A 72,089-nucleotide genomic window follows, 5' to 3' on the forward strand; every position below is an offset into this window, starting at 1 on the left:
AATTTTTTTTTCAAAAAAATAGGTGTTGATAATTTTATTTGAATCAAATTATATTGTTTGAAGCCAAATATTTAACTTTATTAGTAAATTTCAAAATCACTTAAATAATTTTGATCACATCAACTCTTATCAGTTACAGATAGCATTTTCTAAATAAACTTACCCAGATTAATTTTTTATAATTTTTAAAATATTTATTTATTTATTTATTTGAGAGTGAGAGAGACTAAGCACAAGTGGGGGAGGAGCAAAGAGAGAGAGAGAGAGGGAAACACAGAATCTGAAGCAGGCTCCAGGCTCTGAGCTGTCAGCACAAAGCCCGACATGGGGCTCAAACTCACAGTGAGATCATGACCTGAGCTGAAGTTGGACGCTTAACCGACTGAGTCACCCAGGTGCCCCTATCCAGATGAATTCTTAATGTAGTGGCACATTTATAATGAAAATCTGGGATGTCTGGGTGGCTCAGTCGGTTAAGCATCCAAATTTAGTTCAGGTCATGATCTCATGGTTCATGATTCTAGTCCCTCACCAGGCTCTCTGCTGACAGCTCAGAGCCTGGAGCCTGTTTCCAGTTCTGTGTCCCTCTCTCATTGCCCCTCCTCTGCTTGCACTCTGTATCTCTCAAAAACAAATAAACAAAAAAAAAATTGTAATGAAAATCTGTATTCAAGTAAGTAAATTATGAAAGAAATTTCAGAAGTACACATAGATTTGCCAAGTATTGTAGAAGATGCACTTTAATTTCTCTGTAAAATTAATAAATTCCAATTATAAAGCAAGAGGAATTAGATAATTTCCAAGATATTAAAGTAAAGTAGAATATATACTTAGAAGGGAACAATACGTATTAATCCTCATGGAAAATTATTCTGACTAAATGAAGTATATGATTTGTACATTTCCTTTTAACATTTTAAATAAAGCTTCTGTCCACTTTTTTTTAAATAAAATCATTGCTTGAATAATTTCTTCAGACTTTGGCTGTTTCTCAAGTCCTCCATTTTAATTAGAATTCTATAACCATTAATGCTATATCCTAATTAAGAAATCCATTAAGTCTCTATAATAGTTGCTTTAGAGATAATATTAAATTTACTGGAGTTTTAAATAATAAATTCATATGATGGGATTTTAATGTGCAATAAAGAAGCTATTAATATTTGAAAGAAGTAGTCATTGCTTCTGTGTTCAATCAATAATCAGTTTTTGTCATATACTTAGTTATCAATTTTACCATTTCTAATATTTCATGAATACTTTTAGATGTTCATGGAAAAGGATATCTTACTTTAGTGAACTTCTTTGCTGAAGTATTTATATTCATTTATCTCAAAAAAAAAAAAAGTGCCTGTTATAGATTAGCCCTACCTCTTTGTGAAATGTGATCTACTATGACTTTTACTCAGTCAATCCTTTTTCATTCCTGAGCTCCCAAATGCATAATTTGTATACTGTATAGCTTATACTTATAAAAAAGATGATACGTAAAAGAAGTTGAGGGAATCTGTGAATCATAAATTAGCCTGACAATCTAGGGAGCTAAGTGTAGCCCTGGGACTATTGTAATTTGCCAAAAATTCTTTTTGGGCATTGGTTTCCTCATCTGTAAAATAAAGAAGCCCCAGTACACTAGTAGACTGGGCTACATTTCATCCATTAAGGAAAAAAAAAAGAAAGAAAGAAAAGAAAACAAAGAAAAACCACCAAAAAACCTATTTTAAACCATACAGTTGAGTAGATTTTTTAGGCTGTTTCAAAAGGCACATATAATCAACTCAGTTGTATTCTGGATTAGTTTTATAAGTCATCACCAAACACACATTTTTTGACGTTGAAATTGGAAAATGTATTTTCATTAAATTGATTGTATCCTAAATTTCTTGTGCAACTGAAAAATTAAGAGGGGTAATTTAACATTGAGGTCCAACTGGTTTTTAAAATTCAGTTGTTTCATTTTGTAATTTTATCACTTAAGAGATTTGAAACTAAGCTGAAGAGATAAAGAAGGAAATATATTTATGCTATCATAAAGCAGGGTACTCAGTAGATAATTGCTGTTCAAGAACAAGGATTTTCAAAGCCTTACGATAGGAACCAAGAGCAAAGAAGGTCCTTGCAACCAGAGTACACAAGAGAGTAAAAAGGGGAAGAAGGTAAATTCCGCAGTACAAGGGCCAGAGACTGAGGTTATGTCAGCCAAGACCGTGAATTTTGAAGTCACTGTGAATGTAGTGGGTCACTATGGCAGAGTTTGAGCAAGAAGCATTGTAATTATTATTAATATTATTTTAACTTTTTTACTTTAAATAATATTTGATGTACTGAAAAGCTAAAAAGATAGTTCAGGGACTTCCCACTTGTCTCTCGTGTAATTTTGCCCAATAACATCTTATGTAACCCTTCTATACTAAACAAAATTAAGAAATAAACACAATAACAATATTATTAAATGATTTTACAGGATTCAACAGTTTTTCCACTGTGTTATTTTCTGTTCAAGTATCCGATTTAGGATGTCATGTCTTTGTGTCTCCTAAGCCCTCTCTGGTCTGTGACGGTTTCTTAGTCTTCCCTCAATGTTCATGACTGCTCAGGTATGAAAAAAATGTTTCTTTGTTTGGGTTTGTGTGATGTTTTATAATGATTGGACTGGTTTATGGATTTGGGGGAAGAATACCAGAGAGATGAAATGTCCTTCTCATGGTACCATATGGGAAGGGATGGCATGATATCAACATGACTTAGTACTGGTGCTGTTAACCTTGATACTGTGAATAAGCTGGTGTCAGGTTTCTCTATGCTATTTCTTCCCCTTTCTAAACTCTGTTTATTAGAAGTGAGTAATTAAATCCATTATTTCTTGCTAAAAAGAAGCAAAATTTGGCTCTACTTCTCTGCAGGAAGTATCAAAGAATTTCTAGATATTTTTAAAGGACCACAATGTTTAATAAATGTTTTTGGGTTGATACTTCAAGAATATCCCAATATGTTGTTTTCCTAAAGTTTTGCCCACCAAAATGAACACTCACCTATGGATGTTGCCTGCAGAAATCATAAAATTTGGATTCTATGTTGATTTTCTGTTTCTTCATTTCTTCTAAATTCATTAATTGGAAATCTTTAAGGAAGATCTGTCCCTTCGCCTCCATTTATTTATGTATGAAATCATTTAATTATCTACATGGGCTCATAGATATGTATTTTATTCTTTGGGTTATAGTCCAGTACTATTGTTATTTACATTCTTGGTCAAATTGATCCAAATTTAGCTATCAGGAGAGTTTTCCGCCTGGCTCCTGTGTCTCTCTGATGTGGTCATGTCCTTTTTATTTTTCTGCCACTACAACATGCCATAGGCTTATGTTCTATTTCTTTCACCACAGCCTCAGAATCAGCCGTTTCTCCAGTGATCCTAAATTCCCTTCTTTGAAGAACTGGATTTAGACTTTGAGACAAGGATGCTAGCTGTACTCACTGGTACTGGATTGTTGCTGTTTCTAAATTCACTGCTACTAGACTGTTGCTTCTTCTAGGCCACCTTGGCACATTGAGCTAAGATATATATGTATGTGTATTATCCCATACCCACACTTGGTTATACTTACTTCTCCTTCTATCTGTATCTATATCTATATCTATACTAGAATAAACATGAGTTCACACTGATATCTCCAAACTTAATCCAGCACCATAGGGTTCATTCACTTCCATTTATCTAGCCTCCTTAAATTTTTGTAACTTCTTTCTCAGAGCTAAATGGGGCTCCTATTGTCAACAATTTAATATTTCAATTAATATTCTTATATTTTGGGGCACCTTGGTGGCTAAGTCAGTTAAGCGTCCAGCTTTGGCTCACTGAGGTCATTCATGAGTTGGAACCTCCCACGGGGCTCTGTGCTGACAGCTCAGAGCCTGGAGCCTGCTTCAGATTCTATGCCTCCCTCTCTCTTTGCCTCTCCCCGACTTACGCTCTGTCTCTGTCTCTCTCAAAAATAATCATTAAAAACACATGAATATTCTTATATTTTCAGAATTCTTAATCCCTACTCCCGTAGTAACAAATTAACCAATTGAAGTATAGTCTTTATATTTTGTTTTTAATTGTACAGTATTCAGTCAAAATGTTCTTTTCCAAAGTCATGTCTGTGTTGATTTTTTAAAAACTTTATATAGAATGAATTTTACTCTTTATAATGTGTAGGTTCTATGGATTTTAACAAATGCATAGAGATTATTATTTTCTGTATCATTAGAGCAAGGGAGAATATTTGTGGGCAAAATTGGTAGCAATGAGAATAGTTTAAAAGTTATTTCTGTAGATTGTGGGAGAAATGATGGCAATTTTAACAAGATGGATTATTTCTGGATTTCCAGTGTCATTAATATTATATTCTCTTCCAGACAATCACAATGTTCTTATTTTTATGAGGAAGATTTTTTTTTTAAAAAAAAACTCAATGGAGAAGAGATTTAGTTTTCTAGTTTGGATGTAAACACATTTTAAATATGCCAGATATAGCCTTGTATTACCTCTTTCTTATTATATGTGGCAAGATGTGTGATATATTTGAAAGTAGAGCTAATATGCTTCATGGGTAAGCTGGGGGTGGTGGAGATGTGAAGTAAAGAGGTCATTTAAGAATACTTTCAAAGTTTTTATCTTAAATAAATGATGGTATCATTTAAAAGAGCTAATGAATACTTTTATAAATGGGGTGAACACATTTTGTTTTCTAAAACAACAAAAACAAAAATCATACAGATTAAATGAATAATGCAACTTTTAAATGCTAAAAGGTTTATTCTCCTAACTAAATATAAAAAAGAAAAACTCTGTAGTTAATTTTGTAGTCTCAATAAGTTTCTTCCATCTTCTAAATGTACAGTGTGGGAAAATGGGCTTACATAAGTATATTCTATTAATACATTTTCTGTCATTGGAAGGTTCTCTTACGTGCATTCTTTACAAATCTTGCTCTTCTAAGTCATATAAAATAGAACTAATTTGTTAATTCTGCTCCTTTATCAGAAGGTACCTACTATAGTACAAGTATGGTAATTTTGAAAATACAAGATTTTCTTGATTCTTTCCTCCAAAGACTACACAAACATTATCCTGATTTCAAACAAGCCTGAATCTGAGATGCTTCTGTTAGTAATTTCTCCTTTCAAGTAATAACCACAAAGCCATCAGACATAAATGGAATATCAGAGGTCTGTTTGTTATCTGTTACCTACCATTCCCAGGTCCCTAGTATGCTACTGCCTATTTTTTCATTCACTTATCATCTATAACTATTAATCTTGCATACCTGATAGCAAACTTCAAATAAGAAGTAAAATGTTGTATTTCAACGTGCCTTGTTCTTTTAATTATCCAGTTTAATTTCTATTAATGTTCGCTTTGATTATATCATAACGGTTTGCAAAATTTTTCTTCGTGCTGCCCTTTATTGAAATAGCTACTTTTAATTGAAGCAGGAGAAAAACCTAAGAGGCGTCTGTTCCTTTAAATAATATTAAAAACTTATTTAAAAATAAATTAACAAGTCTCTGGTTTTACTAAGCTTTTGAATTGTTTAAACTGCTTGATTTTAATTTTAAAAAGATATTTGGCTGTTCAACATGGCGAGTTCTACCAGCCAGCAAAGGATAAACGGAGAGAGAGAATTTAAATGACTATATTTTTAACATTTTTTGAGGTTTTTTTTTTTTTTGAGGTCTGAGAAAATGGTTTGATGTCAGGACTTTCAATAAAAAGCAAAGATTAACAGTGTTTATGTAACTAAAGTCTGTACAGATACTTTAGAAATAAAAATCATGTGAGAATATACATTCCTGATAAATCTATGTCTCTGGATCAGTGCGGAGATCAATGGTGATCATGATCTTTTGTGAGGCAATGGAGTGAAGTTTAGAAAAAACAATTAAATTTTCCAAGTAGGAGAACCATGTCATGGTATATGGAATGGGAAAAAAAAAAGGAAATGTGTATGAAATAAAGAAGATTTTGTAGTCTATGCTATAAACAGTGCATTCAAAATGTCACTTTCAAGGGGAAAAAAATCTCTCCTGCTAATTAAGTACAACACAGAAATATATTCCTAAAAATTAAGTAATTCCTTTGCCAGTAATGCAATTAAAATATATCACCTTTGACAGAAAAACAAAATGTAAGTTGGGGGTGTATCTAGTATAATCACTCTTAAGATTATTTATAGTCAAACTAGAAAATTATACCTATGTTTTATGTTTTGTTTTTTTTTAATTCTACCTTATAAAATTAAAACATTATAAATTAAAAAGTCATGGGGATATATGTACAAGACGGTGACTATAGTTAATAATATTATATTGAATATTTGAAAGTTGCTAGGAAAGCATATCTCAAAAGTCCTAAATCACAAGAAAAAACATTTTGTACTATGAATAGAATGATGTTAACTAGACTAAATGTGGTGATAATTTCTAAATATATATGCAAATACTGAAACATTGTATTTTATACCGGAAACTAATATAATGCTATAAGTCAATTATACCTCATTACACACACATACTTGCACTCCCCCCACGAACACACACATTATACATGTCTGAGAATATAATTTTAATTGTATTGCAAATCCAGAAGTAAGTTAACAAAATAAATTCTGAAATAAATTATTATATCATGAATCAATGCCTATAGAGGTAAGCAATTTATCTTCTTTTCCTACTGCTTTATTCTAATCACACAAATATTTTTCAGAAAAAAGGATATATGATACCTTTAGGTTTAACACCATGATTTTATATTTCTTTTTTTGTTAATATTTATTTATTTTTTGGGAGTGCACAAGCAAGGGAGGGGCAGAGAGAGGGGGACCAAGGGTCTGAAGCGGACTCTGTGCTGACAGGCAGCAAGCCCGATGTGGGGCTTGAACTTCTGAACTGGGAGTCATGACCTGAGCCAAAGTCAGGCGCTCAACCAACTGAACTACCCAGGTGCCCCCTGATTTTATATTTCTAAGGCGTGTTTAATTGACTAGAATTTTCTAGCTAAATTTTTTCTATATAATTGGAAAACAATGACTTCATGAGTATATGGTATCTTCCTAATGTTAAAATTTACATCATCATTATTACTTATAATTTTTCAGATGCAACATTTAAACTTAAGCTTTTGAGGTATACTTTTAACTAATGATATTTAGTCAATCTTTTAGTTTTGCATTAAGTACTTTTCATTTATTGCCCATAATGCCACATGAGTATGTCACCATTCTTCAAATTGATGACTTACTAATTTGTAATAAAAAGAAAAGAAAAAAACTTTTGATATAAATGTTATTAAAAAATTGACATGTTTAGGGGTGTCTGGGTGGCTCAGTTAGCTAAGCATCCAACTTAGCCTCAGGTCCTGATCTTGCGGTTTGTGAGTTCAAGCCCCACGTCGGGGTCTGTGCTGACAGCTCAGAGCCTGGAGCCTACTTCAGATTCTTTGTCTCCTTCTCTCTGTGCCCCTTCCCCACTCGTGCTCTGCTTCTCTCTGTCTATCAAAATATAAATTAACATTACATTTTTTAATTGATACATTCAAAAGTTTGATTATGTATTTATATCTAAAGATAAGGCAGACATTGTATAATTATTAAACCAGAACAGCAATACAAACTTAAGGCAGATATAGTGCATTTCCAAATGAATCACTATTCCTCCAAACAAAACCCAATTTGTGTATCTGGAAAGATTTAGAGCAAAACAGGTGCATGATATTTTTCAGGGTAAGAATAGCAATTCTAGGCTGATGGCAAGTGTTTTAGTAACCCTCCTTCACACCAACTTCTCAGCTGTACTAGGTCTCTATGTGCACTAAAGCCAGTTTGCAATTCAAGCAATTTCAGTATTTGGAGACCCTAAAACCTTTCATAGAGTACACACTTTTTGTGTTACAAAAGGTAGCAAAAAACTTGGGTATCTGTTTTGAAATACCTTAGCAAACATACTGCAAGGAAGTGAAATAAAACAACAACAACAACAACAAAAAACCTTGGGACAGTAGGAAGAGAGTGGAATTCAAAACGCAGTTGAGAGTTCGGGGGAGCAGTGCTAATTCACCTGAATAGTTGCAAGAAGGTTGAACAAAACAGGTTACAGATGTGCTAAATCTCGACTCATGAGCAGAGAGCTTGCAAAAGGACATGGTAGTTAAGATAAAAGATGTCTTTGTGGGGCAAAGAAACGGAAATAAATCAACACCAGGTATTTAAGAGGTTAATTACAGCTCAGATATAAAATAGCACTGGAATAGAAGTTTAGAAATTAATCTCGATTTATTGAAAAGTAGTAAATAGTGGAATAATGAAATCAGGTTTGTGTTTAACTATGGCATTTAATAAATTCACTTCTCATAACTAATATTTGTTGAGTGACTGTCATATGCAAAGCGCTATGAAGCTGTATTTTAAAGAAAAAGGAAAAGCACAAAACGATAGTGAAGTGTGGCACATTATGCCCCCAAATCTGCTACTTTGGCATGAGGATTATTTTGAGCTGAAAGCATTTAACAAAAGAGCATTCTAATCTTCCCTTTTCTTCCTGAAAATAGGAGATAAAAACTCTTAGGTGAAAGATGCCCTCCTTGTTGCGGGGAAAAAAAAAATCTTTCATAGGGAGTTGAAACTAAGAAAATTCTGTACAACAGACTTCGTTAAGATACTTCTTAATTTTCTTTAGCCTCCCATATATTTGTCACTTTTCCACAATTGCTTCTTTGTTCAACCTGGTATAAAAGCCACTAGTTTTGCCACTTCTTTGGGTCTTCATTATGGGAGCTCTGATGTCATGTAAAACTTAAATACATTTTATACCTTACCTTTATCCTGTTAATCTGTTTTATATCAGCTTAATTCCCACCCTCCCTTAGAGAGTGGAGGGGAAATTTTGCCTCTAAGACTAATATAATGGTCATCAAGATATTGGGGACCTTTGTAATTTAATGCCAATCTAACATCTGCATAAATCTGCTAGTTAAACAAGTTTTTCAAAGCTTTTAACAGTGTACGAAATATACCATCATTTTCAAATAGTCCTAGGTCACATTTGGCAATAGATTTATTGCACCCAGTTAGGAAAGGAGAAGCTTGTTTGTTTGCTTTCTATCTTTTGCTTTGTTTCTCTGTCTCTGGAGTTCTCCAGATTCAAAATATTTTTAAGTTGTTTCCTTCCTAAAGGCTCATCTCTCTTTTATACATGAAAAAAACATATATTTTCTAGTGAGAGATAAATTGAAAAGTGCAAAAAAATTTAACATTCCTTATTTTTCCAATATTTATATAAATACTAGACTTGGTGCTTTGCACTCTGGGTAATATATTGAGCAGGAAAAACAAGATGCCTGCCCTAATAGAATTATACTTTAGTGTAGGAAACATAAAATAATGGAACAAATGACCAAAATAAAAATAGATTATTGAAAGCTTATGAAGGAAATGCTGTGATTCTGGGAGTGATACAGAATAACAAGGAGGATGATCTCTTGGAAGGAACAAAATTTCAGCTGAGACCTTCAGGATGCTAGGGGCCAAGCAGGGGAAAACAGTGACCAGTGAATGCAACAGGGAGAATGTGGCATGTCTGTTCTTGTAATTGCCAAAATTTACTGTGATCATAGGAGAGTGAATGAGTTAAGGAGTTCTCAGAGATGGAGTCAGCAAAATGGGCTAGTAAGGATTTACAGGACCTGGGAAAAGTCTTCAAATACTTCTTAAGCATAACGAAAAATCATTTGTAAAGAATAATAATAATAATAATAAATTTAAAAAATTCTATCTGCTGAGTGGAGAGGCTGGAGAAAGAAAGGAGCAAAGCTGGATAGGAAGCCAGTGCACTCAGCTGAATAAGTAATGACATTGACTTTATAAAATTGTGGAGAGACAAATATGAGGATGCAGCACACAGATAATTTGGAGGTGATTCAAACAAAATTTGAGGGTTGATGGAACATGGATTTGAGGATGAGTTCTTAGTCTGATTATACTGATCGTGAGGACAGATTCTTCTTTTTCCTAAGTTATATAATTAATTTTATGAAATATTCGCTGTAGCTTTTTCTGGGAAGGGTAACACCAGAGAATGTAAGGAAGATATTTCTCATTCACACCATTTATTAATAAACACAAAAGACCAATGATAACCAAAATGATTTTAGTTAAAAGTAGGAATTAGAGCAAAATATATCCTCCAAGGAATTCAAATGATTCTGTTGGCTATAGTACTAAATGAACAAATCAGAAAAAGTTAGCAAGAGTTAAAGATAATTTCCTTGCCTAAAATAACAATGACTTCTCCCAGGAAGAAAGTAGAGGGGATTCTGACAAACCCTGTTGGTATCTCATAAGACTTCAAAATGGACTGTGTCGACCAGCCATGGAAAAATGGGAATCTCTTTCCTGAGAACCTCATTCCTCTGTGCAGACCAGCACATTACAGTGATTCATGGAAGGCTTTCAGTTTTATACTGAAAAGAAAAAAAAAAAAAAAAGAAATTAATATTAGCATGGGATCCATTGAATTAAAAGAACCCCATTGTTCTCCTATATCTACTCTCTGATTGTTTTCTTACTTTATTTCTAACTTTTGCCTGCATTAATTTTTCTCCTTTCCCTAGATTTGCTTTGCTGTTATTGTAACTTTTAGCTTTTTGAGTGAAATGAGGAGTGCATTTTTATTGTTTCAGTAATGAAATTACAGTGTGATGCTATCCTCCAAGTATAGATTTGGCCAATTCATATAGATTTTTCTGTGTACTTCTCTCATGATTGGTATTTTCCAAATATTTTGTTTAAACCACTTTTATTATCCCACTGAATCAAAAACTACCTATGAAAAAGCTTTTTATTTCTAAATATTTGTTAAAAGATATTTTTATTTGTTCATTTTATTTAAATATCTGTAAGATTTTTTTTACTTTTTTTTGTATTTTGATTTTTTCAATATTGTCTGTGTTCATAGATAAGTTTTACTCTGAAAAACTCTGAAGCTGTATAATCTATGATCATTTGATTCTTTAAATCTTCACTTCTTTAAATATTCTAGAATCTCAAGCTGTCAATATTGGAAATGACAAGCTGTCATTTAAAATACATTTAAGGGGCATCTGGGTGGCTGATTCAATTGAGAATCTGACTCTTGATTTTGTCTCAGATCATGATCTCATGGTTCATCAGTTGGAGCCGATCAAGCTCTGCACTGGCAGGGTAGAGACTGCTTGGGCTTCTCTCTCTCCCTCTCTCTCTGACCCTATCCTGCGCACACTCTCTTTCTATCTCTCTCTCAAGGTAAATACACATTTAAATATATTTAAATCTATTTTAAAGGAGTACAATTGTGTACTTTTTTTCTATTTCCTCTGTCATTTGCTTCTACATGCTGTCTTGCTGGTATACTTCTGTGATTTTTTCTTCCCAGTCTAATAGAGTGAAAGGTTTAGAAATATTTCAGTGTGATTGTCACTTCACAGCTTATCATTTAAAAAAATTAAAAAAAAAACCTAATTGCCTTCTGAGCTTTACTAATATTGTCAAATCTAATAGCAATATCTTCAAGTAAGATTAGATCATAAGTACAGAATATTTAGACAAATACCAGTCATGGGATCATGGTGTATGGCAAAAAACAGCTTATTTTTAAATTTTTATTTTCTACATTATATTATTAGATGATAGGAAAACTAGAAGTTTTATCAAACATTTTTCAACAATTAATCAATTTATACCTTCAGAAATGAATAAAATAGAAGACAAGATAATAGTAGTATTTTAAAAAGTAGAAAAAATTATGGGGTGCCCGTGTGCTCAGTCGGTTAAGCATCTGACTTTAACTTAGGTCATGATCTTGTGGTTCATAAGTTCAAGTCCTGCATCAGGCTCTGTTCTGACAGCTCAGAGCCTGGAACTTGCTTCAGATTCTGTGTCTCCCTCTCTCTCTGCCCCTCCCCCCTCACACTCTTTCTTTCTCTCTCAAAAACAAAACATTTTAAAAAATAAAATAAAAAGTAGAAAAAATTAAAGCCAAAGTTTTTTTTTCTCTTTAAGCATATTCTACCTGTTCATATGCAATAAATTTTATGATATATATAAATCATTGACTTCTTAAAAATAGAAATCCATAATACACTCAAAATATTTAATTACAATAATAACTTTTGCAAAGTAGAGAGTTCTTTAATAAAAGTTACATATATTTATTGTGTACACATGATGATTTGATGTACATATACAGAGTGAATTAATATTCCATCACTTCACATAGTTACCCTTTTTTATTGTTTGTGGAGAATAAGTTTAGGAATTCCCTGAGCTTGCACCAATGGGTTAACAAGCCTTAGGACTAAAATGTCCGAGAATAGGTATACAGGTAAACAGGGCAAGAAACTACTACAGCAGGGCGGAATTGCCCAGAGGTATTTAGCAAAAGAAAACAGTACCTTGTTGACCCTGAGGTAGCATATTCTATCTGTCTTATCCCCCAGGCAAGTTAGGATAAACAGACATGGCACCTGGTGCCTGCCATAAACAGCTATCTGCTTGGTGCCAGGATTTTATATTGACTCAAAACCCTAACACTGTGTATCTTCGAAACCCCCTTTCTCTCAACACACTTGAGTGAATGATCACTGTTTCATTGTCTCTTTCTGCATGTCCATCACGTTTATAAGCCTTCTGATCCTAACAAAAATGGAGCAAGGACCCTTACTCAGGCTCATGTCTCCTCCGCACATTAGTCTCTCTCATATTCAATTCTGCATCTGCTCTTTTCCTGGACAAGGGAGTACTCCAGACTCAAAGTCTGCGGCAATCGTTATTGTGGTGACAGCCCCTAAATCTATTCTCTTAACAAATTCCCAGTATTCAAATCAGTATTATTGACAATAGCCATTATACTGTACACTAAATTTTGAGACCTATTCATCCTATGTAACTGAAGCTTTGTGCTCTTTGATCAACATCTCCCTATTTCCCCACCTCTCTGTCCCTGGTAATCACTATTCTCTTCTCTACATCTGTATGTTTGACATTTTTAGATTTTACATATAAGTGAGATCATACAGTTTTTGTTTGTTTGTTTGTTTGTTTTTTCCTGTGTGTCTGGCTTATTTCACTTAGCACAATGTCCTCAAAGCTCACCAATGTTGTTATAAGTGGTAGGTTCTTTTTTATGGATGAAGAGTACTCTCTTGTACAGATATACCACATTTTCTTTATCTATTCATATGTTGAGGAAACTTAGGTTGTTTCTATATCTTAGTTATAAATAATGATGCAGTGAACTTGGGGATGCAGATATCGTTTCAAGGTTTTGATTTCATATCCTTTGGGTATTTGTCAGAATAGGGATTGTTGGATCATGTGGTAGTTCAATTTTTATTCTTTCGAGGAATTCCTTCACTGTTTTCCTAAACAGCTGCACAATATTACTATCCTACCAAGAGCCTATAAGAGTTCCCTTTTCTCTGCATTCTTGCCAATACTTGTTATCCTTTGTCTTTTTGATGATGGTCATCCTAACAGGTTTGAGATGATATCTCATTGTGGTTTTGATTTGCATTTCCTTGATGATTAGTGATACTGAGAGACTTTTTGTGTATCTTTTGGCCTTTTGTATGTCTTTGGAAGAATGTCCTTTCAGATGCTTTGCCCATTTTTTTTTAATTTTTTTTTTCAACGTTTATTTATTTTTGGGACAGAGAGAGACAGAGCATGAACGGGGGAGGGGCAGAGAGAGAGGGAGACACAGAAGCGGAAACAGGCTCCAGGCTCTGAGCCATCAGCCCAGAGCCCGACCCAGGGCTCGAACCCACGGACTGCGAGATCGTGACCTGGCTGAAGTCAGACGCTTAACCGACTGCGCCACCCAGGCGCCCCGCTTTGCCCATTTTTAAAATCAGGCTGTTGTTGTTGACTGTTGGGTTGTATGAATTACTTTATATATTTTGTATATTAACCCCTTATGCTTGCAAGTATTTTCTCCCAATCCATAGGTTCCCTTTTCATTTGGTTGATTATTTACCTTACTGTGCAGGAGTATTTTAGCTTGATGTAGTCTCATTTTTAAATTTTTGCTTTTGTGGCCTGAGCTTTTGGTGTCTACTCTAAGAAGTTGTCAAGACCAATGTCAAGGAGCTTCCTCCTCTATTTTTTTTTTTTCATTTTTAATGGTTTTAGGTGTTGTGTTTGAGTCTTTAATCTATTTTGAATAATTTTTTTGTGTATGGGGAAGATAAAGGTCCAATTTAATGCATATGGATATTTTGTTTTCTCAGCACCATTTATTGAAGGGACTATCCTTTCTCCATTTTGTATTCTTGGCACTCTCGTCCAAATTAATTGACTACATATGCTTGGTTTATTTCTAGGCTCTCTATTCTGTTCCATTGCTCTATGTCTCTGTTCTTATGTCAGCACCACACTGTTTTAATTACTATAGATTCATAGTATAAATTGAAATCAGGAAATGTGATACCTCAAACTGTTTTTCTTTCTTCAAGATTACTTTGACTCTTTCAGGTCTTTTATGGTTATATGCGAATTTTATAATCGGTTTTTATTACTGAGGAAAGAAATATTTCAAATAATAACTAAAGTATATGAACACTAGTCTGTATATTATTCATTGATACATTTTTGAGACTTCAGCCTTAAGAACTTAACAAATATAAATCATGCAAAGTAACAAAAGTCATTTGAGTTTCTTCCTAAAAATCAAAAATATTTTTTAAAATTCTTCTCAACTTACATAGTTTTGTGAGTTTTAATCAGTTTTTCCTATCATCCACAAGGACACTTTTTAAATAAAAGTTTAAAAATTAGGATTTATTTTTCTATATTCAGAAAAGCAAATATTTCTCTATGCAATTTGTGTGGATTAGAAATATAAAGAACTTACCCATTCTGTTTACAAAGTTAATTTATACATTGTTTTTCTTTTGAAAGACAAAATTTTTTGATTCATGACTACTTTATTTGATATAATAAAACAAGTCTTTCTTTTAATAAAGGATATTTATTTGCTACACAAACAAGCAGGTTTCAAAAAAAAATTCAGCAGTTCCTAGCAAAGTGGTGGTCAAGGCCTACTACTTTCATTAATAATCTTTGTGGAAGATGTGCTAACAAAATGGTAACACAAAAAATAACTTTGAAAAAGTCAGCATACATGAAGGTATTACAGGGATGGTCAGGTACTAAGTAGACTGTCAGCTATATGGTTTGATTTTAAATTACTAGAAATCACCTCCAAACTGTGCCTAAATATTTCCAGCATCCTTCTGGCATATTGCTTGCAGTCCTTGCATTGATCATGTCTTCTTTTTATGAAATTGCTACAAGTAACAAGAAAGTATTTATTACAGTCTTCCAAATTCAATATGAATCAGAGTCCTAAGAGTTTCCTTCTAGTAACTAACACATCTTCTTTCCCTTTTGCTTTCAGTATTTTTAAAATTAATAGCTAAAAGGAATAGAGAGAACACAAAGAGGTAGCATAGAGAAAAGGGATGCTCTGTTCTAAAAAACTCTCAGTCCCTTAATATTCTCTAGTGAACTGAATCCCCAACCCCTCTTCAGTGAAGACAGTGGATATCTTGAGAGTTGTGCTGTAGGATTTGAATTAAACCCTCTATTTTTACAAACATAAAGGTTCAATGCTACTTCATATATATAATTTAAAAACAATAAACATACATATTTAATATATATAAAATTTAAAATGACCTGTGTTGATCTCTCTTACTTTTTCAAATTAACCTACAATTTTTAACAATAATTTAATATTGTGAACACTTGGCTGTGAGAGTTTCTACTATTTAATGGCAATTACAACCCTAAGAAATATATTTTTTTGACAGAAACATTAGTTCTTAATTCTGTAGTTGAACCAATGAATGTAGTTACTAAGCTATGTTCTCTACTTTTAATCAATTTTGGGTAAATTAATGAAACATCAAGAGATCTGCTGAAGTGATAAAGGGATTAATTAGCTCATGGACAGAAAACCACTTTTTTAATGCTTTGAAGCAAGCTGCCTATGCACAAAGCTTTGAAAACGATCATCAGTATAATTGAAACAATTTCACTAAGAAACATATGCTTAAATTCTAGAAAATGTAAATTCATTAGCTGACCTAATGGGAACTATGCAGATAATTTCACAACTAAAATAATAAGGCTATGCATAGCAAACTACCAAATGGCAGTAATGAAAATAGACAGAATATCTAATAACTGGGCGAAAGCATTTTGTCAACAGTTTTAAGCAATCAGAATTAATGTCTAGAGCATTTGAAACACTGTTTCCTTCATTTTATAAAGCCCAAGTTAACAATCTTTCTCAAATTATGAGTTATTGTAGTTCTTATATTATCCATAGAACTTTCATTGGAAAATACATGGAATGCTCTAGGGAAAAAATAAAAGAATAATTTATTTCTGGAGGACAATGCAATTAGAACTATTTAACATCAAGAAGATTTGGAAAGAGTATAAAATGATGTCCTATACTTATCACTAGATAATCATAATTATATAGCATAAATTATTATTTTATTTATATATGTGCTCACACTTAATATACAATTATTACATACAATGGATGACAACTTATATCATTATTTCTCTTAATGAATACATAATATTTGGAATGTGATATGATAGGCTGAATAATGTCTTTCCTACCCCAAGGTATGCATACCCTAATCCTCAGACCTGTGGATTTGTTACTTTATAAAGGACTTTTCAGATTTGATCAATTTAAGGATCTTTGGATGGGAAGATAAACCAGATTATGCAGGTAGGTATCATGGAATCATAAATGTCCTTTTAAGAATGACACAGTCGAGTTAGAGGCAGAGAAAGAAGACGATGTGATGGTGGGAGGAAGGAGAGGGAACAAAGGTGACCTGATGCATGGCCACAAGCAAGGGGTAAGGACTGCCTCTAGAAGTTGATCAAACACAGAAACAGATTGACCCCTAGAGACTCCAGAAGGAACTGGCTCCTTTAGCTCAGACTTTAAATTCTGACTTCCAGAATGGTAAGATAATACATTTTTGTTTTTTTAAGCCACTGTTTGTCTTCCTTTGTCATAGCAGCCATAGGAAACTAGTACGGATTTGGTACCAAAATGGGACTCTGATATAACAAATATGAGAAAATGCAGAAGTGGCTTTGGAATTGGGTAACGAGTAAAGGGCAGGATGAATCTTGGGAAGTGTTGGTAGAAATATGAATGTTACAGGCCCTGTTAATTAAGAATCTGAAGGAAATCAGGAACGTGTGATTAGAAATGTGAGCAAAGTGGGTTGTCGTTATATAGCAATAGGAAGCTTCACTGATTTGAGTCCTACAGTTGTATAGAAAGCAGAATTTTTAAGTGATGAACTTGGTTGTTTTGCTGAGACTTCAAGGAGTGTTGAAGATAAAACTTGGTTTTGAATTGCTATTTATAGTAAATGCAAGGAGAAAGAGATAAATTGAAGGAAATTGTGTTAAACAGAAGTAAGCAGGACTTCATTTGGGAAACTTTCAACGTATCCAGATTGCAAAAGAGCTAAAATTAGGAGATTCACTTAAGAATGATCTTAAGAGAAAGCCATGGGTGTGCCTGGACAGACTTTTTCTCGTGCCTCAGAAGTAACAAAGGTGCACATTATTTAGTCACACAGAAGGTTCTTTAAAGATCTTAAGTATGTGACTCATGTGACTCATGGATCTACTCACCCATTTTAGTGGAAACCAAAAATAAGGATGATATTGTCTAGGAAAACCTTTATAGAAGTTGATTTCTTAATGGAGTGAATCCTCTAGACATACACAGGAGATCCATAAGATACCTAAAAAAGTAGAATCAGCAGAAATGCTATTGGCTTGGACCAAAGGGAACATAGAAAGGGCAGATGATAGAAGGCTGTCAGATTCCAAAAATTCTATTGGCAGGAAAAATACTGATAAAACCAATTAGCTGCAAACACATGCTACCCTTCATGAAGAAAGGAGCATGACTCATAAGGTAGAACTGAGTGAGAGTCCAGACACAGAGCTGCGGGATCAGAGGGTAGAACCTAAGGTCAAATGGACTATTGCCAAGGCTTGACACCTAATGGAGTATGTACAGTTAGATTATAAATTTACTTGAAACTGATGATTCTTTTTTTTTTTTTTTTTGCCCCTTTCAGTTTCTTCCTTTTGAAAGGAAATAATGCCTATCACACTACTGCATTTTGGGAGTAGCTGTCTTGATTTTACTTTCTCAGTTATACATTTGGCGAGGAAGTTTGACCAGCATGGATCACACCCAGACCTCACCCATACTTGATTTAGATGATTTAGATGATACAATTTGGAACTTTGGAGGTGATAAGACTTATATGAGATTTGGAATTGAGTTATTCTGCAACTGTTTGAGACTTCTGGGGATGTTGGGATGAATGTATTTTACATATGAGATAAATATGGGTATCTGAGGCAATGAGCACACAGTGGCAAGATTCCTTCCAAATGCCCTTCCAAAGATGTATATACCTGAACTCTGAAGCCTGTGAATACATTACCTTACATGGCGAAAGAGACTTGTAGACATGATTCAGTTAATGCTATTGATATGGGGAGATTATCCTGGATTATATGGGTGGACCCAGTCTTTCAGGAGCATTAGTAAATTTATGTATGTGCCAGTTTTTTCTCACAGCATCCATCATGATCACCATCAATAAGTTTTATTGAATACTTACTAGTTATTTACTCAACTTACTTATAGTTACTAAACATGTTGGGTGCCAGAGGATTTCTTACCAGAGTCTTTGTCCTGGTAATGTTTTAACATTATTTCATTTAAATTACAGTTTAAGGTGGATATCATCACCCATAGGGAGGAAGACGGGGGCTCTCAATTACACGTATGTCTATCCTAGAGATCAAGTTTAGAGAGGTTGTTATATTTATACAAATCAATGAGGTCACATGGTGTTAAAGGAAAAACTGGAGAACAAGAAAATAAAAGGCCACGTACAAATGTTAGGGAATATGAATATTAACTGAATATAAGAGATTGAAGATGAAGTACAAAAGTGACTGAGTTACTGGAACAGTTGGTAGAAGGAGAAAGATAGTGTTTAAAAAATTGTAAGAATGAAGAAAGTTTTAAAGGAATTGCCATCTAAAGTGACAAATATATGGATAATAGCTCTTTTAATTGGACAATTAGAAATTATTGATCACAGTTTTCAAGAGAAATTTTATAACTTTCCATCAGATTCCTAACTCTAACAGTGGAAAAGAATTTGTATGAGTTTGTGCATATAAAGCCTCAGATATTATCTGCCCCATCTAATATTTTATGCTTCCACACACTATAATTTTGTCTAAAGAAATTACATAATAAGGTCTAGAGAAAAAGGCAATCTTAAAAAAAGTTGTAAAATAAAACAGATAATGTGTAATATTCTCCTTTACCCTGACTTTCTCTTTTGTGTTGTTTGTTTTCTGACCAATATGTGATTGACTCTTAATCTGTTAGTATGAAAAGGAAGGACCATCTAAGACTGTAATTATGTTACATTTTACAGCTTTTGCATAAAATATCTTGAGTCCACAGATGACTTGTTTGACAAAATTTATTGAGCTGCTACTAAGCAAAGAATAGATAACAGAAAATGCCATATTGAGCCTTTAGAAAGCCTTCTTAAGATGATAGATGTTAATTGTGGAGGTTCGTCAAATAAGTATAGAATTACTACTCAAATAACTTGCAATAAATATATATCTAAATTACTGCAAAATCATTTGATGTATTTGTTGCTTTTCTCATTAGCAAAGCTGCAAGAGCTAGGAGAAAGAGAATGTGGTACTTTAAAATGCATGTAATTTATAGATATGGTCGTTTGTCATTTGAGAAATATATTGTGTTCATTCATTAAAACATATTCAAAGCATTTTTTAGACATAAATCTTGGATGTGCATTTACTCTCTGATTTAATTTCAGTACATAAATAATATTTCATTATAAAAATCTTTCATATATCCCCTGAAATTTTCTGGAAGAAACACATATTTACTTTTATAATAGGACATAAAGGGAAAATAAATTCATCATATCTAATTTTTCAATCTAGGCAACGATGGAGCATTAAAAAAACCTTATATTGATGGGCGCCTGGGTGGCTCAGTCAGTTGAGCATCTGACGTCAGCTTGAGCATCTGACGTCGAGCCCCAGGTCAAGCTCTGTGATGAAATCTTGGAGACTGGAGCCTGCTTTGGATTCTGTGTCTCCCTCTATCTCTGCTCCTCCCCTGCTTGCACTCTGTCTCTCTCTCTCAAAAATAAATAAACAACACCAAAAAACAAACAAACAAACAAAAAACCCTATATTGTTAACTGATATATGGTATTGTTACTGTTACAAACCATAATAAAGCCTAAAAATGATTATGTTTTGCCAAACACAGTTCTTTACATGTATTTCATAATTTAATTAAATACTAAGACAAAGTTTTTAAAATTATATTAGACCTCCCATCGAGGTGTTATAAACAGACTCACCTGTCCTTTCTTGAGAATCACTTCTCTAATTATGAAGCAACAACATAATCCCTTGAAAACGAATCAAGCACATCTGGTAACTTTATTTCATTATTAAATGTTCTTATGGAAAGGTAGTTGCGTTAATCATGATGCTTCCTTGTCATTCAAAAGGGCAGGGAATTTTAACTGACATTTTTAAATGATAACATAATGAAGTATCTCTTTTTAAAAAAATAGCCATATTCTTTGGAGACTGTTTTAGTCACCTCTGATTTTCCACAGCTTCTAGAAATGAAAATTGCTGAAGCATGTGAGACATTTTAAAGTTAACTTCTAAGGTAAATAAACATAAAAAAATTTAAAAAATAAACAGAAGTTTTAAAAATATGACAATTAGGTTATAGAGGAATCATGCAAATTTTCATTCACGTCCATTGATTTAACAAATCTGAATCATATATGATGCCCCAAGCATGATGCTACATAGTAGGGAAGATGGATTTGGCAAGATTCCTTCTTCAAAGAATTCATAGCTCAAGAGAAAGGAAATACAACAAAAATGTGATTATATTCCCAAGTGTTACTCTGGAGGTATGCATAACATAACCATAGGTATCTTGGAGGTATCAACTAATAGCCTGAAGAATCACGAATTAGCTAGTAAAAATAAATGGGATTTGAGAATCAAGGTAATAGAAAGTAGATCAAAAGATTCCCCCATGGCATTCTCATTATGGTCAGTGTCTATGTAATTCCTCATCATGCACTCCACACCTTTAGTTTACTCTCAAATTATACATTTATTGAAGCGAGGGATTCTTTTTAATTCTAGCAGACACTGAAGCTGTTGCATTCAGAATAATTAAACGGCTTTAAAAACTAATGTCCTCAGAGCTTCAGTCTCAGAGGTCCTGATTTATGGAATGTTGTTTTTTCAAGGTAGAGAATTGAGTGGGATTGGGAAAAACTTATGACATAATAATTTAGGATTAATGGACACAAAGAGACTGTAGTCTTAAAGAAGTTTACAAGTAAAATATTGTCTAAGAGAACTGATTGACCAGAAGAGATTTTACCCTAATGAATAAACTCTTTCTAAAATAGATGGGCTTGCAGAATTTTTGTCAAGCAATGAGTGAAATTATATATTGATTTATTGTTTTATCTTCCTGGGTAGTGCTTTACTGGAACTAAAACTTAAGTTATTATTGATACAAATAACCTCAGTTCTCAATCTTCATTGTTATGTTGATGCAGGTAGGTGGTCTTAGTTCTTAGCACTTGGACAGGTTCTTGTATTTTCAGTTACTGCACAAATATTGTTTTTAATCAATGGCTTACACTCTCATAATAATTTTTCTGAGCAATGTAGTATATTGGCTACATATACTTTATCACAGTATTATAGTTAAACATTTCTTACACTTGGCTAAATTACTTGATGTGTTGGTTCACTAGGAGTGTGTGAGAATTCTGATTTCTCTATATTTTATTTCTCAGAGTTTTATGTTATGTTTCTACAATTGCAGTCATCCCTCATATTTATTGACCTTTTATAGTTCTTTCTTTGGGAATTTATTATTGATAGCATTTGCACGTATTCCAATATTTTCTTCCATTGAAGGTTTTTAAATATATATTTATTGTTACTGACACTTTAAACTTTTCTTAGTCTGTTATTTATTTTTTAATACTTTTATAGTATTCAGTTTTATAAACTTTACTTTTGATATAATACAATTTTCCAGTCTTTGGTTATTCATATATTCTGTTTCTTATACTTTAAAAAAATATTTCCCACCCTAATGCCATTTATTTTTCATTCATCAGTTTCTTTTCCATGTGTTAAAATGTTGTTTAATCTATTGAATATAATTTATTTACATTTTTTATGAGTCAGGGATATAATTTTAATATTTTTAAATACATGTACCTACATCTATGCATTTTTCTTCAAATACTATTTACTTTCATTCCACACATTTTGAAATGCAGTACTTTTATATGTAATCCAGTTTAAATATTTCAAAACTGCATTTGTGATTTTCTTTTTAACTTTAGGTACACTGAAGAAAGTGTATATGCATTTAATTCTCAGGGATGTAATTGACTTTTTTCTCTTGTTATTATTGGTATTGTGATACTTCTGTTTACCTTTTTTATTAGTGATGATTTTTAACTCTGCAGCCCTGTGGCTTCTGATACAGAGATAGAATGTTTGTCTATCTTTAATTTATTTAATTCTACTTAAGTATAAATGTGTTTAATATTTTCTATTCACTCTCAACTTCCAAGAGAAGAACTTTATCAAGGTCTCTTACCTCCCTAAACTATCTTGCTGCCTCCTACTGTGTATTTCATTTCTGTATGGCCAGTGTTTTTATTTTAACCCTTCTTTAAACAAAAATTATTATGGACTTGATATTTATGTCTACCCAAATCCATATGCTGAAGCTCTAATACCAACTGTGGCTATATTGAAAGATGGGGCACCTAAGAAATAAATTAAGGTTAAATAAGGTCATAAGGCTGGGGCCCTGTCAATATGATTACCGCCCGTATAAGAAGAGACATCAGAGTACTAGCTTGCTCTTTCTGCATGAGTTCACTGAGGAGAGTCCATCTTCGAGAGGATGACTATCCACAAACGACATCAGCCAGAACCTTGATCTTGGACTTCTAGTATCTAGAGATGTAGAGGCAAACTTTTCAGTCTTAGTGGCTCAAATTATTACATCTCCACCATTATCTCACAGTTCTTTTTCAAATGCTACTAGGCATATGTTCAAGTCACTCAAAGTCTATCTCTCAACCTCACACTTTAACTCTTTTACTCTCTGTAGTGATTTGTCAGTGTTTTATAGATACTGTCTTAAAGTCTCTTCCCTCCACAGTGTACAATATATAAATTATCCTATCCAAAACGTTTGGTTTTGTCTTCTAGTTAATAAATGAATCTGGATTTTGTTATTGTCTAATATTTTTGGGTTTGTTTTTGTGTGTGTGTATTCTTGTCTAATGTTTCCATGTTCTTATTAATAGTTTATTTATTTATTATGTAGGTTATTTATATTATACATCTTTTAAGATGTAAAGCATCTTTTGAAAATTAATTTTGGGGACACCAGGATAGCTCAGTTGGTTAAGTGTCTGGTTCTTATTTTGGCTCAGATCATGGTTTCACACTTTCATGGGATTGAGCCCCATGTTGGGCTGTGCAGAGCCTGCTTGTGATTCTCTCTCCCTCTCTCTAACCCATCCCTGCTCACACTCTTTCCCTCTCTCAAAAATAAATAAACATTTAAAAAATTCATTTTGAGGTACTCCTAATACTCGATTTTTTGAGAATCGATTTATATTCTAATTATCTCTTTTGTTGTGTCATCTTTCTTAGTATTACTTTCTAGATAGGATTTGCCACTCCATTAAAGGATTATATATATATGTGTATATGTAATAAATACTTATAAATATATATGTATACATATAAGTTATGATTTATTGTTATGTATATAGTTTGACCAGAATTTTTGGATTTTTGTTGTTTTTATAATTTATGTGTGTGTGTTGATTGCTTCCCCCCCCCCCACTTTGTCTCCTTAAGACCCTTTTCAGAGTCATCCTCTATAAGTAGCTCAAAATTCCCGTCCCTACAATTATACAGAAATTACAGAGCCTGGTGGCTAGACCCAAGTCTACTTATTTTCTTTTTCCCTTCTATCATCTCTGTCTATAAATACACTACTTATTCTATACTTTGTAGGATGGTCAACTACTTTAGGCTCTAATTTTACTCAAAGTCTAATACTCTTGCTGAATATCAGGTGTCTTGTTCCCTGATGTCGAACTCCAAACCACCATTGTCTGTGTCTGGTGCCAAGGCTCCACAGGTTGTGGTTTCATCTTTGACTAACAATTGTGTTTCCTGTTCCACATCTGACACAGATTGGTCCTTACTTTGTTTTGAAGCAGCAATCTTTTTATTGGCTTTTTAAAAATAACTTATTCCTGGGGGTTTTCAGAAGGTAATTTTAGTTATGTGTTTGTTCTTTAAGAGTTAAAGCACGGACCCTAAGTGTGTCTTGATGTAGATGAATGTTCACCACCTTTCTTGTAGGACAGAGACAGGACACAAAGAAACTAAATCCTTTCTCGATCTGGGATGTTCACAAGCTTAACAAACAAATATTTGAGAATAAAGTATGCTTTACAAAATGTAGATGAAAAGAAACAAAGAGGCCACTGTCTGCTTTTATCCTATGTAGTAATGCAGTTTTCCAAAAAAGAGTAAAGTAAGTTATTTATTCATGTGATCATTAAGTTAACGACATACAAGGGGAGAAGTACTAAGAATCTATGAACTATGCATTAAATTTAATCATCCTTTTTGTAATTAATAGTCTCTGAAATACATATTAAGCCTAAATACATGAATAACTTTAAATTGAGGGTCACAATGTTAAATCCCCATGATAAATCTCAGTGAATTTATAACAAGCTAATGAACATAATATGTAGTACAATTATCTCTTAAATTATTATGACTGATAAATGCCCTATTTCCAATCCATGACACCATGAATTTAGATCAAATGAAATTTTGAATGTTTAAACTGTTGTTATTTATCTCTTGATTTTATTTTATTATTTTAATGCCTCAAAATACAAAGAACTTAAAAAGATAGTTCTAAAACAGCTTGACATATTATGAAATTTTAATACTCTGAACTCAGACTCAAATTATTTCTAAGATTGTGTTTCAATTAATGTGTAAGTTTTTGCTGTCCTCTGGAGGCAGCTTCTAAAGCTCGCCCTTCTATTCCATAGGACTGTCTAAAACAATAAACACTTCTTATGAAAGGCCTTAATTAAGAATAAAATGAAGAATTATTCAGTTTTCTAACATTGTCTAATGTATGTAATTTTTGTCATATTATTTAACTCTAAACAATACAACTCTAATATTCACTGATGGAGTATACATCTGAAGTGAATATATTTTAAACAATTATATGCATATTGTCATATAAATACAAGAAAAAAAAATAAAAACTTTTTAAGAATCTCACTAACCAGAGAATAATATCATTAACCCATTGTTCTATTTTCCATTTCTGGTTTTGTAATGAACATATCAGATCTATGTTATCCAATTGAAAAATAAATATTTGTCTATTTTTTATCAAACAATTCCTCATGCTATAAAATAGTCACCATAAATAATGTTAGTAGCTTCATAATATGCTAGTGTAAAAAATTATGGTACAGTTCTGGTGTGCAAGAATGCATGTAAGTGACCTGTAATTGTAATTTAGGTTATCTTTAGAAAAAAATATTGCTTTTCTTTTCTATATCTTTTTTTTTAATTTTTTTTTCAACGTTTATTTTATTTTTGGGACAGAGAGAGACAGAGCATGAACGGGGGAGGGGCAGAGAGAGAGGGAGACACAGAATCGGAAACAGGCTCCAGGCTCTGAGCCATCAGCCCAGAGCCTGACGCGGGGCTCAAACCCACAGACCGCGAGATCATGACCTGGCTGAAGTCGGACGCTTAACCGACTGCGCCACCCAGGCGCCCCATCTTTTCTATATCTTAATTAAATACTTTAAACATTAACGTACGTATCTTTTCCCTACTACATGACACAAGGTGTGGTAGATACTTTTTGGAAGCATGTGTGCATTGTTTTCCACTGCAACATCTTTTTATGGAGTTCAAATATGCATGATTTGTATTTTTATTAATAATTGAACAATAAGTTTATCTTAACTAAGTTTACCATGTTTTTCAATATTCACATCAACATTTATAGTGAATATTTCCCAGGAATAGCACTAGCTTAGATGTGTTATTTTTTAAAGGAGTCACTATGTCTGAAAACAATTCGGGGCTCCCACAGGGGCAGACCCAGTTTTAAGGATCACGACACTCAGAGAAACTCATAGCTATGCCTTACTATCAGGTGTTTGCGGTTCTCCCAGGCCAGCTGCAATTTCCCCATCAAGTATCTTCTTACAAACACAATGCTACTTACTTAGATCATGTAGCACCTTATCAGGTTATCAGAGGAACAGAGCTAAGTAGTTAACCAAAGATCAATTGTGCATGTAGAAGAGGAAAGAATTTTGTCTACCCACATATCTTGCCTTGTATAGATTTTGGTTTCTACATCTGTCTTGACAAATGTCTTTATATCACTGATTATATAAATTATTCCATTCATATGTAAATTACATAACAGATACATGGTAGAAGGAAATTCATAAATATATAATTTAAATATTCAATTCCAGTATATAGGTATTATATATATAGTGACATCTTAAAATGTATGCAGAGCTTCATTTTCTTCCTACCCACTAGATTTATTGAATTATAATTGATAATTCAAATTATATATGTTTAATGTGTACAATTTGACAATTTGTTATACCATACATTAGGAAATATTCACCACAATCAAAGTAATTAACATATCCATCAGCCTACATACTGTTTTCTTTACTTTTTTGGTGTGATGATAATAAAACTTAAATTCTGGGGCGCCTGGGTGGCGCAGTGTGTTAAGCGTCCGACTTCAGCCAGGTCACGATCTCGCAGTCCGTGAGTTTGAGCCCCGCGTCAGGCTCTGGGCTGATGGCTCAGAGCCTGGAGCCTGTTTCCGATTCTGTGTCTCCCTCTCTCTCTGCCCCTCCCCCGTTCATGCTCTGTCTCTCTCTGTCCCAAAAATAAATAAACGTTGAAAAAAAATTTTTTTAAACTTAAATTCTATTTTTTTAGCAAATTTAAAATATACAATACTATATTGTATATTGTATATTTTTAACTATAGTCACATTTTTGTACATTAGGTCTCCATAATTTGTTCATGTTCTATAACTGAAACTTTGTACCCCTTGACCAATATCTCTACATTTCCCTCTCCCCCAGCCCTTGGTAACCACTCTTCTACTCTCTATTTCTGAATTCAGACTTTACATACAAGTGAGATCATGCAGTTTTTGTCTTTCTGTGTCTGACTCATTTCACTTAGCAAAATGTCCTCCAAGTTCACCCATATTGACATATATGGCAGAACTTCCTTCTTTTTGTGGCTGAATAATATTCCATTGTATATATATGTATGGAATGTATATAACGAGGCTGAGTCCATATCTTGGCTATTGTAATAATGCTGGAATGAACATGGAATACAGATCACTTCAAGATCTTTATTTTACTTCCTTTGGCTTTATATACAAAAGTGAGATTGCTACATGATAAGGTGATTCTATTTTTAATTTTTTCCCATGCTCCTTGTCCTAATGGCTGTGACTTACTAAAATTTTCTGTTGATTCCCAAGTTTGTATATTTTGAAGGAGAATTAAATATCCCTCTTCCTTGCCCCCCCCCATACACTGCTTTATATTACATTAATACAGAACTCAGTCTTGGCTGTTTTGTTTTAATTACCACCTGACACTCAGACAAGCAAACAAAATGCATAGCACTGATCTAATTTGCATTTGAAATAGTGGAATTTAATCTTTTCAATCATGTGATTTAAAAAAAAAATTTTTTTAATGTGTATTTATTTTTGAGAGAGACAGAGACAGAATGTGAGTGCGTTAGGGCCAGAGAGAGAGGGAGACACAGAAGCAAAAGCAGGCTCCAGGCTGTGAGCTGTCAGCACAGAGCCCGACACAGGGCTCGAACTCACAAGCTGTGAGACCATGACCTGAGCCAAAGTCAGAGGCTCAACCGACTGAGTCAACCAGATGCCCACAATCATGTGATTTTTGAAAGTGATGTGTTTTGTTCACTACGGTGATGGTAGTAAGTTGAATCAGGTTTTAGAGACTGGTATTGGAAACCAGATCTGGGCACGAGATTTGCTCATTGCTACTGGGATGTCTCTGCATGTAGGCACGTTAGCTAAGGAATAAGAAGTTGTATATACCCCCAATATATACACTTATCTGCAAATATATCTATGCATAACCATATGTTATGTTAAGCCAAGGATGAGTTCACTCTGATGTTGCCCACTGTAATCCGTTAACGCATGCATCATTCTGGCCTCTTCCCCTTGCTTATCTGTGGCCTGCTACTCCAACAATGAAGAACCTGGCTCCCACTTACTGCCATTCATTGGCTCCCACTTATTTGCTTAATGTTTTAACTCCAGTACTCTTGTAGTGTAGTTTCAGAACTGTTAAATTGTATCTCCACGGGAAACAATTTTAGCAAATGTAATGTATGCATTTGACTTTGAGTTCCAGTTGTGTTTATTTCTGCTCTGATTATGTCATCCTTAATAATCAATGAACAAGAATATTTTTAATATGACAGAAACATGAAAGGAAACTATCAGAGAGAAGTCAATAAGAATAAAATGCATCTATGATGATAAAAACAAATAGATGATAAAGCATGCCAGTTATTATCTTATTTACACATTTAGCTTAAAATGTATGTTAAGTAGTTGAATGTTTATTTTAACTGAAACTAAGCCATTGTATTTGTGCCTCTTGTTTGCTTACTAAGGATACTTTGTGGTGAAAATTTAACCCTTGTAAAGGAAGAATTTGAGTCGGGGCGCCTGGGTGGCTCAGTCGGTTAAGCGTCCAACTTCAGCCCAGGTCATGATCTCACGGTCTGTGGGTTTCAGCCCCGCGTCGGGCTCTGGGCGGCTCAGAGCCTGGAGCCTGCTTCCAATTCTGTGTCTCCCTCTCTCTCTGACCCTCCCCCGTTCATGCTCTGTCTCTGTCTCAAAAGTAAAATAAACGTTAAAAAAATTAAAAAAAAAAAAAAAGAAAGAATTTCAGTCTTGACCTACTACATTTTATAAGGAATTGAAAGCTTAAACAGGGACGCCTGGATGGTTCAGTCAGCTAAGCGTTGGACTCTAGATCTCAGCTCAGGCCATGATCTTACAGTTTGTGGGATCGAACCCCAAGCTGGACTCTACGCTGACGGCATGGAGCCTGCTTAGGACTTTCTTTCTTCCTCTCTCTTTCTGCTCCTCTCCAGCTTGTATGTTTGTATGTTGGTGCTCATGTGTGTATGCTCTCTCTCTCTCTCTCTCTCTGTCTCAAAATAAATACATTAAAGAAAAAAAAAAAAAAGAAATAGCTGGGCTGTCTGGGTGGCTCCGTTGGTTAAGCATCCGAATTCAGCTCTGGTCATGATCTCATGGTTCGTGAGTTTGAGCCCTGCATCAGGATCTGTGCTGACAGCTCAGAGCCTGGAACCTCCTTCGGATTCTGTGTCTCCGTCTCTCTCTCTCTCTGCCTCTCTGTGCCTCTCTCTCTGTCTCTCAAAAATGAGTAAACATTAAAAAAAGAAAAAAGAAATAGCTTAAACAATAATGTGTATGTGATAAAAACTCTTTTGGAAAATAAAATTGTTTAATTAAAAACACTCATAATTACTCTCTTCTACATCTTAAAACTGTTTAGCCACTTCATCTCACCTAAGAACTCTACTAGTTGGTTAATGACCTCATATTAGTTTGGACAGAATCCAGTGAGTGAATTCAATACCTTTCATTCAGAAAACTGCCTATATTCATATGTTTTATTGTTCTTCAACTTCATAGTGCTGAATTCCTGTGTAAACTAAAATGTTATGCCCTCTCTCTAGTCAGAGAAATTACATTTGAGGGAGTCTATTAGTTTTGAGTCCTGCCACACAGCAGTATAGAAATAAAAATACAATATAATAAGTAAACTAGATGTAATCAAAGAGAAGGGGAAAAATTCACTCATTTGAGAAAGAAACCTGAACTTTAGTTGTGACTATTTTTTTTAACCTTTAGCAAGTGCAAAATACTGACATAATAGATACGTATAAATAAAGACCTGCTTTGGTTTTCCATCCCAGTAACACTTGCTGTCATAACTAATATCCTCCTCCCTGTAGTAATATGGTGTGAACCCTATTGAACTTTCCTGGTATTTTCCCTGACCAACAGCTTGCAATCCAAAGTTAAATTTTATAAATGGAGAGGACCAATTAGTATACTACCTTGCAGTGTGACCTTGGTAGAGGGGGGAAAGTCTCTCTCTCTCTCTCTCTCTCGTAAATTTAAGATTATGTAACAAGTGAAGTATAAATCATTTTTTGTTTGTGAATCCTTGAAGAACTTGGCCCAAAAAAGTAGCTTAGTAGTGATAAATGTATTTGACTCTTTCAGTTATTTGGGGAAAATAGCAAACTGCAACTCAAGTGTTTCTTGTTCCTGAACACCTCTGGGACCTGAAGTTACTATTTCCTTCTCTCTAGGAGCAGAATCTGTCAAAAGGAAATTTATGGAAGATTGCCAGCCTTGTATAATTTATAAGAACAATGAAGAATCTTGGACATTGCTGATTCTTAAGGACATTTAGCAATTTTTGTTCATTTGTTTCATTTTGTTTTATTTTGTTTTATTTCAATAGGAGATGAATATATTGGAGTAAAAAGAAAAATGCAAAATAGGACTGTGTGGAGCAAATGAAGTAGTATTAGGAAAGGAGAAGGTGTCCAAATAAGAAATTCTCTGAAGGTAGAGGAATTCAAATTGTAATAAAATTTTGAAGAAGTAAAATGATTTAAGGACTGGTGGAATTGCTATGGCCTTAGTTTATCTTCAGCTAACCAGGACAAAAGAAAACCTAGAACCAATTTATAAACTGCTTTATGGAGCTCCTAAAGAAAATGAATATATTGTGTGTGTGTTCCATTGTATAATCTGATAGAACTGCGAATATATACAAATTACAAAAAGAAGTCCATCTATTTATAGGGTAGGTTATGATGAACTTGGGATACCTTAGAGGAGTTTTGGAGAGGAGAAAATGTGCGAATGCTATCCTATTTTTTGACTGAATCCTATAAGTCTACCAAGAGTAGCCAGATTTAACGGACTAGCATCCTCCACTCAAAGTTTTGGTCCACCGTTAGGTGCTGTAAGCCAGTAACTGGTACCTACCTCAGATTGAGCTACACATTTAATGCATGCTGGGAAATCAACAGACCAAGGCCGCAGTGCAGGAAGAGGCTATTTCTCTCTTACACTAGCTGATTAGAACTTACAGGTAAAAGAAAAAGACTCTGATTAGCACTGCTTTAACCCTTATGATTTTACAGTGCCTACAGAATTTTAGCTGAGAGCCATTTTATTCTTTATTATTATGATATGATATAGGCTATGCTAGAGTGGTAGCTACATCTAATATTTGCAAGGCCCCAGAAATATTAGACAATTGTCCTGTAGTAATTATTTTTGTCAAGGAAAGTCAATTATTTGGAGAACTTGATTAAAGAATTACTAATTAATAGCATTATCTCAAAGTACCAAGCCCACATTAATTGTGAATTGTTGTAGGGCAGAAGAAATTAGAGAAAATTAATATGTGTGCAGATTATCACAAAAGATTGATTTGTTTAAATTCTGCTAGGCACAGAATGTCCTAGATTGCTTAGTAGCAAGCTGGTCTAGTTTCAGATTAGTAGATAATTTGAGTTTAGGAAAGCAGATAAACATATTCATCTGGCCAATAGGATATTTTTTAAATTCAGAGATGCCTTAGAAAAATCTCTGAAACCCAAGCCTCCTTGCAAGCACTGATATTTGAGTATGTTCCACTATGTTCAGGAATATGAATTATCTACAGGTGCAAGTCTATTTTGATAACTATTGAATTTAAAGAGGTTGGAAAAAGCATGATCAATGAATTGGGGAAAAAAGATTCTAACTGAGCACATAATAATGTTCAATTTTGTCATATCTTAGTGAAGTCATATCTTAGTGAAGTATTTTGGATCCATAGTAGCCAAACAATCGATAAAGAACACACACACACACACACACACACACACACACACACACACGGCTTCCCCATATTTTTTATACCTACCAATGAATATAAGGAAATTAAAAGTGTTTACGGGTAGCAGTTAATTAGCCAGTGTGTCAAAAAATTCCTCAAGATAAAAAGAAAAGAGGTCTCTTATAAAGTTGGTGCTGGAAAAGCATATGAAGGAGGATGAGCTCAGTGTAGGCCCAAAAAGGATATTCTGTCCCGTCTCCGCCAAACACAACATTGCAGAAGTTTCTCCTTAACTTTTGTTATGTGTCATTGTAGTTACTTTTGTTAGTTCTATTATGTGTTTATATTAAAAGCTGATGCTATATCTGGGGTTAGGATACAGTATCTTTCCATGGGAAAAATACATCACATTTTCTCATGGGTATCTGATTGTAAATTCTACTTACTTATTTAACGTTCTTAATTGATAGCTATAGAAAAGAACTCTGGCTAATTCAAAACAAAAAAATGAGTTTTCTTTTATGCTTATAGTATGTGAAGCTATTTTCATGCAGCCTATATTTAGAAGATAAAGAACCCTGAATATTGTACTTTTTTCAAAAGTGAAATTGCTACCAAAACTAGCATATTTTTTTTTTGTTTGTTTGTTTGTTTTTTTTAATTTTTTTTTTCAACGTTTATTTATTTTTGGGACAGAGAGAGACAGAGCATGAACGGGGGAGGGACAGAGAGAGAGTGAGACACAGAATCGGAAACAGGCTCCAGGCTCTGAGCCATCAGCCCAGAGCCCGACGCGGGGCTCGAACTCACGGACCGTGAGATCGTGACCTGGCTGAAGTCGGACGCTCAACCGACTGCGCCACCCAGGCGCCCCAAAACTAGCATATTTTTGTCTATATATTGAGAGAAAGTAAAAAAAAATTGCATGACAGTGAATAAGGCTAGAATGATAAAACTATGGAAGTAAAACCATTCCAGAGAGGCCCAATAGCAATTCTGGCCTAGACGTGGAAAGAAGAAGTGGTGAACTTAGCAAGTTTATAGGAAATGTAGAGGAGTCAGTACCAGTGCTGAATACAATAATTGTCCAAGAAAAAAAGGAGACAGATTTGTTCTTTAGTATCAATCTTGTTTTGTGTAGTAGATTTTATTTTATTTTATTTTTTTCCAAGTTTTTATTTAAATTCCAGGTAGTTAACATACAGTGCAATATTAGTTTCCGGTGTAGAATTTAGTGGTTCATCACTTACATACAATATTGGGTAATAAATTTTAAAAAATGAAATCCTCACTCTTATAAACCCGAAACTCCCTCAATATATTTAATAGTACTTCTCAAGGACCTCTATAACCCATGATAGGATACTTCACTATTTCAAAGTTAAGGCTTTGACTTAAATGCTATCTTGATGTAAGCATTTCATTTAAAAATATTAAATGTCTACTATATGGAAGGCATTGTACTTGATATTTTAAAAATCAGGTTAATTTTTAATGCTTTTTCAATATTCTAGATGAAAAAAGCATGAAATTAATAACTGGTAGTGCCAAATTCAGATTTAGATCCACATAATGCCAAATACTGTTTTTTGGTTTTGGGGGATTTTTTTGTAGGTTGTTTTTGTATTTTTTTTTGTTTTGGGTTTTTTTTTTGTTTTTTGGGTTTTTTTTGTTTTTTCGGGGTTTTTTTTGATTTTTTTGTCTTTTGTTTTTGTTTTTGTTTTTTTTGCTATAAACTTTTAGCTCTCTGTGTGTATGGATGGATCTACTTCTAGGCACCTAGTTAGTGTACTGACTTAGTTAAGGCTGATCCTGTATGCTCTCTAGAATCCTAAAGAGCTCATGTTCATAGGAATATGAAGTTTTCAGACTCAAAAGAAAGTGCCATAAAGGACGTCATCGAGATAAAGAGGCCTCATATGTGCAAGTCACACTGTATGCAGTTTGTTTTTTAACAAATACACAGAATTTCAAATAATATGCTTCAGCACAGTCATATATGTGCTTCTTACATGTGCTTAATTCCAACATATCATAAATGCTGTTTTGATTTTTGTCATATCTACAGTATCTTATCCTAGGATGCCTGAGATTGTCCCTTAACTTTGGTTAGCTCTCTCCCATACTAGGCAATATAGCTCTGTTCCAAACAATGCAACACGCATTCAATGTCTTCACTTCTTAGCCCACATTCTATAATTAACCCAAAATGTGGAACATGATATTATATTATGATATTCTGTTATGACATTATAGATTATGATATTGTGTTATACTATATTATATATGTTATGTTGTATCATATCATATCATATGGTATCATATCATATCATTGACTTCTTTATGATCTCAACTCTGGCCTAAAATAAGGAGATAGGTGTAACTAGTTCTATATTACCAAATTGCAATACTTCTTTGCTTTTATTCATTTTGTAATGAAGTAATAGAATCAATCATGTAGGCAGTATATGTTGGAGTTACTACTTTCTTCACTTAAAAATGAGAAGATAGTATCATGACTTCGTTAGACAGAACAATATTACTTCTTATTTACTTGATTAATTTTCATTTATTTCCTGTTTTGTTCAACTATTTTCAAATCAGTCTCATAATATATAGAGATACATCTTTGTCTTAAATTGCATTTGGAAATAAAAAATTCCAATAATACAAGTTCTTAACATTAATAGGAAACGCGCCAAATTTTCTAAACCTTTCCCCACATAGACACTTATTTGAGTCTTTGTGCACAAACAGCAACAACAGACTATGTGTTCATTTTCCTCCCTGGTTCAAAAGAAAACATACACCATGGAAGACATTGAATGACTGAATCCTGGCTCTCACAGAAAGATTCAAATACTGGCTTCCAATACACTTTTAAGAGTGCTCTGTATAATAAATGTGAACTTCAAGCTTCACACAAGTATTTATTTAGCCTGCAAAAATAAATCAAAAGAAATACAATTTAACCATTGACCAATGTGCTACCCTTTTTTCCAAGCAGGTGAGTTTTTTTTTCCTAATATCAATGTTTTGAAGAGTTGTTTTGAGATAAAAAAGTTCTTTTCTCCTTTTCTTGAAGCAAAGAAAAAGTAGAAATTTTATGATTCTTCCTTATCTAGAGAACTCCATTCTATTCAGTTAATGTCCAACTTTTATGTTCTTATATTAATAAACGAGCTCTTTCTTTATGTCATCAAATGCAGTTCACATCTGGCTTTGCTGATTGTTAATCCATGCTGTCATGAGCAAGGCCACTTACGGACAGAAGAAATACTGCCACCAGGAGCTTTTGTCTGGGATTTTTATTCCTTTCTTCTATTTGTTATGAAAAGACACATACAGGGCATTTTGATTCTACAAAAACATGTTGTAGATAAACACTTATTCCTACTCAAACATTATCAGCTTTTAACAGAAATGAATTCTTGACACAGTGTTTTGTAGGTAATTAGCCAATTCAGTCATCTGCAGAAGCAGAAAATAAATCAGCACCTAAGGGTGAGTGGCCAATATTTGAGATACTAAGCATTTCCTTTTTGAAATATACAGTCTATATTTAATATGGGAATTAAAATTAGTCACTGCCAATAGAACTGGCAGGAAAGACAACTCATTACAGATTGGAGAAATTTAATCCTTTTATAAAGACTTCATTGTGACTATCATTCTTATATATAGTCTTAAAGGCATACAGATGCAAGTGATTATTCTAAGTGATTCTTATTAAGCATTTCAGATATTAACTACTAAAATAAAAATTATTATACTACACTAAGACATGTTTATGCTCTCTTTTTGAAGTGTGCTAAGAGAGAATATGGTTTTGTATGCTTCACGATTATTGGCATTTTTTTCTGGAGTTTGCAAGGACAGAATACAATTTTAGGAGAAGAAGGTCTAAGGGGAAACCTAATGCAGAAATGTTTTATAGATGAACAAAGTCAAAAATAGCCTGTTGGGGAGTGAGGTGGTATAGTCACATTATACAAAGGAGACTGGAAGAGAGAAACATAAAAAACAAAACATAAAAAAACAAAAAAGAAGATCCTTTTAAAAAAGAGAGGTTTTGTTATAACTATTCCAAGCAATTGAACCAAATAAAGGAAGAAATGTGACTCCTGGATATAAACATCAGAGTAAGGTAGATTTTGTCTGTAGTATTGAGAGCAAAAAAGAACTAGAATTGGGGAAAATTTGTTTCCCTTTCAATAAAACAGTCATGGTCAAAAGAAGTGGGGCACCACTTACATAAAAAATAAGAGATAGGTGTAAAAAGTAGGTGTTAAAAGGGGCACCTGGGTGTCTCAGTCGGTTGAGTGTCTGACTTTGGCTCAGGTCATCATCCCACGGTTTGTGAGCCTGAGCCCCACCTCAGGCTCTGTGCTGACAACTTAGAGCCTGGAACGTGCTTCCAATTCTGTGTCTCCCCCTCTCCCCCCGTCTCTGTCCCTCCCCCACTCTCACTCTTTCTCTCTCTCTCAAAAATAAATAAACGTTTAAAATTTTTTAATAAAAAAATTAGGTGTAAAAAGTAAAACCTAACAATAGGATTTACTGTTGATGATGTTGTTGTTTTTGTTGTTTACAGTCATAGAGACTTTAGCCTCAGGCCTCTGCATTGCAAGTTCTCCATCAATGTTAGTAAACTAATATTTACGTGCTGACAGAGGAGGCGCTAGGAAAAGGGGGTTTGGAAGTATTCCAGGGCAGGAAGCACAGACAGTACAGCAAGTTCTTAGAGGAGTAGGAAAGGAATGTTTGAGAAAACAATGAAATTGTAGGGAAAGACCAGCAATATGTATGTGAGGAAAGTATTAAGTCTACAGTGAGGATTGTGGAAAGTTGTGGAATTCCAATGTAAGAACATGTACAGTAAGAGGGCACATGAGAGGTTTCCTTTTGAGGTTTTAGAAAAGATTTGCAGAACAAAATGAGGTGATGTCCAGATAAACTTTGTTTTTGAATTTGTTTTGATGGAAGGGAACTGAACTTTTTTACTGGTAACAGGAAAGGAGGAAGAAGAAAGAGAAATTTACAAAACGGTGAGAGAGAAGATTTCAGTTTGTGTTATGTCACACTGTCGTCTCTCCCCCATGAGTCCCTCTCAGAACCTTCAACCATTTCATGACTTGCACGGATCACAAGTGTGTTTGTGATGAGAAATCGCTTCTTGAACACATCTGCCTTCTGTTTAATTTTGGCCTTTGAAAAAAAATAGTGTTTATTTTTGAGAGAGAGAGAGACCACGAGCAGGGGAGGGGCAGAGACAGAGTGGCAGACAAAGGATCTTAAGCTGGCTTTGTGCTGACAACAGAGAGCCCATGCAGAGCTCGAACTCACAAACCGTGAGATCATGACCAGAGCCTAAGTCAGACGCTTAACTGATTGAGCCACCCGGGCGGCCTCATTTTGTGTCTTTTTAGAGAGCTTATATTTTAGGTCATAAGTGCCTGCCTCTTTATACCCTAAAAGGATGTTCAGTTAATGAGACCTGATTGTTCTTGCAGTCAGAGGCACTACCACCAAGAGAAACATGGAGTTCTCTTGCAGTTGAAAAGGGAAGTCCCAGGAAAGCACATGTAGAATTTGAAGGAGGGTACAAGGTTTGATCTGACAAGTGAATGCATTTTGCAGCCCAAGTAATTCCCTAACAGTATTGGCAGCTTTTACTTTTAGATTATACCGAGTTAGAGAGCAAAGTTTCTGAGGAAGCTATTGATGCTGTGCAATGGTAGGTGGATGGGGATTCTGCACGCAAGATGGTCAAGATGGTAATGCAGGTAATGCAGTTTCCTGACCAAGGAGGACAAAAGACATAGAATCAAGCTTGTGCTCTGCAGACAAGGCATGCCCTTTCTACCATTTTCCTCCACACAAGGTACTGTGTATTCACAAGTTATTCAGTTCCAGGACTGCAACCACCCAGAAAGAGAAGCATTTTTTTCTAAATTACAGGAAGGTGACTTATGGGCTAGAAATAGGACTTGAGCAGGAGCAATCTCTGCCTCTTTTTTACAGAATTCGAACTGTTTTTCTAATCATAACTTTTTTTCCATATTTGATAAAATCATTACGAATCAAGTTAATTTTATGACTTCGTTAAGTTAAATATTAAATATATGTTTAAATTAAATATGTCACATGAATCCACTGTAAATATATGTAAAATACCAATAAAAGGCAAAAGAATAAATGACTGAAGGGGAGCGAGAGGTACAGGCTCCAGTTACAGAGTGAATAAGTCACAGGGATAAAAGATTCAGATTTCGTTGTAGGGAATTTAATCAATGGTGCTGTACTCATGTGGTGACAGGTGGCAGCTACTTGTGGTGAGCACACCATAACAGACAGACTTATCAAGTCTCCATGTTGTACACCTGAAACTAATGGGACATTTTGTGTTAACTAGATTTCAACAAAGGATAAAAGAATAAAGGAAGCTTGGGGCGCCTGGGTGGCTCAGTCGGTTAAGCGTCCAACTTTGGCTCAGGTCACGATCTCACGGTTTGTGAGTTCGAGCTCCGTGTTGGGCTCTGTGCTGATAGCTCAAGCCTGGAGCCTGCTTCGGATTCTGTGTCTCCTCTCTCTCTGCCCCTCCCCAACTTGTGCTCTGTCTCTCTATGCCTCTCAAAATAAATAAATAAGTAAATGTAAAAGAAAAAAAAGCATAAAGGAAGCTAAAATGGAATGAGAAGAACAAGATTACTAGAAAACATTAGGCATATGAATATATAAAAAGAAAAGAGTGATGTGTAAAACATTACCTACAGTTATGTGTATCCATTTAAAAATCAGATCAGGTAAAATGAGCTCTAAAATGGATGGAGGGACACAGACAGCAGCACGGAGTCTGCACTGAACGTGTCTGCACATGAAATATGGCATTTCCTACTATATTTTACCCCCAAATGATCACAGATAGTCCCTTGGCATATGAGGTCCTCAGTTTGGAGGTGCTCAGAGGAAATTTCTTTATGCTCTATCCCTTCTCTTTGTGCATTCCCAAGTTGCAACTGTGAATTTAGAAATGTAACAAATTGCTTGGGCTGGGGTAGGGGTGGCGGTGGGAAGTGGAGGAAGTGGGAGGAGTTAATTAATCCTTTCCAGCACATTTAGGCTGATCTGCCTGCCAACTCAGGCACTTCTTAAAGCTGATCTCCAAGCTAAAATTAAATGCAAGTTTAACACCATTTCATGTTAAATAAATCTTTAATATACTTTAAAAAATACAATATTAGGGCACCTGGGTGGCTTAGTCATTGGCTAAGCATTCAGCTCAGGTCATGAACTCATGGTTGGTGGGATTGAGCCCCGCATCAGGCTCTGTGCTGACAGCTCAGAGCCTGGAGCCGGCTTCGGAGTCTGTGTCTCCCTCTCTCTCTGCCCCCTCCCCTGTTCATGTTCTGTCTCCCTCTTTCAAAAAATAGATAAACATTAAAAAAAGTAAAATAAAATAAAAATTACAATATTATGATTTTAAGGTATCTTGTACTCACTGTAAAATTACTTATCTGCACATAGTTTAGCTCTCAGAAACCAGTGTCTGGGTATCAAAAATACATTTCCAAAAGATTGGTTGACAATAGGCTATCGGTAATGCAGTGTCAAAAAGTTGAGGAGAAACATTTGTAAATATTCATTGTCTACAATGGTGGATCCTCTCTTGGGTAGGAAATTAGTTGTTTAGAAAAAATCACTTGTCTGCTTTTCTAAATGGTAAAGATCATGTTGTATGCTTACTCAAATAATAATTTCATTATGAATATTTTTGAAACTGTTAAGTATTTTATGTACATATGATTTCTAAAATGCTAAAAAATATTTTGTATAGAATTATTATGCTGTTATTAGACTCAAAATTGATATTTAGCCATGTTTATCATTACATCAACAATAAATTTCTACCCGAATCTCTTTGCAATTTTTGTAGGATTATCTGCACTATTCTTTTTAATTACAATGTTCGTATGCATTACTCCTTGGCTATTTTACTTCTAATTAGGTTTATTTGGAAAAGCTGATTACATGCTATTCATTTTCTTACACTTACCATTTAATCACAACAGATTTTCAGTGAACCAAGAGGCAGACATTCCGATAATAAATGTATCATAAAACCTAGAAGTTAAGCATTGGCAATGTATTTTTCAGTGTTCTGTCAGATTTATGGGTTATTCTGTTATTTTTAACCTCTGTATATAATTTATAAATATTTTTGCTCATATTCTATAAAATATAATGAACATTCATGTTGAGCAAGCATGTATACTCCATATGGTTTCCTGTTAGATTCATTTTGTTGCACTGAGAGATTAAAGCACTAAGAGATGATTATTGCTTTACACATAATAAAAGGACATCGGCCATCATCATAATATCCATCAACACAATAGCACATTGAGCTTCTATAAATATGTAGCGCCCTGCTGGCAATCCATAAACCAAATTATATAGCCTAGTCCCCAGTACTCTATAAACTTATGATCACTGACAAAAACATGCCACTATAACCCAACCAACAAACACGAATAAAGATAAACTTTTAGAACATACATAAATACCAATAATGATCACCACTAAACCAACGCTCAGTAAGGTAGAATTGTTTATTACACCAGAATATAAAAGAAATAAAATCAAAAGCTAATTCCATTCTATTTTTATGAATTCCTTAATTAACTTTATGAAATCCTTAATTAACTTGACTGGCCAGCTCAGGATGAGGAAAGCAAGAATATTCGGGTTGCATAAATGATATAAAGCGCTTCACATTTTTTTCTATTCAGCTAAGATGCTGTTTGATTATCAAATAAAACCTGCACCTTAACAAAGCTTTCAAGAATTCTTCTATTTTTCCATTTATCTCTTGCAATTGAGAGAACAAAAACCATGCTCACACACTCTCCTGCATAAGGAATAGTTGCCTTATGTGGCTTGTCAGGCACTTTCAAAGAAGCTGAATACTTAGAAATGTAAATAATGAACACTCCTTGCAAATCTAAGGTATCTTCGTACGTGGTTGCTTTTGTTGACTAATGCAGTTCCACATGTGAAAATGAGTGTTCAAAGCTCATCAAACAATCCAGTATTGTTGTTTTAAGAAGATAACTTTGCATATTCTATAGATTTATCAGTAGGCTTCATTTATTAAGATTTATGAGCTATACCTAATGCCAAAAAGAATATTAGCATTCATGTTTTATAATTATATCAACTCTCTCATGTCAAAGAAATCAGGTAATGTGTATATAAGAAGATGTTGTTAGCTGACACCCTCCTGGAATAGGAGAAAATTAGGTGGGTTTCCTCCCTTCTGCCCACTGTAAATCTACCTGGTCTTTGACATAAGCTTTTGTTTGGAAAATAAAGCCCTTTAACAGATCATTATTTACAAAATATGGTATTTTTATTAAATGTAGACAAAAATTCCTTCCTTCAGAGATTTGGGGGAAAATTAATTGAGCACATACATGTAATTAATCATCTAGCCCATGCTTGTATTCAAATATTTTCAAAAAATATTAATCTTTTTGCCTTCTCATATTCTTTTCTCCAACCAATTAGTTCAATCATATTAATAATAATCAAGTTCTTTAGAACTCAGAAAAAAAGCAGAAAAATATTAGAACTAATGTTTATATTATTATACTATTACACAAAAGTCAATTTTATTAAAAACATTCTTTCTAGTGAATTTTTTTGACTTTTCCCTGTTTTCTAGAACAGAAGAACTATAACTTACATTATTTAAATAAAATACACAAAAATAGAAGAGAATTTTATAGAGGAAATTAAATGGTATGTAGTTTTATGTTAATACAGAAATACGTGCCTGGGGTGCCTGGGTGTCTCAGTTGGTTAAGCAACTGACTTTGGCTCAGGTCAGGATCTCACGGTTCATGGGTTTAAGCCTGCATCGAGCTCTGTGGTGCCATCCTGGAAACTGGAGCCTGCTTCAGATTCTGTGTCTGCGTCTCTCTCTCTCTCCCTCTCCCACTCACGCTCTGTCTCTGTTAAGTGAATAAACACTTAAAATTTTTTGTTTAAAAAGAGAAATATATTCCCAATCGGTAGCCAAACCAAAAGATCCTCTGCCCAACAAAATATATAATAAAGGCCTCTCCATGTCAGATGCAAAATAAGTAATAAGAGAAAAACATAGAGACTCAGGCAACTAAACAATAATCAGCCATGGTAAGAAAAGAAGGAGATGAGGGGCACTTGAGTGATTCAATAGGTTAAGCATCTGCCTCTTGGTTTTGGCTCAGGTCACGATCTCGCAGTTCTTGAGTTCCAGCCCCCCATTTGGCTCTGTGCTGATGGTGTGAGCCTGCTTGGGATTCTCTCTCCCCCCTTCTTTCTTTCTCTGCCCCCACAGCTCGCTCGCTCTCTCTCTCTCTCTCTCTCTCTCAAAATAAATAAGCTTAAAGTAAGCAAACACGCAAACAAAAAGAAAACAAAAATGAAAAGAGGGAGATAGCATCCACAGGTTGTAAGGACCTAGAATAAATACTATGTTGGAAGAAAACAAACCTTCTTGGGAATTTGGTACACAAAGAAGGTTTAGAGAAAATGAACTTTGACTTGATCTTATGCCTGGATTGGGATTTTTTTCCAGTTATTAACAAGCATTTAGCCTAAGGAAGTGACACAAATGAGAAAGGTTTGGGTAAGGCAGCGGAAGTGTTACTGAGGAATATCTTTAAGATAAGAATGAGCAAAAGGAGGCCAAACTGGGATACAAAAGGCCCCTTTAGCTAAGTGTTCTTAGATATCAAAAATGAAGAAATTTGGGAATTTATGTATTAATTTTACTTGGATCCTCTATGCTTTTTAATATGTTATCCCCCCCAAAAAAGAATCATGGTTATCATTATAGATATGATTTGTCATTTTCATTTATTTATTTCTTTAGAAATATTTATCTTAAGTAAATATTCTAGGCATTATTAAATATAGAGTAAGAATATTATCACAGCCCAGATTATGGTTAACAGAACAAAAGTAAGCAACTTCAATTAAAGGAACTATATAGTGACCTAAAAGTGTAAAGGGCATGGGAAATATAATTATGAATGATAAATAAATTAACCCCTAAGTATATATGGTCTCCCAGAGAAAATTAAATATGTGCTTATGAAATATAATAGAAGTTTAAAATTATGTTTCTGAGTATAAAGATATGATGCAGTCAGTTCAACTACACACTTGTTTTGAAAATGTGGGCTTATTCCAACATGATTGATATATTAGGGATAATTTGAGCGTAATGCAAGTTTTATGTTTGCTTATGTGTGATTTTGTTCATGAGAAACACTAGCTGAATGCAGGAAATTACATCTAGTTACATGAATCAAGACATGTAAGGATATAAAAAATGCACAAAAAGCACACACACACACACACACACACACACACACCCTTCAGACATCTGCTATGAACTACTTCAGTTCCATCCTGTTTTGTGTAACTCCTTTTCCATCATTTCACATCCATCAATGCCCAATCCATACCGGTCTTTTTCAAGATAAAGTGACATTCTAATATTTATCTAGCACTTAATCATCTAAGATTTGTAAAACTGTGCTACTATATTTATTATGCTCTTATCTTTTATTGCGTTTGTATCACTGAGGAATGTCTTGAGTATTTTGTCTCAACCTTATTTTCCCCTTAAACCCTGTGGATTTATTGGACAATTCTGCATAGTGAAGTGCTATTTAGGAACACATATGTCACCTTATACTAGAACAGACTGTATTAGAAAGCCCAAAGAAATAACATTGTCATAGACTGAGTCAGAAAAGTCTGTAATATTGTATGTTTGAATACAATACTTGAATAAAGGCTGTGGAGAAATAAAAAAAAGGAAGAGACATTTCTGTATTTCCAGTGACAGAAAACGGGAAAACAGAAGGCACAAAGAGAGAAAGCACATGGCATGCACATTGAAAAGCAAGGAAGTAAGCTGGTTTGGGCTAAAGATTACATCAATTGAAAAAGAAATAAGGAATTATTTGTAGTGAAAATATCTTGAGAAGAAGATGTACTGTATTTTAATGACCATATTAAAATACATTATTTTTTTGTCTCAAAACACATAAAGCAAGGAAGATGAAAGCATTTCCTTTCCATGTCATAGTGTATTATTTCATAGGCCAAACTAAGGATTACTTCATTCTTTAGGAATCCCAGACATTATGAGGTTTAAAGCAGAATATTGTTTGCTAGAACCTCAAATATATAGTAGAAAGATAATCTAAGATTGTGTTTCCCTGAAGTACCGTTTTACAATTCTTGAAGGAATTGAAGTGTTCTTAGGTTGTTTAACAGAGAGTTAATATGATGAATCCTTTTTTACATAAGGGTAGACTTTTATTCCCAAATTCAGGATGGTCCCTTTATTTCTGTAGGTTTCTATTCCTGCCCAGGTCCCCTTGAACAGGAACATTAGTGGTTGCCACATTTTAATCATGTCTGACAGGTGCAGGAGCTCTTTTTGGTTAGTTTCCTGGCTTTAGTTAATGGTACGCCTTTTGAAAATTAGCTGTAATTTGCTCATTCTCTTTCCATCTTTTCTTCATCCCTTTGAAGGAGGCTCACTTCAAACAGCAAGAACAGAACACTAAAACAGGTTGGACTGGCAATCAATGAAGGTTCATACCGCATTCCACCTGAGACCTTTAGGAAATTAATGAATTTAATTTTTATGAATTATTTTGACAAATTTGAAATGAGTATCTGCAATGTAATGGGAAATGTGATTAGGGCTGTGATTTTCACATGGCGCATAATACGCTTTCTCTTCTCAAGGATAGTATCTGTAAAAAGATGGGGCTGGATCCTACCTCAGTTTCCTTTGAGTTTGATTGGCACAGCATTTACAACAGTATCATTCATTATGACTGCTATTTTGCCTTAATGACCACTTATTGCCAAGTTTAATAATGATAATAAAATTTAGTTTAAATTTTTGACAAATTATAGACCTAGAACCTAGATTATGCCGTGGGACTATTTTAATTAATGCAATTCTGGAAATCATAGATTCTGAAGAAGATATTGTATAATACATGTTTAAATGACTCTATTAAATCAGAGCTATGACAATTACAATTGCATAAAAATAAACATTCAAATCATATATTTCTACTATTTAAGAAAATGTATGGGGAATACTTATGATTTGCATTCTTAAATAATTTAAAATTATTTATATTAAGTAAATAAAAATCCACTTTAAATAATATATCAATGTTCAATTATATTTTAGAAACAAAGAAGTAAAGTCCATTTTTTTTCTTCAAACATTCCATTTTGCTTCAGTGTTTTGCACATTGCAAAGTATCATGCAATATATTGGAATACTAATGACATTCTATAGTATCAAATCTATAAAAGGCTTTTTATCACCATTTCTATCACTTTAAACATATGCTAAGATATAATAGTTTTTAATTTGTTATTTAATAGACAGGTTTAAAAAAATTAACGTTTATTTATTTTTGAGACAGAGAGAGAGTATGAACGGGGTGGGTCAGAGAGAGAGGGAGATGCAGAATCTGAAACAGGCTCCAGGCTCTGAGCTGTCAGCACAGAGCCCGAGGTGGGGCTCAAACCCACGAACTGTGAGATCGTGACCTGAGCTGAAGTCGGACGCTTAGCGGACTGAGCCACCCAGGCACCCCAACAGATTTTTTTTTTTAAATACCAACTATGTAATAAAGATCCTTCTTCACTTTGGGACTACCTTAGTGAACAAGAAACCAGTTATAAGAATCTAGTGGTTGGTCAGAAAAATGGATAATATTCAATCAAATGACTGCTCTGATACGTGCTGGCACAGATTCTTAAGGGAATACATACCAGTGACAACTAACCCAGTCGTGGGAAGATCTTTTAAGATGTCACAGAAAAGTACCTTTTAAGCTATAACTTAAGAAAGTCACGGAAGGAACAAGAGAAACTCCCAGGGAGATAAAAGCATAGAAACCCAGAGGTATGCATATTCTATGGAATCCTGCAAAGCTTATTTCATTTATGTATTATTTTACCTATATTTTAAGTTTCTATCAGTTGACAAAATGTCTCAATTGTCTTTATTAAACCAAATCACACTGGGGTTAATATTATTTCCTCAGCATCTTATGATTTTTTAAAAAGTGCAGAATGACTTGTGAGAGATTGCATGATCAGGGAAGTTTTCTCAATCTCATAATTTAATCTCTAGTGTAAAAATAATCTAGTTTTAAAACTGTTTTAATTTCTTTAAAATTTTAAAAAATAATCAAAACAATATAGATTAAGTCCTAGAGTTTTGCTAATTGACTGAAGATTAATATGTTACATTATACACTGATATCATGAAACTTTCTCTGAATGTTCCATATCTAAATAAAATATTTAAGCAGATCAGTAGTTGATGTTTGTTTTGTGAAGGCGGTTGGAGTTCGATATAAATATTCTGTTACACTTCGCTGCAGTTTTCAAATAAATGGACCTCTGTCTGTTTTTCCTTTGCTCATCGCTGAAAAAAGCCTAAGTGGATCTTTTAATAAGTTTGGGAAATATTTTTTGATGGATCTTATCTAAATATATACTTTGAGCATATGAAAATTTTATTTTGGGTGCTCAATGTGGCACACCAAAGGTAGAGGCAATCTTCACTTAGCTTCTAAAAAAGGTGATTGTAAGGAAAAATGCATGTGTCAGATTGATCAGGAGATTGAGCAGGAGATTTGTCCAAGTTAGTGGACAGAGAAAACCAACATTGGTTTTGTAATATAAGCCTTGAATCAAAAGAAACAAGGGCAAATCCCTCTAGACTATAGATATTGATTACTTCTATAGATGCTTCTTACATAGGCAACTCTATTATTTTCCAAAGTTCATAGTAGCATTAATTAATATATAAATATATTAGTATATATATATATATATATATATATATATACACACACACATATACATATAAATGCATATGTCACTGGCACTTCTGTAAACACTGGGTTTGGACCAATGTCTGTCTGTCTGTCTGTCTGTCTCTCTCTCTCTCTCTCTCTCTATATATATATATATATATCTGTGATTAATCATTCCTTGTAGACAGTCCTAGAGAAAGCTCCTTAGTTACTTTGTTTAAAATTAGTAGAAAATAAAAGTTTTTGAAACTGTTGAGAAGAAATATAAATATTAGAAATCTAATTCAGTTGAAACAAATTTGTAAGTAATTAAAGGTGAAAAAAACTTAAATTTCATCTTCAGATGAAACATGCATGGGACTTCAGCTCATCTGCTTTGTATTGGAGTATTAAGAAAAGATAAAAACTAATGACAATGTCTAAATTATAATTTATGTTGATTAATTTTGTAATTGTGACTCACTGCGTATGACTCAGATTCCTCTTAGCTAGAGAACATCTACAATTAGACAAGCATTCATTCTATTTTTTAGAATATATTTTAGGAATATACTGGGTAACAAGTAAAAATTTGACTCTATTTTATTGACATCTATGTCAAGCAGAATACTGGCATGGATGAAGAGAACCAGAGATAAGGTGCCCAGCTTGATTTAAGCTGCTGAAATCGCGATTTTACTGGCAAGACATGATCTGCCTGCTGTTTTCAGTCAGGTGCCAAGGATACTCTGTGGCAGGATAGTTTCCATTTTAGAAGCTAGCTATTTCTTTAATTATAAAAGAGCATCTGTGTTGTAACAGAATTTGTGATGAATTTATATTCCAAAAACCTGAATCCAGGAGGGAATGGTGTAATTTACTAATCATTAGATATTAAGTAAATCATATAACATTTGGTTCTGTCTTCACCTGCGCAAAATGGTGTATGAATAATCGTACTGAAAAGCTTCAATGAAATCATTATAGAAAGGCAAGAGGGAAATAGGAAATGGTGTCTCCTCCCATTTCAGACTGTTCCCTTCTCCAAACACACGGCCCCCTCACTGTTCTTTGAATATCCCAGGCTATAGACAGCAGGGCTTTGACGCTTGCTTTTCTGTCTGCTGCTAACAAATGTGCACCCTACAGGTCTCTACTCCAAAGTCATTTACTCAGTGTTGTTTTTTGATCAAAGATTTCACCCCACCCCACACACATTTCCTACCCTCCTTTCAAGCTTTCTTTTTATTTTAGAATTTACTTATCTGTAATATCTTAATATTTTATTTATTCCTCCTTTCATGGTCTCCCCCAGGTTGAACATAAACTGTATGAAAGTAATGAATGTTGTGTATTTGTTGACTCTCTGAACCCGGTGTTTGGAGAAGTGCCAGTGACATAGTATAAAGGCTTAAAATGTTTTACTCATGAATGAATAAGTGCCATATGGGTGCTAAATTTTTTTCTGTTATTAAAATGAAAAAAAAATTCAATGTTTTTAAGTGAGTAACTGTTCCCTTTTATTTTTATATTTGTAAGGTGAAAGTGAAGGATATTAATTAAAGAAAACAGAGAAATTTTAGTGGCCAAGAAAAAATGACAAATATTATTGTTTCATGCTGTCCTCTCTCTTGGTGGCAGCTTCCTGGAGCACTATGCTGAAGAAATTTGTCATCCTGGATAAGACAAAAAGACTTTAATAAATTAAAATATCTGCCTTTGGATCTGGGGTTGGGGGTGGGCATCAAATGAGTGATAGTCTTTGTGCATGCCCATAGTAAATATTTCCAGAAATTTTATCAGTAGATACTTGGAAATATAATGTCACAGATTAATTGGTTTAACATAATCTACCTAACCTGGTCAAGTGCTGGTCACTTAGGTTCTTTAACTCAGTGACAATTCCAGTCCCCATCTAGAGAAAAATGTCTGCTTACTCGGTGATCAAATCAGAGCCTGGTAGAGCCCCTAAAACTTCCACAGGCTATTGTATAAGGGAAATTAACAACAGAACTTGTAAAACATAAAGTAATTGATACAATAAAAATTGTGGGTTCTCAGAATGCACATAAGTTTTTGGAATAGTTTGAGCAGTTAGATGCTTGGAATAAAACATATGCAATGCCCAGAGCTAGAATTAGTTGTCTGCACAGTTAGAACATTAAGTTTATGGAGGTTTTTTTTTTTTTTTTCTGTTAAGAATGAAAGGCTGATAGACTGGGAGAGACTATTTGTAAATGTCATTTCTTATAAAGAACTACTATCCAAATATACAAAGAACATTTAAAACTCAATATTATGAAATGAGCAACTCAACTGAAAATTGAGCAAGAGACCTGAAATGACCTAGCAACCAAGATAGGCATATGGCAAATAGGCTTATGAAAATATGCTCTACATCATATATTATCAGGGACATAAGAATTTAAAAAAAATGAGATACAATTGTGTACCTCTAAGAATGGCCAAAATCCCAAACCCTAACAAAACAAATGCTGGGTAGAGTGTGGAGCAACAGGAACTCTTATCCACTGCCGGTGGGAATGTAAAATGGTACAGGTACTTTGGAAGACAGTTGGCAGGTTTTTTTTTTGTTGTTATTGCTGTTTTGTTTTGTTTTGGTTTGATTTTATAAAACTAAACATACTCTTGCCATATGGTCCAGCATTTGTGCTCCTTGCTTTTACCCAAATGAGTTGAAAATTTATGTCCCATAAAAATCTGCACACAGATGTTTAAAGCAGCTTTATTCATAACTGCCAAAACTTGGAAACAACCAAGATGCCCTTCAGTAGGTGAATGGATAAATGAACTGTGGTACATCCAGGTAATGGAGTAATATTTAGTGTTTAAAAGAAATGAGCTATCAAGCCATGAAAAGACACAGACAAACTTTAAATGCATATCACTAAGTGAAGGAAGCCCATCTGAAAATGCTATATACTGCCTGATTCCAATATATAACACTCTGGAAAAGGCAAAACTATGGAGAAGATATAAAAAAACACTGGTTGCCAGGGATGAGGGAGGAGGGAAAGAAAAATGGGCAGAACATAGAGGATTTTTAAGGCATTGAAACTATTCTGAATGATGCTATGATTGTAGATACATGTTACTAAATTTTTGTCAAAAATCCATTGAATGTATAACACCAAGAATAAGTTCTAATGCAAATTAAGGACTTTAGGTCATAATGACATCCAGTGTAGGTTCATCAGTTGTAACAAATGTCCCTCTCTGGTGTAGGGCAGTGGAGAGTAGAGAGCAGGGGAAACCTCAACTTTCTACTCAGAATTTCTGTGAACCTAAAACTGCTCTAAAAAATAGGTTGTATTAAAAAAAATCATCTAGATCCCATTTTATGTCCTTATGTCAGAGAATTTAAAGAGGAAAAATTGGCCTGGCAACTGTTTTTTATCCACTTTTAAATTCACAGAAAACCTTTATATTTCACTTAGACCACATTAATTCAGTTCTGCTCCTTTCAAATGCATGACAATCAAGCTGGACTGAAAACTACTTTGTAGGCCTACCTTGCCCCCCTCAAAGAAGGGGTTTTCTAAGTGGAAAAAAAAACTTGAATAGAGAATTCTTATGATCAAAATATTCATCAGTTTTCAGTTATTTTAAGCACTTTAAGAGAACCATCTGTGCATGGAAGACTGAAATGGTAGAATACAAAACTCTTACCTATATAAGAATACCTTTCTGAAAGTTTGTTTGCTGTGAAACGTTTTAGTTTTATAGCACTATAAACCTTGTCTTTTAAAATTATCTTTAAAATCAACTAACTTATTTTGCTAAAAGTTTGATTCCTGCCTTCTACAATTTTTTTTTGTTTCGTTTGGGGTTTGGTTTATTTTTTTCACTAGGCTCCATGCTCAGTGTGGGGCTTGAACTCCCAACCCTGAGATCAAGAGTCTCATTCTCTACTGACTGAGCCAGCCAAGCACCCCCTCCTACAATTTTTCAAAACAAATTTTGGTAAGTTTGTAAATAGAATACCTCTTGCTGAAACGATTACTTTTTGTTATACTTTGAATTACTTCTAACTTTTGCATTATTTAGTTTTAAATATGTATATTGGTCTACCAATTAGAAAAAGAAAACATAATATATCAGGCTTTCAGATCTGTAAATGTATTCCATACATCAAAAAGCAATTTTCAGTCATGAAGATGAAGTTAAAAAAAAGCAAAACCTCCCCCCATCCCAAAAGAAAAGCCAATTAGGTAACTTTAAAATAAACAGCAAATCTAAAAACAGTATAAACAGGGCACCATGCATGTTCATTTTGGGTGATTTTTCTGCCTGAGATATCATGAAGAACAAGTCCAGTGAATTTGGAATTAAGAATTTGTCTGTCAATGTCCCTTATTAAACAAGCATTGACATTTTTTATTCTTCTAAAAACATTTTTAAGAAGCTCAAATTTTGGACTATCTGACCTAATGTAAAACTTTTTTTCAAAAATACTTCTGAATGCCTTTTTTTAAATATCACAAATCTACCCCTTCAAACTCTAGCTAACTCTTCTGGAAAGCTATATAATGATTTTGGATCAAAATTAGTACCATGCTCTGAAGTACCTGGTTATGTTAACCTATGTACTTCCTATATAATACAACAACTTTCCAGTTTTCTTAATTGTAGTTTTCTTCTTCTTTCATAATGTATCAGATTATGTTTCTGTGTCACATAAAATTAATTTACTTTCATTTATTTCAACTGACATTTTTAACTAAAAATGCTTTTATTTTTAGTTAGCATTACACATAGACCCAACACCAACTGGATTGTATCTAGGTATTGTTTCCTATTTAAAGAATTGTATATGTGAATTTGATTAATTTTAGCCTGATATAGTTATGATGAATAAAGAAAATTTATTAGTTAGGATTTGCCAAAAATAATTAATAGTAATAATTAATAATCATTAAATTATTTGTTATTGCAATTGTTATCACTTAGTACAAACATAATTTTAAGCAAAGGAAGTGATCATGTGGAACACCTCTTAAGAAAAGATGATTAAGTATGTTTTCACTCATATGTGGATCCTGAGAAACTCAACCGAAGACCAGGGAGGAGGGGAAGGGGGGGAAACAAAAGTTACAAAGAGGGACGGATGCAAACCATAAGAGACTCTTAAATACTGAGAACAAACTGAGGGTTGATGGGCAGTGGGGGGGGGGGGTAGGGGAAAGTGGGTGATGAGCTATTGGGACCTCATGAAGATAAAAAGCTTCTGCACTGCAAAGGAAATAATCAACAAAAGTAAAAGGCAACCAGCAGAATGCGAAAAGATATTTGCAAATGACATAATGACATATTGGATAAAAGGCTCATATCCAGAATCTATAAAGAACTCACCAAACTCCACACCCAAAAAACAATCAAGTGAAGAAATGGGCAGAAGACATGAAGAGACACTTCTTTAAAGAAGACATCCAGATGGCCAACAGGCACATGAAAAGATGCTCAACATCACTCCTCATCAGGGAAATACAAATCAAAACCACATTGAGATATCACCTCACGCTAGTTGGAGAAGCTAAAATGAACATATCAGGAGACTATAGATGCTGGAGAGAATGTGGAGAAATGGGAACCCTCTTGCACTGTTGGTGGAAATGCAAACTGGTGCAGCTGCTCTGGAAAACACTGATGGGGTTCCTCAAAAAAATAAAAAAATAGATCTACCCTAAAACCCAGCAATAGCACTGCTAGGAATTTGCCCAAGGGGTACAGGAGTGCTGATGCATAGGGGCATCGTACCCCAATGCTTATAGCAGCACTTTCAACAATAGCCAAATTATGGAAAGAGCCTAAATGTCCATCAACTGACGAATGGATAAAGAAGATGTGGTTTATATATACAATGAAATACTACTTGGCAATGAGAAAGAATGAAATCTGGCCATTTGTAGCAACATGGATGGAACTGGAGAGTGTTATGCTAAGTGAAATAAGCCATACAGAGAAAGACAGATATCATATGTTTTCACTCATATGTGGATCCTGAGAAACTTAACAGAAGACTGGGGGGAGGAAAGGGGAGGAAAAAGTTACAGAGAGGAAAGGAGGCAAACCCTAAGAGACTCTTAAATACTGAGAATAAACTGAGGGTTGATGGGGGTGGGGGAGAGGGGAAAGTGGGTGATGGGCATTGAGGAGGGCACCTGTTGGGATGAGCATTGGGTGTTGTATGGAAACCAATTTGACAATAAATTTCATTTAAAAAAAAAGATATATGGAAAAGAAAAAAAAAAGAAAAGATGATTAAGTCAGAAAAATTTCACATCTGAATTTTTCACTTTGTAGTTTCAGGATATTGACAAGAAAATTAATCTTTTTTCCAAATATATTTCAAAAGTTTTTAAAATTTTGTGGATTCCATGTGATAATATGCATAAGTACCTTAGCACGTCATCTGTTATAAAATATGAGCTCAATAAATTACTACCTGAAGTCAAATAAATGAGGATGATGGCGTGAATATACAGGAATATTTTCACCAAGTTTATTCAGTTATTTTCAACCATTTGAAAGATAATTGGACCAGGAGTTAGTTATAGTCTATATATACTAAAATATGTCATTACCTTTCTGAAATTCAGTATGTGGACATCTTACATCTTGAATATGTTTAAGCACTAACAATAAAGAAAAAAAATATTACTAAACCCTGAATTATACTTGACAATTGTCCACTTTGGACTTTAGGAATTCTATTCATGAAAGACCGTTTTAGCCACATAATTTCTCCTGATGTTTACTTTAAAAATAATGAAAGTAAGTGGGAAAATAGAATGTCCACATGGAGACTACAAATAGGGTATTGTAGGAACTGGCCGCAAGAAAAGATAAATAAGTGATGTTAATAAAAAAAGAAGAAAGAAAAAGTAGGTACATTAACTTAAGGAAGAACAAACAGTGTTCTGTAACCAAGATATGCAGAGATATTTAATAAAAGTCTAGACATGATAATGAACTCCTAAGATACCACCAAATAATTATATAGAAGCTCCAGTCATAAAAAAGAGAGAAAACAACTTACCTTCATTATGAAGACAAATTCTGTGAAACCATTCACGTAAAGTTTTTGTCTCAACTATTAAAGAAATGCTGTGTTTGTGTGTTTTTATGTGTCTTTGATATCAGAGAGACAACCACTACCAAGAAAATGTTATTATCAGAAAATTCTCAATCTTCTGAAAGTACCAAATATGTAGTATTTTAGCCTGGTTTAACATTAAGTTTTGTAAAAGGCTTTTGGAATGCTGGTGTTGATAAAGCCCAATGCTGCTGCAATGTCTAAATCTCACCTTACTGTGTGAAAATATGAAGTTTCACTCCCTCATTTGCAATGGAAAAAATGAGTATATGACCATCCTTAGAACAGAGTCCATGAAATGCCTTAGCTGGCAAAAGAAACACAAAAAGATAAGACATATCACTTACTTGAGACAAATAGTAGAAAGCTTCAGTCAGCTCTGTTTTGTCAGCAACTTCTGACAGTCAAGTTAACAATAAAAAAATGCATATTGCTCAGCAAAATCCCTGTGACTATTAGGGATGTGTGTGTGTGTGTGTGTGTGTTCAAAACACACTCTCACAAAATATGGTACTTCGGCATATTGAATATTTTAAGCTTAAGGAGTTTGAATAAACAGCAGAAAGCAGGAAGTCAGTGACACTCTCCCAGCCACCTTCCCCTGAAACAGGTCACAAAACTCTCATGTGAAAGGTGGCCTCCCTATACTTGGGACAAAGGGACCCTGAAAAGAATCTCAAGAAACAGTCTTTTTGCTTACCCCACTTTACTACACTTACCTCATCCTTCTTAACTTCTCATATTCCTTCCTCCACAGCTGCCCACTCCTCATACCACTTAGCATCAAAATACTCTGGTCAGATTCCTTGGGTTTCCTTATGAAGGTTCATGAGTCACGTAAAACTTATATTAAATGGATTTGTATGCTTCTCTCCTATTAATCGTATCAGTTTAATTTTCAAACCCAGCCAGGGACCCTAGAGAGTCAAGGAAAACATTTTTCTCCCCCATAGTCTGTTAGCATGCTTATGTACATTTTTAGATCATAGTAGTTTGAAAATTGTGTGATATGAAATGAGGCCAAATTTTAAAATACATATGAGAAATATATCATGGGTTGGTGCCTAATCATTCAACTGAGTTTTTAAAAAAGCAATGTTAATTTAAAAGTTATTGCATGTATTTTCTGATTTCTAAGTACACAATATCAGATTGAATTTTTTCATCATTAAATATAGTGGAAATTTAAGGGTCAGCTGGCTACTTTAGTGAGATCATGCTAATTCTTTTCAATATTACTGCATTAAGGCAGAATTCTACAGCAATGCCTGTCGTGATTCTCATAGGCAGAATCTTTAATTATTAATCTATGCAACTAAGGTCTTCCCTTATATTCCTTCATTATGACATTTTCCATGTTGCATTGCAGTTACTGACTTGCTTGAGCTTCTCTTTGTTGTCCTGTCCTTGAGGAATAGTACTCTGTGTGTTTGTATGCACAGTCCCGGGATTTAAAATAACAAAAATACTGCTAACTATTATTCAATGCTTATATTGAACCTACTAATTTGTCCATCCATCTGAATATAAAATTCAGTGCCTTATTCTAACTGTTGTTAGGTTCCACAATGTCTTCTTTTTTATTTTAAAATGTATTTATTTATTTTGAGAGAGAGAGAGAGCGAGCAGTGGAGGGGCAGAGAGAGAGTGTGAGAAAGAATCCCAAGAAGGCTCCACAGTCAGCACAATGCCCAATGCCAGGCTCAAACCCATGAACCATGAGATCACGACCTGAGCTGAAGTCTAGAGTCGGAATGCTTAACCAACTGAGCCACCAGGCACCCCAAGGTTCCACAATTTCTGTCCACCTTCCTCACAATAAAGGGAATAACAGATTACTTTTATCTTTTGGGACTCCTCAGTATAAACATTAAGAACACAAAAAAGCCAGAAACAAACAAAAATTCTCTGATTCCTTTCCCCCAAATTTCTTTCTGATAGCACATAAAATTTTATGTACAAATATTTCTCATAATGGCTTTTCTTAATTTTCAAAAGACTTGTATTTCAGTTCCCAGGGTGATTTCTAGTACTCTGTCTCTTTTTAAAATTTCATTGTTAAGTAATCTCTGCATCCAACATGGGGTTTAAACTTACAACTCTAAGATAAAGTTACAAGCACTACCAGCTAAGCCAGCCAGGCACCCTTCTACCGCTCTTTCAAAGATATATCTATCTATCTATCATCTATCTATCTATATGTATAGATATCTATATGTATAGATATCTATATGTACAGATATCTGTACATATCTATATACATGGATATGTATATACATATCTATCTATATACATAAATATACATAGATATGTACAGATATCTATGTATAGATAGATAGATATAAATTCACAAGATTTCAGAAAACAAAACCAAGATTAAAACCTTAGTGTTGAAGATGACTCAAACTAACAAGATGCTAAGTATTGAAAAACATCAATTCAGAGACTGATTATAAGTAAAATCTTTATAATCTCCTATATTCGTTTTCTGGCAATTTTTTGAAATGATGTAAGGTTTTAAAAGGTCAGGTTAGATGTTCACAAACTTAAGGACAGCTAACATCACTGGGAGATATCACCCTAGGTGGCAGATGTTTGCGAAAACAGTTTTCAGTTAAATGAGTTGTGATGTGCAAAGAAAGGCTATGGTTTAATTTAGTCCCCTCTCTCTTTAAAATATAAGAAGACAATACTTGTGTTGATTGCCTGGTGTTTTTTTTTTTTTGTGGTAATTACAAGACAATTTCCTTTGAACAGTGTCTGTCTCTTAATCACCAGTAACAGCAGGTACTGAGCAATTGATATGCCACACATCTTACTTTGAACAACACCCACAAAAAGGCTATATTAAGACACATGCTAAAGACCTCCAAATTAAATAATGATGCTGCTTTTTTCCCACTTGACTTAACAAGTGTAGCAAACTTATTGGAAATGCATTCAGAATTGATGTACTCTCATGTGCATCTCATGTACATAGGTTGTTGTGGGTGTTTGTTATTGCCGTTAACATTAGAATTTTATGAAATTTTAGAAAAGTAACTTTTTTTTAATTTTTTTCCAATTTTTTTTTTATTTATTTCTGGGACAGAGAGAGACAGAGCATGAACAGGGGAGGGGCAGAGAGAGAGGGAGACACAGAAACGGAAACAGGCTCCAGGCTCTGAGCCATCAGCCCAGAGCCTGACGCGGGGCTCGAACTCACGGACCGCGAGATCGTGACCTGGCTGAAGTCGGACGCTTAACCGACTGCGCCACCCAGGCGCCCCTAGAAAAGTAACTTTTAATAGTGAGCACACTTTTAACGTTTATTTATTTTTTTATTTTTGGGACAGAGAGAGACAGAGCATGAACGGGGGAGGGGCAGAGAGAGAGGGAGACACAGAATCGGAAACAGGAGTGAGCACACTTTTAAAAGTATATACTTTTTGAATCAGCATTTCCAGTTTTTTTCTCATAGAAACCAATTTTAAGAACATATTTTCAAATATGCTTTATATTATATGGAAATCAAGACAAAACAAAATCAAAATGCAACAAACAACCCCAAACTCTGACTTATTGTCTATCTAATAATACAATAATTGTTGAGTCAATTATAGCCCAATTGTGTCAAAGGAAAATTTCCTGAACAGAGTTAAATAGGCATGGAAGACTTTATTCAAGACGATTGTAATGAGTCAAGACTGTTTCAATAAGAGAAAGAGTTTGAACTCAACTCCACTGAAGTTAAAGATGAGAGAGTTTTTATGTGTTAATGGGAGGTGGCAAAGTACTGGAGAACATTAGGATTGATTAATGAGATTGTGTTTGCTCACTGGCACTTATCAAAATTAGGCTCCTGCCCTCCCATAGACACTGGGAGACAGGTGCCCTATCTTCCTTGATGATTACCTTTCAAAGGGATGACTCCTTGTTCCTTGAGAGACAATCCTGGTTTGTAAAACCGGCAAGAGGCTGGGAGAAGATTTATATCTCAAAGCAACAGGGGAAGAGTTTATAATTGCATGTTTTCTAAAGTAAATGCTCTAAGAAAAGAAAGGTCAGGTTCTTGGAGTCAGGAAGAAACCTGTATAAAGTTTAGTCTCCAGGAACGATAAAGCTATCCTGAGCAGTCCTACAACAATGCGTACACGATAGCTATTGACAAGGAGGCGGCAGTGCAGTACTTTTACAAGCTGCCCCGATCCCCTCAGGGATAAGGGAGAAACAATGATGGAAGAAGAAAAAAACTTCACTGAAACTAAGTAACAGAATACCACAAATCCCATAAATAACGCAAATGGGGCCAAACAACCAGTGACAGGAGAGATGCATGTATAAAAGTCCAAGGAATAGTAGCCAGAGGAGGAGAGACAAGGGGCTTCCATTGGTTCTAAGAACCAGATAACAATGACCAACTGGTCCACACATTGAAAGGAGGATTGTCACAGAGATAGAAGCCCTCAAGTGCTCTTCTGTGAACAGCAGATAAACTGAGGATGGTGATTACAAGAGGGCTACAGTGCATTCAGAGGATCTGGGAGTTTGCCTGCATCCACAGACCTTTCAGAAATGTATATACATACACACACACACACATATATATATATATATATATATATATATATATATGTATATACATATATATACATATTCCATTATCAGGAAAAACCCCAGGGAATAACAGAACAGAAATAGATCAAGGCAGGCAATCTGAGGTTAAAGGAGAGGCAGATATTTGATAGTAAATGGGAGGAAGAACAGAGGAGTCAAATATAAAATATATGATAAGATGATATTTTATTTTCTTTTTGAGAACATGAATAGAAGGGGCACTATAGATACAAGGTTTGAAGTTACCCTGCTGTATCTTGGCCCCAACAGAAAATTTCTTCCAAAAGTACAGGAAAAGTTCAATTCACTTAAACATGAGAAATAGAAGATACTAGATTTTGAATTTCACTCAATGATATTTTAAGAGAAAAGAGCAAAAAAAAAAAAAGTGAGTAGCATCCTTGAAGAAAATGAAGACACATCGGAAGCACGAGGCAAAATATAGAAGCAAACTAAAAAAAATGAGCTAAACGATAAGGAAAATGACACAAACATGAAAAACATGTAAGTGAGAATTAGTAATGTTTAGAAATAAGATATCTGGTCAACAGGAGGAAGTTAAAATGTAGCTGGTTTGCTCAAGGAAAAAAAAAAAAAAAAAACTAGTAATACCAGGAAAAGATTTCACAAATTGAGACCAAACTGGAGGTAACACAAGAATAAACAGACATCTTAAAAAGTAGTTGTTATGGACTGAAGTGTACAATGCCCCCCCCCCACCCTCCCCACCAATTCATATGTTGAAGCCCTAACCCCAGTGTGACTGTATTTCAAGAAGGAGCATTTAAAGAGGTAATTAGGGTTAACTGACAGCCTAAGTGTGGGACCCTAACCCATTAAGATTGGTGTGCTCATAAGAAAAGGAAGGGCCACCAGCAATGTACGTACACAGAGCAGAGACCATGTGAGGACACAGTGAGAAGGTCATCACCCACAAGTCAAGGAGAGAGGCCTCAGGAGAACTGTGTCAGCACATTCATCTTGGACTTCCGCCTCCAGAACTGTGAGAAAGTGCTGTTGTTTAAACCACCCAGTCTATGGTATTTTGTTATGGTAGTTTGAGTGGACTAATGAAATATATGAAGAGAAACATATGATATAAAAAAAAATAATTGCAACAAAATTTTGAAGAGATATAAAATTTTTGAAGGAAAATTTTAGATACAGGAGACAAGTAAAGAAGACTTATTCTACAGAGGATAGCAATTCTCAAAGAAGGCAAAACAGTGTAAGAAATCTACTAAAAACCATAATAAAAAATTAAAGTAAAAGAAAACATAGGGTAGCTTCTAAAATACACATTGTTTAACTGTGGAAATTGACACTAAATGGGTAACACTGAGTCAAATCTAGTAATAATACTGGACTATAAAGAAAATAACAAGAAATAATTTAGCCACACAGGCAAAAAAAAAAAAAACAGGTAACTTAAGAGATAGAAAATCAGGGGTGCCTGGGTGGCTCAGTCAGTTGAGCATCCTACTTCAGCTCAGGTCATGATCTCACAGCTTGTGAGTTTGAGCCCCGCGTCAGGCTCTGTGCTGACAGCTCAGAACCCTGGAGCCTGCTTCGGATTTTATGTCTCCATCTCTCTCTGCCCCTAACCCACTCACATTCTGTCTCTGTCCCTCTCTAAAATAAATAAACATTTTTTAAAAAATTTAAAAAAAGAGAGGTAGAAAATCAGATCAGTGTCAGGCATTTTGATGGCAACATGTTGTGCAAAAAAAAAAAAAAAAATGGAGTAAATAAATGTGAAAGAAAATGTGAACCAGGGGTACTATGTGTAATCGTATAGATCTTCAAATATAAACATCATGAAACAACCTTTATGATTATGTAGAAACTCCAGGAACCAAAATATGATTGGAAAAGCTTTTTCAAAAGGCTAGAGGGGTACTAGTATATAGATATAGGTATAGATATAGATATAGATATAGATAGATATAGATATATAGATACGCACACACACACACACACACACACACATATATCCAGAAAAAACATGGACTTAATGGTGATTGAAGTATATGTAATTGACTTATGTTCTGACAGCATAGCTCTGATAGAATTATTTAAAAATATGACGAGTTGGGAGGAAATGAGCATACCTGGAAAGTTGAATAAATTTACTGCTTTGTGCAGGGGTCAATAAACTAAGCCTTGGGACAAATCCAGCTTGCCACCTATTTTTGTAAATAAACTTTTGTTGGAACATAGCCATGTTAATTTGTTTACATATTGTCTAGACTTCTTTTATGCTTCAAAGGCAGATTTGAGCAAGTGTGATAGATGTATGACAAACAAAGGCTAAAATAAAACATTTTCAATTATAGGAAAAAAAAACTATGTATCCCATTTTTAATGTTATTAATTGAGAACAAGGAAAGTGTGTGTGTGTGTGTGTGTGTGTGTGTGTGTGTGTCTATACACTACTTGATGCCTTTTTGATAAATTCCCTTTCTGATTATATATGCAGAATTATTTTCTTTTGCTTGTAACTAGAATCCCAAACTGATAAATACTCTTGAAGAATCCCTTGCCCTATATTTATAATATACCATAATGTGAACACCTGGAAGAGTGATTATTAATCAACTTAAAGTCAAAGGTATTTCATCCAGTCTGCTTCTGGTCAGGGAAAAGTAGTAAATACAGTAATCTTCACTGTCAAGCAACCTTCTCCATTTATCCTTTGGAATTACAGTTAGAACTTAAATCAAGCAGTTGAACAGAAATTGAGATAAAATATACTAAATCCCCAAAGGCAAGTTATCCATTAATTATGGAAGTAGAAATACAGAACAAATGCCATAGAATTAGCATCAGTCCTGAAACATAAAGGATAAAGTTGCTGATGCCTTTTCCACATGAAAGCATTTTGCAAAGGAAAATACTGCAGTAGCAATTAACTACAAACAATGAGTATATGTGGTTTAAAATTAACCAAATCATTCAACTAATTTAATATTCTATCTTTTACAAAGTTACCTGTCTTGGGTTGACTTCTCCAGAAATACACTCCTGGAGGGAAATTTGCATGCAGGCAGTTTCTTGGAGACAGGAGGTCATAGACTTGCTCAAAGGGAGGGCTTAAACTGCAATGTGGTCACAACTGAGGCACCAGTCAGTGAAGCCCATGGAAAGCTCTGGAGCTGGCATGGTTCTTCAGAATTCAGGCAAGGCATCCAGTTCTTGAATATGCACTGTCCTAAGACAATAGGGTAAACTTGGAGAGGGAGGTTCTTTTAGCCAAAGGCAATTCCTCAAGCTTCCAATGAGCTCTCAAGCTTCCACTGCTCCCAGCATCTTGGGGAAGAGCGCCTCAGTCTTCAAGAGCAGACTTTAATGGAACCCTGCAACATGCATTATAATTCATTCCTGCTTTACTCTGCATCTCTTATATGAATAATTCTGATAGGAGCACCTTCAGAATTTTTGGTCTCTTTCCTTAAGGAAATTGACATGAGGACTGGCAGTGGAAACAAGCTAGAGGCTGCAACTGATGTTCATCTTTTCTCTCTTGTACTCATTCCAGATTTCTATCACTACCGGGCAGCTTGCCTGATGGAGAGACCCGGAATCCCTATCCTTGATGGATCTGAGTGCCTTATCATTATGACCTTTTCAGTCTATGAACGTTACACTTGTTCATTTATTATCAAAACTGAACAAAGTAATACTGAGAGCTCCTCTGTAAATTCACCTAAATGTCAAAGATAGTAACTGTGTTCATTTGTTTTCTATTTCACACTTTTCTTTTTTTTTTCTTTTTTAATGTGGTTAGAACACTTTAACATGAGATCTACCCCCTTAACAAATTTTTATGGGTACAATACAATATCGTTACATATAGGCACAATGTTGCCTAGCAGGTCTCTAGAACATAATCTTGCACAACTGAAACTGTACCACTTGAATAGCAACTCCCCATTTCCCCCTCCTTCTAGCCCCTGGTAGATTCTACCCTCTGCTACTTTGTGTTTGACTATTTTAGATGCCTCATATAATTAGAATAATATTTGTCCTTCATGACTGGCTTATTTCATAATACAGTTGTTAAGGAAAAGAGTGTGGAAATTCCTCAAAAAATTAGAAATAGAAATACCATATGATTCAACAATCTACTTTTGGGTATTTATCCAAAACTTTTGACTTCAGGATATCAGAGATATTTCCACTCCCATTTTCATTGCCTCATTGTTCTTTAGGCAAAATGTGGAACCCATTTAAATATCCATTGATGGATAAATGAATGAAGAAAATGTGGTATAAATGTATAATGGAATATTACTGAGGTTTTCTTTTAAAGAAATCCTGCTGGGTGGGACAATATGGAAGAATCTTGAGGATATTACGCTAGGTGAAATAAGTCCTCCCTCATTATTGGACAACACCCTACCAGTCTTCAGATCAACATGGTCAATTGTACCTACCAGGAGCAGGACTCTTTTCCTTGTCTGCTAATTTCTTAGCATAAGAAGCCCAGAGTGACTAAGTGAAAGCCATAGCTTAAAGCGATAATTTTACTCTTCTTGTATTTTCTTATGGAAACATTTCCTCTTTGGAAATCAGGACCTCAAACTTGTATAGCCTGGAGTTATGAGAAAGAAAAGCACAAATTCTCCAAAATCAAGTGAGACATAAACTGTAGGCTTCTCCTACCTTTTGGTTCCTAAAGTGAAGCTTTCACCTCACATCTTGATGACATAATGCTGTATCATTATATTTGATTTATGGTGGATAATGCACCCTGAAAAATGATATTCTATCCTTGCAGTGTATTGTCTCCAAACTGTACCACAGTTGTGTCTTCAAAACCTAAACAATTGCTCTTTCGTGCTGGCATCTTCTTCATGGTTCAATATATAAAATCTGTAGATCCCATGTTCATGTGCCAACAGATATACCTCATTGCTGTAAAGTGAGTTCTTGGCCCATTGTAACCTATGGCATTCTATCTTGGAAAATCAAGGATGCTGTAAATCCTTAGATAATTGTGCTGCCTGTGGAAACATAAGTAGGACAATCAAAAAAAAACTTCCAGAATATGTGTCATTTCCACTTAAGATATATCATTGGTCTTACAGAATGGAAGAAGTACAACATAATAATTTGTTAATAAGTTTTGCCATTGGGTCTCTTCATATGGTAGTGCTGTACCTGGGACACAGCATCAATCTCATTCTGGGAGATTAGATGTGCAGCAGCAGCAGTAGCTTGGTCAGTCTTCATGTATATGAGTGAATAGTGTTGGGTCAATTCATAGTGTGCATCCTCTACCCCTTGCATCATAGCTGCATTGTAACTGTGCCCGTCATACTAGTATTGGGATGGCCATGGCCATTTGGTTAAGTCATTTGCACACTTTTTCAGTATTGCCTCTCTAATAATGTTTATCCTTCATTGGATGCTACCATGAAACACAAAGGCCTTTACAATATGTGTCCACTCCCATAGGTCAACCAAATGTTGCTTCCCCAGATTGACATGGCTTCAGTCTTCTAATCTCTCTGGGTTTCAGACCAAGAAGACACGCCATTTGCCAGTGCCTCTGAGCCCATATGTATTTTTATCAGCATTTTCTCTTTCTACACAAAGTGGATCACTAGAAATACATTCAAAGCTCTGTCCACTGGAAGGAATTCTCTCTTCTGCCTGTCACAGCCGTCTCTGAGAGGGGAGACTATAACGTAAAGCAGTCCATTTTAGATTGTGCCTATGTACTGACCATGCAACAAGACTGCCATTTTTCTTGTCTGCTGCTTCCATCAAGTCAAAAAGTCAAAAAGTACACAATCATTTGGCCATTGGTCTTGGTGAAAGAGTGCAGTGCAACACCAGTAGATGGCATTAGAGTCAGGGTCACTTGCTCATACACATTTTGTGTGTGTGTGTGTGTGTGTGTGTGTGTGTGTGTTTGTTTTTTTTTGTTTGTTTGTTTGTTTTTTGTTTTGTTTTGTTTTTTGGGTTTTTTTGTGTGTTTTTTTTTGTTTTTTTTGTGCCTGCTCTTGTTCAATCCCAGATATCCCACTTTCAAATTATGAAGGATTGTGTGGGTGGCCCTAGTTTATGTATTTGTGAACCTGACAGTCTGAAACCACTGAGGGACATTTCTTTTCTTTTTCTTTTTCTGCTTTTTTTTAATGTTTATTTATTTTTGAGACAGAAAGATACAGAGTGTGAGCAGGGGAGGGGCTGTGAGATAGGGAGACACAGAATCCAAAGCAGGCTTCAGGCTCTGAGCTGTCAGCACAGAGCCCGACACGGGGTTTGAACTCATGAAGTGTGAGATCATGACCTGAGCTGAAGTTGTATACTTAACTGACTGAGCCACCCAGGTGCCCCGTGGGACATTTCTGATTTCATGATCATTGATCTTCCATTTCAAGTGTTCCACCTCTACCAAGGCCCAGGAGCATGCAGCAGCTGCTTGTAAAATGGTACATAATTATCTGCTGCATGTGGAAAAATATTGCTTAAAACCTCTAGAGTTTTACTTGTGATTGCTCAGTTGGACCTTGTCACAAACTCCATACATTATATTTTCCAAGATACCTTTAATACCATGGGGACTGTAGATTGTTTGGACCAATTGTCAATGCCATTTGCACTACTGCCTCGAACTACTTCTCTTAGCCACATTCAAAACTTCTAGCCTTTTGTGTGTTACTCAACAGAAGGGGGAGAGAAATGTTCTAAGATGTGAAATATGCTATGCCCAGAGGAGGTCTACCAAGCATTATAATACTTCCTTCTTACCAGTAAGAGTGTGACATATAATAACTTGTCCTTTATTTTTTTTAATTAAAAAATAATGTTTATTTATTTTTGAGAGAGAGATAGAGAGAGACAGACAGACAGACAGACAGAGTGTGAGCCAGAGAGAGGCAGAGAGAGAGGGAGACCCAGAATCTGAACCAGGCTCCAGGCTCTGAGCTGTCAGCACAGAACCTGACTCGGGGTTCAAACTCATGAAATATGGGACCATGACCTGAACAGAAGCCAGACGTTTAACTGACTGAGCCACCCAGATTCCATTTTCTCCTTTACTTTGGAGCAGATATACTGATATGCCCCAGTCTCTGACTACACCTAAAAACTACTTATGTCTCAGATTCCGAGGGCTTCATAAATGTATTTCCCATCTATTACAGCACATCTTTCTTACCAACTTACTTGCCTCCAGCTTACTTGCCACTCCTTGCTTATACAATTTAGTTCTTTAGAATGTCTGGAGAATATCGAGTCCCTCTGGGCTATATTTTAACAGAAGATAAAACAGCTACAATAGCATTAGGCCAAGACAATGAATGTAGACTGTTGGCTGGATTATGGTGTAATTTCACTTTTTCTATGGGTTTCGGCCAAGATCAAGCATAAATATCGGGGTAGGGTGTCTTGTCAAGCATTATCTTCTGTATCATCTTCAAGTCTGACAGAAAGGAGTGGTGTATACTGCTGCAGGTTCAGAGAGTTCATCTGTTAGGAGGTTTCAAGACTTTTCAAGTGGTTTGACCCAAATATTGCCATCCTATGTCAAAGAATCTCACTTCTTTCAATTAAGGCTACTACTAGCTAGAGATGAGAGCCCTTCTCTAGAGCTCTACTGCTTTTAAAATTAAGTCTGAGGTTTTATCATCAGCTTTCTACCCCCCTGCTCTAGGAAATAAGAGTCTTTTTATACACTGCAAAAGAGGCCCTCTGACTTTCTTCATTGACTCTCATTTAATCAATTAACCATTCTCAGCACTTTATTGTATTTCTTCAGTACATCAGTGTTTATTGTGTTTGCAATTACTACTGTATTTGAACGTCTCTAAAGCGACCCATCACCCACCAGTACATTCCATGCAACTTCACCACTATGAAAAGAAGAAGGAGGAGGAAGAGAAGAAGGAGGAGAGGAAGAAGAAGAAGATTAACCATTGCACATGATATGCCAAGGTCATTGTGACATCTACTACCAATGATAGGATAAGGGTTATCAGCTCCAAAATCCCATTTTAGAGTCTGTTTTGTTGGACCTTGTCAGGCACCAACTTTCTCAGGTAGAGATTTTCTGAGGAACAGACTCTAAGATTTGTATTTCCCTGCAGGAAACTAATTGGAGAAAGCCTTAGGATCAACTGCCCTAAGGGTATGAAAGCAATGACGAATCAGAAGGAGGCATTGGCTGCAGCGCAGTCATAACCAAGGTTTTAGTCAATTCCACAGAAAGTTTGGAAGTCGCACAGCCCCTAAAACTACAGTTGTTCCAAATTCAGGCACAAGGCCAGGTCAAAATACATTTAATAGTAATCAAACCAAATCTTTTACTGAGTAAGTGGGTCGGAGAAAAGTCTAGATGACTAGTGTCAGAGCTGCCGTGAAATTAAGTAGAGCTAAGATCATCACACAGATTGGTTACTTCTATCCACTTTTCCATTATGAGCCCAGGACCTGATACAAAATAAGTAGGAAGATGTGACAGAGTCAAATGTACATCCTTGGCTCCATTAGGACTTAACTACATTGGCATCCTTTTTTCTATCTTACCTCTTTGAGGGGTATGAAAAACTTCGAACCTAGGAAGCCCAGTGTCAGCTTTCTTAGGGAGGTTGAAGAAAAGCACAGACTCTGTCACAGGAACTAAATTAGGAGAAAAGGGAAGTAGATCCACATTTTAACTCCAGTCTTAACCCTCCAAATCTTGAGCAACTGATTCTGGCGATTAAGAACATTTCAAGGGCACCTGGGTGGCTCAGTTGGTTGAACATCTGATTCTTGATTTCAGCTTACCTCATGAGCTCCTGGTTTGTGGGATCAAGCCCGACGAAAGGCTCCACGCTGACAGTGCAGAGCCTGCTTGAGTTTTGCTGTCTCCCTCTCTCTCTGCCCCATCTCCATCCATGTTCTCTCTCTCTCTCTCTCGCTCTCTCTCTTTCTCAAAATAAATAAATAAATGTAAAGAAAAATTACAAAAAAAGAATATTTCAGAGGGGTTCTGTACTTCTTATTCTTGTCCCCCTTCTCAAATAGAAAGGAATATTTTAGTAATCAATATATATTATGTTTAAATTCATATACATGTATTCTAAACATAAATTGCACAAAGTCTAACAGTTTTCATATTGGAAATTATATGGACATTGACCCATATAATTATAAAAATAATATTAAACATTTATTAAACTAATTAAAAATACTATGCAGAGCTATCCAGAATATTATAACTTAATATTATTAATTAGAAATTGTATTTAAACTTTAATGGAGGGGCATCTGGGTGGCTCAGTCGGTTAAGCATCCGACTTCTGCTCAGGTCATGATATCGTGGCTTGTGAGTTCAAACCCCACGCCAGGCTCTGTGCTGACAGCTCAGAGCCTGGAGACTGATTTGGATTCTGTGTCTCCTTCTCTCTCTCTGCTCCTCCTCAACTCATGCAAAAAAAAAAAACAAAAACATTAAACTTCCATATTTGAGCAAATACTTTAAAAATTTTGAGCAAGATTTGCTCAAATATGGAAATAATCAAAAATTTTAATCTTTTATTTTATATTTACATGTTTCTCAATATATTTATGAGTTAACATATTGTGCATATTATTATATAATGCTTTTGGTGATTACTGCCAATAATTATATCTTATGAAAAAATCTTGATTATAGCAAAATGATATATAATTATTTAAAATGAACCCTAACACCTTCCTATTTTGTTTTAATATTTAATAATGTAAACATATTTTACATATTATTATTCATTACCTAGATTATTTTCCCATGCCTTTAAAGGCTTACAGATTTTGCCCTCCTTGTGAACTAATTTGTTAGCTGGCCAAAGTCTCATAGTTTCTGTTAGAAGACTCCTGGGTTAGAGACCCAAAGTATTTTATTACTCATGTCAATAGCTGTAGAGAATTTACATTTTTATGGTGGTTACCCAAGCCCCGCTTCCCACAGGGTATCAAAAAAAGGTCAGTGAGTTCCTAAACCCCAATCTTTGACAATGAGTGTAAGCATGGCTGCCCTTTGCTTTAGTGAATGTTACTATTTTCTTTTTTTTTTAAGTTTTTTTTTAATGTTTATTTATTTCTTAGACAGAGAGAGACAGAACATGAGTCTGGAAGGGGCAGAGAGAGAGGGAGACACAGAATCAGAAGCAGGCTCCAGGCTCCAAGCTGTCAGCACAGAGCCCGACGCAGGGCTTGAACTCACGGACTGCAAGATCATAACCTGAGCTGAAGTCGATCGCTCAACCGACTGAGCCACCCAGGCACCCCATGAATGCTACTATTTTCCAAGGCTGTTCACTATACAAACATTCTTGAAACCAGTCCAAAACAAAGGATAGTCAGTGCCTCTGCTTACAAAAGTGTGTAAGAGACCTATGGAAGATTAACTCCCAGCAATCATTCTTGCCGGTAAAATCTGAATTATGTAAAAAGCTCAATTCTAACAACTTAAATATTTTTCTGGAATAAAACTTAATGACTCTTAGAACAAAATATTTTAAATTAATTGTGTTTTGTTTTTTAGTTTGCTCATGCAAAAGCTCTCTGTCCATCAACAGAACATCTAGATGTTTTAGTACTAAATTCAACCATCTCTGGTATTCTGCACACTGTCACTTACATAAATGCCATAATTTTATATATATCTTTCATTTTAAACTTTTCTAATTGTCAGATACATATGGTAGGACATGGTAAGACAACATGATATATTTTACTTAACAGGGTGTGGCTTGATTTATAACTTTTAAATATTTAGGTATATTGCACATGATTTTCCATTTGTATTCATGTTAAGATGTCAATAGTATTTTTATGTTCTCTCAACACTTGGCACTATGATATTCCTTCACGCAACCTAGTTGTCAATAGTATGGTTTTAGAGATCCATTTGAAATGTGATGTCATTATCCAGTTAAATATATTTCCTAGCTACTCTTGACTGTTGCTCAATCACTGTGATAGTTTCAGTAGTTCTATCACCATTTAGAATCATTGAACTTAGAACACTTCTTGTTTAGTAAATTAATAATTTGACACGTATCACGTGTATGTATCTGTAGGTCACTGTTCAAAATAACAGAAGCATTCATGTTGGAGAACATGAAAACAAATATAAGATTCAAGAATTGCACAAAGCTGTCACTAAAAGTATGTAAAAGCAAAAGTTTTAACTCCCTGCATCGAACAGAAAAAATGAATAACATTTGCTTTGCCCAGTGATTTAAAGACAACTTTAAATCGCTATATTCCCGATTTGACAAACCATTATAGGAGATACATAAAGAGAAATTGGCCAAATCTCAGCAGTCCTTTATTATTAAGAATTAATATTACCATACAAATGCATATCAGAGATTGTGAACAAACCATCATACTGCAGGCACTAGTGTCTATAAACCTTAATGGTTAATATCTCAGAATATATAAGCCTTGAGAGTTAATTTATAATTGCAAATTGTCAGGTGGGATTGAACATTGAATCAAAATCACAGTGACTTGCATGAAATTGAATTTATAATTAAGCAGAGCCTTCTTTAAAGAACAGAAATCGCTTTCAAAGAGATCATCAAAATCTAATGCACGTTAGTGCACATATTTATTGCAGCTCTCAGCACTACAATTTTCCCCAGTATATACACTAGGAGGCTACTAAATATATAATTCTATTTTATAAAAACAATTTATTTTCTGTGCTGTGATTTTTGTCTTAGCAATTTGTAATGTGAGTTAATGTACCTCTATAGAAAATTCAAATTTGTAAATGTGTTTCATGGTGTGTTTATTCAAGAAAATCGTGCGTATTAAAAATTTAAAGAAAGCTCTTCAAGCTTTATCCTAAAAAATAGTACTAACACCATCAATTTTTAGCTATCATTCTAATCTCTGTCTACAATCAATTATTTACATTAAAATATGACCTGTAATTAAAATCAATTTAGTTGTAAAGCTAAGCCAAGAATTAATAGACTAGGTATTTAGCAAATCGCTTCACAGAAGCCATATTGCAGCATTATGTAATTAATAAGAAAACTTTACTTCAAAAATTATTTTATTACAAATAAGTTAATATTAATTAATTAATTGAATTTGCTCAATTAATCTGCACACTCAATAATAGACAAAGCTATGTAAAACATAGCATATTCACATGATTGAATATTTATTTATGTAATTAATGACATATGACATAACTCCTGTGAATAACCAATAATAATAGCACTAATGAAGCGGTATGAGTTTATAAACACTCTAAAATTATGTGAAAATATGAACACACAAAAATAGTAGATTCTAGAGAAATAAGAAAACTTGTGTTTGAGAAATGAGCATATGAATACATTCTCCCTTCATAAAATATCCTTTTATGTTGCTATATCAATATTTAAATTATAATTAATATTAAAAGGATATATATTAATGTAGGATAGCAGAAATTCAACCTGGAATTATATTAGGTTCCACAGTATTAGGGAATATAATCAGTGTAGGTAAGTTAGCATATTTTTTGATCATCATTATAAAAATATAAAAGAGCAGATCTTCTAAAGGAAAACATGTTTCATTATATGCAATATATGTTCACAATTTTAGTTGCAGTTTAGCATTTAGTTGTAGTTTAGCATATTTGGTGAGAATGAACAAATAGTGCATAGTTAACTTTGTCTATCGATACCTAGAACACAGGTTTGATTTAAGTCATGGAGACATAAAGAAAAAGAAAGAAAGAGAGAAACAAAATGCCGTTTTAGCTTATATCCCCTATAAGTTATTTTCTTCCCTATCTCATTGATGAAATCACTAATATTTTATAATAGCTTGATAGGTTTGCCAGGACAAAGTATGATAGACTGGGTGGCCTAAATAACAGAAATGTGTGCTTTCACAGTTCTGGAGGCTCAAAGCCCAAGGTCAGGGTGTCAGCAGGCTTGGTTTCTTCTGAAGCTTGTGTCCTTGGTTTGTAGATGGCTGTCTTCTCCCTGCATTTTCACATCTTTCCTCTGTGCACGTCTGCCTCCAAATTTCTTCTCCTTGTAAGAACACCAGCTATAATTGGATTAAGGTCCCCACTAAAGACTTTATTTTAACTTCATTATCTCTCTAAAGACCCTA

The sequence above is a fragment of the Felis catus genome, chromosome A1 (genome assembly GCF_018350175.1).
Source record: "Felis catus isolate Fca126 chromosome A1, F.catus_Fca126_mat1.0, whole genome shotgun sequence".
Classification (NCBI taxonomy): Eukaryota; Metazoa; Chordata; class Mammalia; order Carnivora; family Felidae; genus Felis; species Felis catus.